Below are 72,089 nucleotides of genomic sequence, written 5' to 3'. Positions count from 1 at the left end.
GTCCCAACTGCTGCAGAAATTCTTGTAATACTTCAAAATCCCATAGATGTGACTTATTTTCTCTTTTTCTTTTTTTTTTATTTTTTTTCCTTCTGGCTTTCATTGCATAACATTCATAGCCGTGTATTCACTATTAAAATCTGTAAGACTGAACCAAAATTTCTCCCACATTTCTAGTGTGAGCTAGTTATTACATGCTTCCATTATAGCTGATGAAAGGAAATGAATATTTTGAGAACACCTAGACCTAGTTGATCTACTTTGGGTGAGTTACATTGCACGTAGGGATGTGCATCTCCTTCAGCAGAAGTGGTGTAGGATGATTTGCTCATACATCAATACTGGTATCAGCCTACATTTGATCAGATACTTAATTATAGTTTGATCATTGTTTTCATATTTCTAACAGTAAATTGCTTCAGAATGTCACTTTGAAAGATAGCAAATTTATCATAATTTTCTGAAAAATGCATTCATGCCCAATTGGGCTTTTGCAATGATATGATTTGGATTCCTTTTCATATTGATCATAACTCTTATATTTACTCTAACAAACCAGTTTAATAGCTTCTCCTGTGTTTTTGGCCATAATTAATTAGATTACATAAGGTCTTCCTTACAGACCAGTAAATTCTGTTCAGTAGCATCTAATATAGTGATGGAGCAAGAAAAGACCAAAACTAAAATTAATTTATGGACAGCATAAAAAAATAAATAAATATTCTTCTGCTTTTAACCATGGACCAGATATTAAAGATGAGAGAAAACACAATGTGGTTAGTGGGGAAGAACATAATTGAAACTTCAGAAAGAAAGCTTGATTAAAAAAATAATGATTAAAAAAAAAAGTGGGTGGTAAAAAAAACTATAAAATATCTCGGTCAAAGGAACTAGTATTCTCTATCATATGCTGGAATATGTCATATGTGAAATTGCCAACTCATCATAAGGAGCCAGTGAAGGTGTTAAAATATAAGAGATGAGAATATACAGTGTCTGCTTTTAAAAGGAAAGAAAATTGCAATCTAAATAAGTGTAAACTCAACATCATATGAATCAATGATATTGAAAGCTCTGGACAGACTTTCGAAGGAAAATATAATCAAACAAATGGAAGAACTTGGAAAATGGGATGAAATACAACACACATTTAACAAAGGTAGTTCATGCCTGATTAATCTGATATCTTTTTTGATAAGTGATTTTTTAGAGAAGGGAAATAAAGTACATCTAATCTATCTGGACTCAGGCTCTATGAATAATTGATTTTTCAGTTCAACTACAGATGTGAAAAAAAACCAAAAATTAAGACCTGGAAAAAAGATAATAACAATAATGATTAGAATCAATTGGTTAAAGGTTATGGAAAAGGCAGTAATTTTAATGTAGAAAGCTTCATAAAACTTATATGTGAAAAAACTCAACACATATTATCTATATATATCTGAAATGTGTTTATTACTAATAAGATGCCATAAAATGCAAATTAAACCATTTAAAATTGCTGCTTCAGGTATTTACTGAACAGAAACTGTCAAGTTTGACATCCTATATGAACCTTAGGTTGTGGTTTCTTCAAATTTAGTGTCTTCAGGGACTTCAATGGAAACTCATTCAGTTCACAAGTGAATTTTAAAGAGCAAAGATGCAAGGTTGCTTAAGCAATAAGACTGGAGAATTATGCAACAAATCTTACAGTGTCATGTACAGACATCCAAGATGAAATTTATTACAATATACTGTATACTGGTACCTCTTTTCATAGAGATAAACTAGAAGTTTATTAGAACAAGGAGAACACTAAACTGTTCTAAAGATGAGAAGGGAAGAACCAAGATAGAATGAACTTGAAGTAATAATATGTTCAACTGTAAATGTTCCAGAGGAATTAAATCTAATTAAAATTAGATTTAAAACTGCTGTCATCCCAATGAAATGCCATGATGACAAGAAATACAGACTGTCTGATACAATAAGAAGGGCAAATTTTATCACAAAGCTAAATTAAAATTATATTGCTGACAAAGAATTGTGTCCAAATCAAAACACTTACCTGGCTGCCATACTGAATATGGAGCAGTTATGAGACTTGAGCTGCAGAGTACTGGGCAGTTATTAGAGCTAAGATTAATGGAGGTAAGGAGGTGGCAAGTTTTAGTCATGTGTATATGGCAGAGAGGACTGCTGTCTGCCTGTAGGAATTTTACAGCAGTAGGCAGAAAGGGTGGGTAAAGTCTGTCCATGGTTCTGCTTTCAGCTCAATTCATTGCAATATACTTTCATTGGTGGACATGTCAGCTTCAGGGTGAAATACAGCTGGAATATGCTGAAAAACTGGTTGAGGAGACTGAGGTGCAGGCACAGAGTATTATCTGCCATCTGAGCATTTGAAACAGTAATGTCATGAGTGGCAAGTACAGCAGCCAATGGTAGAAGTGTTTTTGGTAACCCAGTAGTGATTCTATCAGGAAGATCATCATCTCCCAAAGAATTAATGCTCCACATAAGAGCTTGCCTGAGAAGGTGCAGGCTTTTTCTGTGCAAAGCTGTATTCTGATGCTTTCCTTCAGCACTGTGTTGAGCTGTGCACATCCCTTGGCTGCAGGGTACACGTAGCTGGCACTGGTAATGAAGGAGCCTGTAGGCAGCTGCCATTAGCATCAGCAATAACACCACCTGTGTGTGCTTGTATTTATTTCAGAGTGAAGCAGCCTGTTCTCATGTGAACATCCTTTTGTTTGACACTAGAAATGATTAATAGGATTGTTCTTTTCTAAGAATATCCTATAAGAGCTCTAAAGACCAAAATGCCATCAAACAGATGGGATCTGCATTATGTGCTGTTCCCTGACTAGAGGTCTTCCTAATGATATACAACTGTTTCCTACATCTGAAGGCATGTAAGATTATCTATATAATTCTCTTTTTTTCCCTACAGTGTTAGCTCCAATGAATGGTTATTTTAAGCAGCATCTTACTAAACCTGAGTGATCTTTTCACTGGGATCATAAAGAACACCAGCCAGCCTCAGTGCCTTGCAGCAATGCACTGCAAATCCCAAGGCAGACAAATCAGACATTTAAGCTATCTGAGAGTGTTTGTTCCCCTGCAATACAAGTTTGGGAATATGAAGGGTGTTTCTTCAGTAACTGATGGCAGCACATAGCACTACATTCAATTTTGCTTTGGGGTAGCATCTTCCAGGAAAGAAGGCATCAGTCCCTATTTCAGCTGTTTCAATTCAGAGCATCTACAGTGCAAACACCCTTTCCATCCTATGCTGCCTGTACTATGGAAGTGATAATTCTCCATCAGTGGAATCTGATACAGATATCTGGGAACAATTCTATCAAAGCTTCTTATCAGGATGAGTTCTTGCCTGTGCAAGTGACACAAGTTGTCACTTGTAAAAATCTGATGTTGACTACAGGAAAAATAATTTGACAAAATATAGATCTATTTCAAGATGGCAAAGCTTAGGTTACTAAATATCTATATTTCTTCATTATGAACAATGGATAAGTTTTCACAGAATGCTCTCTCTACTGTAGAGTTTCTTGAGGCAAAATGGCTGTGACTATTTGACTTGATTTAAGCTACAACTGCTTTTACATCATCAAGCAATGTAATGGAGTAAGATAGAATAACTGAAATTTAGGAAATAAGCATTGCTGTGTTAATAATGATTTTTTTCAATACCACTATTTCTTCAACATTTATTTTGGTCAAGTAATTTCTAAGAGCAGAGGCACAAGTTACTGATTTCTCCGTTGTTGCTATTCTAGAGTAGAAGAGTCCTGCAAACAGCAATTAGCAGAATGCTGTAAGAAACTTAGAGGGAGAGGAATGAATAGCTGTTTTTTCTTGGGAATCAAAACACTTAGCAAGCCTGAGGAAGAAGATTTTGTATAGCAACTATTGCCTTTGCATGTGAAAACAAAGCAAATTGATTGAATTATCTTATTTGCACAGTTACTAACCTTATTGATCATTGTGTCTGAGGTATGGATACAAAGGAATGCATGAACTTGCTAGCTGAATGGGTGCTGTGGGAAATAGAAAAGGCAGAAAACTCTCAGAAAACTATGTGAAAGCAAATCTCAGGATGGAGAAATGCAGGAATGCTGAAGCTGCAAGGACAAGAAGCAATAAGGCTATGAGCTGTGGAGAGACAGGCCTCAGGAAAATGTTAAGGAAGATAGTAGAAATATGTAAGCTTGTTTAAGCTATTACAAGCAAACATTGTTCAAAGCAAGATGTACGTGCAGCTTTATTAATTAGCCTAAGCAAATGCTTGTCAGCTTTTAATATTGTCCTATTGGCTAGAAAGTTATTAAAAGACTGTGATAAAGAGGACTTCATCTGCTGTTGTTAGCAATTGAAGCTGTTTCCATCTCCTGTGCTTGGCCTTGTAAAATAAGACTGATAATTATGATGGAATAAAAACAGAGACAGCTGCTCCAGCATTCATGTCCCATTGTTTCTGTATATATGCATGTATATAGAAGAAGAAAAAAATCACAGGTATTCCAACAGGTGCAAAAGCTGTGCAAGATGGAACCAGTGAGGAGCAGAAAATAGATAATTTACCGAGTTTCTGGAATGAAATAATTGTATGTATCACTATATTCCATGACAAATACCAGGATAATTTTACATGTAATTTACACTCCTGTGTGACTGTCACCTAAACTAGAAGACTGTTTCAGCTCCTGGGCTAGATAATTAATGCATTGACAAGAAAGAAGTTAATATTACAATCAAAGCCTCAAGAAAAAGCCTTATGCTTTATGTAAGTTCTTATTGATGATAACACTTAAATAAGATTTAAATCATTCTGGCTTTCTAAACTTCATCTGACTGAATACAAAGATACATGTAAAAATGACAAAGGAAATGTCTGTTCAGGGGTCTAGCAGAAGACAGGACCTCAGAGGAAATGAGAAGGAAAGTGAAGAGATAAACCTTTCATGCTCTCCCTGCTAAGAGAGATAGGCAAAATTATCTGGCACATTTCAAGAAAATCAGGCTTTTCCCTCAGGATTATATCTATTAGTCAGTGAATTATTAAATTTTCACTTTGCTCATATTGGCATTTCTGTATGAAGCCACCGAAGTAATTAATTCTTCATGTGAAGATACATTTATTTTCACTGCCCCTCAGTAATAGTAACTTACTGATAGGGAATGATTCTCTGAACACATTTATTAGGTATCTGACCATTTTTAAAAGATCATGGACAATTATTTGCAATCTTGTTTTGATGTATAACAACAGAAATATTAGTCCTTTCCATAAACAGTAAATAGAAGTGCTATTTCTTCTTTCTGCTTAAATGACACATTAACCTTTTTGATTAATCTAGTGCTAAAAGTCACATGGCATTCTTTTATTAAACAGCATTTAATGTCCGTCTAAATAGCTCCAATCAAACATCACTTACTGTTTGCCCTTGGAGTGTTCATTTCTTGTGCTATTTGCATAAACAAATCATGTAATACACCTCTCTGATGCAAATCCCATTGATTAATATCACATATTTATCTTGCAACAAAGGACTTCATAGGTTAAAGATTCACTGACTTGAAGAGGAGCAAGAGCAGAAATGGGAATACACAGTCTTCAGTCATGTGAAGTTCCCTGTGGTGACGATCAGAGCAATTCCACTGAAAGCAATTGAGCTAAAATGACTTTAATCTACATCTTAATTCCATCAGTTTGCCTGGAAAATGAATAGCAGGCATTTCACTGGTAACAGCTGGGTCTGTAGGTTCCTACATTCTGTATGACCTTGTCAAATTTCCTCAATTTTTATTTGAACTCCTTTGTCCTCAAGCTAAAACTATCCCTTGAAATCATAAACTGAACCTAGACAATATTTTTTTACAATTCTTATTCAAGACTCTGATTTCATTATGCAACAATGTGTCATATTTATTTTCCTGTTAATTTATTGATTGTCCCCTTTTTGCTAAATATGAGCTTCTAATAGCTACATCAAGAAGAAGGTGGCAAAATGAAGGCCTTGAGAAAAGGTAAAAAGTTTGCAAACACAAAAAAAAAAAAGTTAAAATAAAGAGGTTTAATCTTTCTCTACTCTGAAAACACAATTTAAATAGGTCTGTGATAGAACCCCTGTAAAATAGAGACACTACATCCCATTTTCTGAGTCCAAAAATCAATTCCGTTTTTAATTTTCTACTCTTCTTTCAGAAATAAAATAAGGATTTATTCTGATCTAAAAAGAACCCCCAATGCTTGTAAGGAATTTCCCAACAAAGTATTGGATGCACATGTGACTAGTAAGCAACTATCTTGGACTATGCCATTTCCATCAAGAAGCCATCACCAACTTATAACCTAGCACTGCAAAAGCTTAAGAAATATTGCTGCCTACACCATTTGGAGTTTGGATTAGAAGCTAGATTCACCATCTTATTCCTCATACAGAGAAGCTTGAGTTCAGCAAAAAGTAATAAAAAACCCCATACTACAGAATATTTTTCATCTGAAATAATCTTTAAGAAACTGGAGACTTGTAAGTCCAAGACTAAGGCTGGGTAAAGACTTGGGACCTGAATATTGTATGCCATAAAGGTACAAGAATATCTTCAATTTTCTTATAGAGTCTTTTGTATGTGAAGTCCCTCAATAGCAGTATTTCACAATTAACAGTCCAAGTTGTCAGAAGGAACTATTTTGAAGTACAGAATGCAGTTAAACAACCAGACTTAAAAACATAATTGCTAAAAAATTTTCTCTTTCTTTAGCAACTGTTAGAAAAACTGAAACTGGTATTTGATTCTAGCCACTTACACTTTCTGCCTCACAAACAAAAAGATCACACAGGTTAATCCTGGATTCTGCAGGTCTTAGTCAATGATTTGTCTTCAAAAAGGATTTAAGTTCTGATGTCCTGCTGAACAGGACTTTTGACCCTAGGCAATAAGGTCATATTATTATGCCTTAGTTCCTTTGCTGTAAAATAGATATTTCCAAGAAACGTTGAGATCTACTGATAAAAAGCAATAGATAAACTGCAGCTTGTTCCCAAAAAAAGTATTTTTCAAAAAAATCTTACTTAAGCCATTCCCTGTTTTCTGTCTTGTTGGTTTGGGGGATTTTTTTGGTTCTTTTTTGGGGGTGTAAGGGGAGGCATGGTGGCAGAGGAATTGTGACTATTTGCTTTAAAATATCACAAAATATTATAATGCTTAGCTTTTCAGCAGATGTCATATGGTTTGGTTTTTTTTGTTTTTTTTTTTTTCCTCATGTATCAGCTTCTGGGTCCGTTGCATAAAAAGTTTCACTTAAAAGAAATAAACAAATGAGTATAATTTTATGAAGGTTAATTTAATAGAAAAAAACACCCAAGCCAGAAATAATTAATTTCAGCTTATCACTTGAAGGATGTGCCATAGATATCTTCAAGGCTCCAATGGTCTCTGGGCTTTTTGGCAGAAATTTAAATAAATTTTAAAAAACAGGACATTCTTATGGGCTTCTGCAGAGAGAAAGGAAGAGATGCAGCAGAAGAGGAAGCAAATGTTACAAAACACACTTTGCAGTAACTCGAAGTGTGTCTGATGTTTTTCCCCTTACAATGAATTACAGCCCTTATTTTCCCATCGAGGCAGCTGGAGCTCCATATGAAAAGGCATGAACAGCAGTGTGAAAACTGCAGACATATTGCTACTTTCTCTAGTCAAATAAGCTCAGTTCCATAGTCAACTTGGTATTTTGCCAAAGCTTGAGTAATAGAAAACACATGAGTATTTTACAATCTTTAATTGTAAGAAAAATACTTATCTATAACAGCACTTTGAAAATCCATCCAAGGCAGTGAAATTTTGTATCAAGAATACCATATTAAACTTCTTTTGAAATAGCCTGAAAAATAAATCAAGCATTTAATATTATTAGCATAAATAATAATTTCTTTTTCTTTATCAATAGTTTGCAAAACAATTTATTTTAAGGAATTTATTTTAATTAATTTAATATTCTGTAAGTGTTGCCTGCTTTTTTTCTCTTACAGGGCTAATTTCATGCATCACCTGCTGCACCCTCCTTTGTTTAGTCATATAGCTTTCAACTACTCTATAGTTTAGAATTTACTTACAGAGAGACAGGGGAAACACTTTGTGATATATAACCTCTTCTTAAACAGTTTCAGTCATAAGTGATAGGAGAGAGAGACTGCAGTATGCCAAAGCAGTCAGAGATTTCAACCAGAAGCAGGGCTGTGTAATAAGGGAAATTATTTATGTATTTTGTGAAGCAATTTACTCATTGTATGAACAGGAGTAGAAACATGAAAGATTTTTAGAGAAATGAATTTTTTTTTTTTTTTTGAAAAGTCATTATTTTCCTTTATCAGTCTGAAATTTTTCTGTCCTTCTGGCCTTCACTGGCTTATTGTAAAAAATAGTCTTTTTATTTCCCTACCTCCCAAGATTTCATTACTCTTCTCAATTGTTTTTACTTAAAAGTACAGACTATTATTTTCACCCTATCAGAGGTCCTGTTAGAGATTTGTGATTAGCTTTTTGAAAAAAGATTCACAAATTGCATAATCTCTATAAAGAAATCATAAATTGTGATAAAGCTGAGAAAGATATTTTTTATTCACACAGTATAAAACTGTTGAATAATACTTAATAAAACTAAAATCCAAGACAGAATTATCACAAAAAATATTATCATACTTTTAGATTATAATTAATATTTTGCTATTAAATTTTAAATAATATTAAATTGACTTATACATGGTCATGCTTTAGGATTGCCATTCCCCAATTTAGTGTTCCCACTGAAAAACTCCAAACCATGTGCAGCTTGCTCACTTCTTCTCCCCCTGCCCTTCCCTCTCCCTGTGGCAGGCTGGAGACAAGAATTGGGGGCAAAGAAAATAAAGGTTGCAGGCTGAGATAAGAAGAAGTTACTGAAAATAGCAATGAGATAAGAAAAGGACCAGTAACAGCCACAATACTCATGGCAGAGGGTACAAGAAACAAATGATTTGTGAGTTCACATCCCCAGCATTATCTAACCTCTGCTGAGGCCACTGGCAGTGTTTAGTTAGGCATAAATCATATACCTTGAAGAAGATGTTAGACAAACAGGTTTTCCCCTTTGTTTATGTTTCCCCATATTTTCAATATTTTTAATGTTTTAAGCTTATTCCCACAAATTTGAGAACATTCCCACATTTTGAAAAATTCAGCAGGAAATTGCTTAGTGTATTAGCAGTAACAACGTTCTGGCCTTAAAGAAATTAAGTTTCAGATATTTTTGTTATGAGGAAAAAATTTTTTATGTCCATGCCTATGCAAAGTGATTTCCATCAAGGGCAGCTGGGGTAAAAATAGGTATGAATCTGACTCTAGAAAGTGAAAACTATATATAAATACTAGGTCCAGACACTCATAAATGGGAAGTATTTCATCATTAATTCTTACATGGGAGCCAAACAAGTGCTCTCATAATTCTTCCTCAAGCATGGTTACAAATGCAAACCATCTGGAACATGTTTTGCCTAGAAGTAAATTACTTTCTCACATAGTGAACTGTCAAAAAGATAGACTGATTTGTGGAGTATTTTAAATATTAGCTCAGGAGTTGAGGCGTTGGGTCAAATCCTTTCTCTGACATGGATTGCCTTTGTGATCTTTGGCATTTGACATAAATGGAGGTATCAGGAAAAGACTTAAAATGCCTAAGTTGTGATCTAAAGGCCACTTCATTCTGGAAGGACTTGTACTCTGCAGATGTCATTATTTTCGCTTTTAGGGTTCCTAGAAATGACATAAATGCATATTGGCAGAGGTGAATGCACTCTGCCTATCTCAGCTTATGGCTTAGGCTTAATATTCATGGCTACAAGTTGTCCTATAGAGTCTGGCAAGGATTCAAAGGCTAGAAGTCTGTCTGCCTAAGCCCTCTGTCTGGCCAACATACTCTAGAGCATTCCTAACACCTTCTACAGGACCAGCAATCTTCATATAAAATAATGTGATTCATCAGTTTCTTTAAAAATGTAGGAAATAAGACAATTGTGGAATATTCCCATGCTCCTTATCTTCACTTTAAGTGTGCTGGTGCTCAGTCTTCTTATCTAGTTGTGTTGGTGCACTGGGAGTCATCTACAAGAAGCTGGATCACCTCTGGGGGATGTCCTGCTCTTTCCTTTGACTGGAGCCTCCAGTGACTAGTGGAAATGTACCAAACCATTACAAGTTGCATAAACCTCGATATGAAGCATTCAACCATACTGATTCCCCTAGCAGAATACCAGCATTTCAAATTTCACCCTGCAGCTCTTGGCTTCTCCAGGTGTGGCTCAGCATCTCCATTCGTTCCAGCTGCAAGGCCCATCACTGGCAGCCCCCTGGAAATCTGCTCTGGAAATCTGCTTGACACCAAAGCCTCTGGGTGTGCAAGTTTGGCACAGGATCTGTCACGTGTCCTAAGTACAGGATCACAGAGGAGAAGAGATGAAAAGCAGGTATCCCTGTCTGTAACCTTACTTACACATAAATCATCCTTGCTGTTGCTGTGATTAGCTTAATTTGACAGGAGTGCATCACAATTTTTAGGAACTTATTGTGATTGCTTTCATACATATTTTATTTGATTCATGTTTTTGATTTGTTTAACAAATAAGCTGTTCAGGCAAATTAAAGAAATACCAGGGGGAGTTTTGTTGTTTTTTTTTTTTTTTAACCCAAGGGCAAGTCTCAATTGTCAAAGTAGGTAACACTCTTTTTTCCTTAAAACATCCAAATATGCTTATTCAGACTTTTAAAAATTGCTTTAATAACACACCTTTCTTTAATTTTTCATGCTATTTTATTTTATCCTAAGTTTTGGCAGTCACACATCATAGTTATGGAGATTTTTGCTTTGTATAAAATATTTAATAGAATTCTTTAGTTACACACTTTAAATATTCTGCAAGTGGCAGATGGTAAAATGAGAAAACATTTGTTTAAAAGTCAAAATAGTCAACAAAAGAACAGATCACCTTTCTCCTTTGGAAGACAGTAATTTGGCACACCTATCTGCTTTACATCAAGAAGAAACAGAAAGCAGCACTGTAAAACAGCTTTGTAAGCAAACAAACACCCTACCAAAACAAAGACTGATGTTAAGGATCAAAGAAATGCAGAAAAGTGTCATCAGCATCATAAGATGCTATAAATCAGACCATTTCTGTCTCCTCCTTTTCATAAAGTATCTGCCTTAAACTGTATGAGAAACTGCAAACTCTTTTAATTTTCTTATTGAACCAATAGCTTGCTGCAGGCATCCTTAAGCCTTCAGATTGTAATAAGTGCACAGGCAACAGGAAAATGCTGGTTGCTGGTCTCTAACTTCAGTTTCTGCTTAAGGATGTAAACTATTTCATAGGACACCATGGGTAGTTTCTGTGGTTTTTAACACTTAGACCTGCAACACTGTGCAGAATCCTTCATTTCATATTTTTTAAGAGATGAAAGAAACGTTCAAACAGTAGGATCATTTTATATTGATTCTAGGTCTGCAAATAAAAATCCTATTTTTAAAATTTTAATGCAAGGATTGTAAGATCCTTTTTAGAAGTGAGACTGTTGTAATACACTTGTTCAGAAATGTTAAATTAATGTTACTAACTTGGAAGTTGCATTGCTAATATTCCCTAGACATCTTTGCTCCTCAATGTAGCACACTAACCTTTCAGTGCTGATGATACAGGTGGGATTTTCTGGTCAACCTTCTCTAGAAGTTCACTTCTTTCATTGATTGAAGCAATGAATTCCCTGGAATCCCTCTTTCCTTGCAAAAAAGACTGTCAGGAGAACAAAATTAAATTAAATTATTTTTCTCCTGTTTTTGTGACAGAAAATGGTGATTAAATATTTTGCTTTTTATCTCAATTTTTTGGTTTAAAGTTTTTCAGTGGCAGAAATTGCATGTTATAAGGAATAAATGCCATAACAGAAGTTTAAACTACTGAATTTTGAAATGTTCTTAAGCAGAGCAAAAGGTGTAAATGCAGCCTTATATTATGTCATTTAAGGTTAATGACAATATAAATTGTGTCCCTATTTTTTGGAGAAAGCTTTTGTGAAGAGATGAATTGCCACAAGTTTGAAATCCATGCTCTGTGACAGCTGCTGACTGGTAATGAGTTCTAATGAGCTGTCTCTTTTCTAGGAAAAAAACCCAACATTTAAGACAACAACCTCTTTGCAAATTGCAAGAGCATGGGAGCAGAGGCAACTTCTCTATCCTGAGCTGATAAGCACATGCTGACATCAATAGCATTTCAATTCAAAAGCAAACCTACACTTCTCAATTCAAATGTGAAAACAGAATATGAGATTAGTGTTTGCATAGACAATCAAGATTTGCATTTATTTTCTTGTGGGTTTTGTGACACAGTAATGCTTTTGTTATTTCAAAACTATTAATACCTAAGCAAATGACACGTCCTAGAAAAAGCAGACTAGATGTTGTTAATCTAATATAAATCTATAGATTTAAATCTATAGATTTAAATATATTGTAAATATTTCTATATTCTGAAAGAGGTTAGATATATGTATTGATGTCAGAAAGTATTTCATATGCAGAGACAAATGTGGCTACTCAGAGCTAGCTCTGAGGCTGTGTATCAGTTCCAATGTTATTTCAGAAGACAGCACTGTCAGAAGATAAGGCCAGAGGGCCAGAGTAATCTTACTGACTTCAGTGTTAATGAAGTGTTACCCCATACTGAATCAGAGGCTTAAAGTGACCCTCCAAAAATGACCCAATGATTTCAAAACCAGAGTTTAACTTTTTGCTTTTCCAGCCTATTTTCTTTACTAAATTATATGTTTCTTTTTATGGTGTTTTTCCAAATTTTAATTGAAAGTGAACAGATTTTCTGATATTTAACCCCTCATTCAACAAAATGTATTGCATCTACAGAGATATATATGTTGCATATTTTCTTTTAAATTCTGTGTTGTCACAGTTGATGATGTACATGTCTTATGCTAGAGCTACAAGGGCTTGGTAAATTATTCCACTGCCATAAATAACTTAATTTTCAAAACATGCTCTACATTGTTTACCTACATTTCATTCTCTCTGATGACTGAGTAAATATGTAACCTGGAAAAAAAAAAGTATACTATGCAAAGTAGCTAGTACACAGGAGAAGTTCTAAATTAAATATTTCAATTTATTTATATTTTAAAATATCTCTGTATATATGTATACACATGTATATATAAAATAAATTTCTAGCAATTAGGTAGGAATACAGCAATTGTAATTGATATTTATTCACATAATAAGTATGGATACTGTCAACTCTGTTAGTTATCTTGAGAGAAATCTACATTAGAAGGTCTAAAGGTGTGAATCCTCATATTTGCCTTACTACTTTCAATTACTGGTAAAATATGCTGACATGGTAGGTATAAGAAATTTAATGGATACAGGATTTTATTAACTGATCCTTTGAACATACAGTGGCAAAGAACATTTCCCACTAAGTTATACAGTCTTTGACTAATATCCTGAAGAAACTTTTGGCTATAAATGAACTAGGAAGAGAAATCCATCTGTGAGACAGAAATATACAGAGAAGTATGAGGAGACTACTCAAACTTTTTGTACAAAGGAAACAGAATGCAAAGTGGATTTTCCAGTAAACACAAAAGAAAAACAATAATTGAAACCAAACACAATGCTCTGTGCTTCCACAGAAAAACCTGGAGGCACTCTGACACAGACTGACCTTTAATCTCTATTGCGTCCTTCATGTATAGTCAGCTTCACTAATTCAAACTAGCTAAGAAAAGCTTCAGTTTTCATTTTTAGGGATTTTCATATATTCCCACTTTTCACATAAATGAGTTACTATAAAAAAATAACACATGAGGGAATCATCCATGCCTACTTAAGTGCAAGGAGGACACAATTTTTACTAAACACCAATCCCGTCTCTCACTTCTAGAAGACATAATTATAAAACACTGTCATTTGTGGATGCTCCCAAAGAACAGCTCTAGGTCTAAAACCAATCTTTTCCAATTTTTACATAGAATGGTTTGGGTAGGAAGGGGTTTTAAGCACTGTCTAGTTCTAACCCCTCTGCTATGGGCAGGAGCTCCTTTCACCAGACCAGGCTGCTCAGAGCTCCATCCCAGCTGCACCTAAGGACTGTTTCCTCCCATATTCACCATTCCCTTTACCTGTGCACAGATAGATGAGTGAAAGCAATGCTTTGGGTCTTTTGCTAGCTATTCCAAGGGAAGGTCCAAGTTAACTGGCTGAACAGCTGTCTGTTCTTTTCGACCGAGCCAATAAAATAAGCAAATGCTATCAAAAACTGAAAGACTCCTCCAAATGCTTTCATTAATTTTGTTTTTTTAATCAAACATCAAGTAAAAATTAAAGTGTTTTTTACCCACACACAGCTGAACTTGGCCATCCTGTCTGAAGAAGGAAATTTTACAAGCAAAATTATTTTTTTTTTCTTTCTTCATAGTACCAGTCATTGTATTTGGCTACTTTCTGACCTGATTGAAGGACTGTAAGCCTGCACCTTTGCACTAGAGGATCCAGGCACTGGAATATTATTTAAATCTGATATCTATTTAAATATAGATAGATGTAGATGATATAGGTACATATATAGATGATATAGATATTTCCTTAAATGTTGATACCAGCTCTTCTGACAATTTTTTTAAACTTATATGTCATCTTTTGATGTCAGAGCCAGTGATCATTTTTTTATTAAAGCAAACATTGTGGGATTTGGTTTTTTGCACATGAAAAATGAATTTACAAGCTTTGATTGCTTCTGTGCAGAGCAGAAATATTACAGACACCTTCAAGACTTTAGTGCAAGGTTCCATTATACATCTAGCTGCCATACATAGGCATAACCTAAATGAAATAATTCAGTAAACATCTTTAAAGCATAGCAAGTTGATCATATCAACTGTATTAGGAACCAACTCTTAGCAGATTTAAATTTTTACTTCAATGACTTCAGTGTACAATGTGGACCTGTAATGTGACTGAAGAAAAGTAATAGCAGCAGGAGCTTGATGAGTATAGGGCACACTGAAGATGCCAAAAGGTCCATCTGTAGAGCAGAGTGTACTCTGTAGAGCTGATGAGGACTGGCAACTTAAAAAATACAAGATTTTATAAAGCAAATAAATACTAAAAATACTCTTATTTTAAAATAGTGACTAATTTCCTCTTTGCAACTCTCTTTCCCTGTGTCATTTCTGAATGATCCTCTTCCCTGCCTCAATGAAGATAGATTCCTATTATTTAGCATGGGATATAGTCTGCTATGGAGTCATGTAAAATATATCTTTGTTAGTACCTGCTGTCTGAAGGGTTTCAACATATATGTTGCCTAATTGTTTGTGTCATTTTCTCCTGTGGTTAAGTGGACAAATGCCCTGTATACTGATCAGAGAGCAATTGGGAAACCTATTGCCTGTGTGCCTTCTTAGCACACAAACTCCATGGGTCAGGAGTTAATTACCTGTTACAAAATATTAAGGTATTTTTTTTCCAAATCTTTATTTATGGGCTATATATTTAATCCACAAAACACTTTCCATCCCTGCTCTTCTGCATGCAACTTTTTCATCAGGAAATCATGACTGCTTATATTCATTGAGGACAGAAAATACAATTGCCTGGACCTTTTATAAGCATTTTGTATTCTGCAACACTAATCTGAACATTTTACAGAAACACCAGGGAAAAAGGGAAAGAAAGATAGGCCTCTTATATAGAAAGAAACTGAAAGTGCTGACTTCCTAAGCAACTTATCCCTATTCTAACAGACATAAAAATGTTCCTACTCCCTGTTAAATTGAAACAGAGACTTTCAATTCTAATACAGAGCAGGGGAAAAAAGAATAATTTGATTGACAGAGAACATCAATGGGAATGGGGAACCTAGCAGATGAGGACAGAAGAAATGAGGACACTCTGCTATGACAAGAGAGATTAAAAAAAAAAAAAAAAAAGGGAAAAGGTCCGTATTTAGCTACATACTTTTCCAATAAATTTTCACACATTATATTGGACTAACATGGAAAGGAAAAATTCCCGGAAATGGCATAAAGAACTTCATCACAATGGGAAAAGTGAAACATGAACAACCCCAAAAATCTATTTTAATTCCAAAAATATATATTAAAAGAAACGGAGATCTAACACATTTTAAAAGAAATGCAAATCTTTTTGTGTTTTATATCAGTGTGTTAATTTTCTAATAGCATGGTGAGGCCAGGTTTTTAATAGCATGCAGGAGTGAACTAAATTTAAAACACAAATGAAGGAATATGGAGTTAAACAGAAAATGTAATGCAGTTTCACATGATACTATTAAAGGTAATTTGTAGCAAAATAGATTAAACCTTTTCTGAAAAGTAGTTTTTTTTTTAGTCAAGGAAAGCGCTAGTCTAATATACAAGTACTGCAATTAAAAGAGAAAATAAAAGAAAGTTGTGGCACCATCTGGAAACTTCTAGTTTAGCTGCACAAAATTGACATGATTTTCAGAATTTTAAAGGGTAAGGAACTAAAGAAAGGACAGCATATGATGAAAGTCAGACTAGGAATCTGAAAGGAGGCTGCTCTTGAAGAGTCTCAAGTATTGGTCTTAACAAACCTGTAATTTAATTTTTGAAATAATAGCTTTGCTACAGTAAAGATGGTGATAATAATGGCTAGTGATGCACAGAGTTGGAGACCACCTCAGGAAAATTAGGACATCATGGCACACATTCAGAAATAAGATGAACAAGTCTAATATAAATATCTGCAAGAAGATGGGAATTTATAGTGCCTGAATGCACTCCTGTGTTCATGAAGTGTCTATAAGCTCAAAGCAATAGGACTATAGGAGACATAAAAGAGAAATGGAAACACTGCAAGACTTCACCTCAAAGAATGTGTGCAATGCTTAGCCAAAAAAATGAAAGATGAGAGATTGAAATGGAGGGTACAAACAAGCTCTTTGAAAGTATGTTTGTGACCTAAATGAAGGCAAAATTATGTTTCAGCTGTTAGATGATGTGACAGAGAAATAAATGAGAAAAACGTTTTCTTAATATATTAAGAATAGTCATAATTTCCTGTTTTTACTTTTGTTCTGCTTATCTGAGTACCCTAAAAAATGAAATGAAGAATACTGCCCTCTTACACTTAAATAGAATTAGTACAATTATTTAAATAACATGTGACTTATTGCTTAAGAATCTATGAAAAAAAAAAACCATCTTCTCATGGTCAAGCAATCTGCCTAAACCTTAAAAGTGAGCTTAAACCTTAAACTCAAGCCCTGTGTTTGTCTGTACTATGATCATAGGTGTCCCAAATTTTAGGTGATACCTATTTTGGAGCTTGTCAACTTGCTGCACTTCATTCAAGATAAAAAACGGAACTAAGAGACCTTTCATAGGTCAGAACTGTCTGTGCCCCTCAAAAAAAGATTATTTTCAATGAGACAAGAGTTTTAGACCAAAGTCATCAAAGTTTCAGTCTTTAAAAGAGCATTTAAAATGCATTTGACAGAGTGGACCAAGGGCTTTCAACAGGAATACAAAGGGATGTGGTGGTAGAGTATTTCATTACTTGGGAAGGACTGGCTTTGGAAGGCAACCAATTTCTCTGAACATGTGGGCTGTGAAAAGCTGCAGAACTGAGGAATGACAGTTTTTATCTTGTATTTTTGTTGCCTATATCAGCCCAAGGTTGTTGTTATAGGATGCTGTTCTACAAATGATTAATAAATAAATATGTCAGCAGTGTAATCTTTGATGTGATCCTGAATTTAGCAGAAAAATGAGATTGTGCACTTTTTTCTAAAGAATCACTGCATTTTGTTTATGAGCTGTGAGATAATCACCATGATATTCATGATAATAAGTGTAAGATCTACCTTTGGCTTGGTATCAGTAATGGTTTGGAAATGGAGCAATTACTGCAATACAGCACACAGCACAAAAGCAGTGGCAGAGACAAAGCTGCAATCTGCACCTTAGTGATGAGGTCAGGCTAGCATCTCCTCTGGAGCACACAACAAAATTAAAATCCTTGTCTGTCAGTCATATTTTTTTTTCCCTGTGCTAGGTCACCTGGCTTTCTGTGTGTGCCCTCTCCCCACCCACAGATGCCTTTAACACAAGGGATGCTTAGACAGAATTCAAGGAAGAGCCCCAGGTAAAATAGCTTAGACCAGCCATCTAAATTTTTAATCCATTAAAATCAAGTAATTTTTTTATTCTCCTCAATGTTTTTGAAATTCAAGAAGTAATGAAGTCCCATTCCTAGATAAAACTGCTAAGTACTCCTAGAATTTAAATAGTGATAGTAGGAAAAATGCATGATAAAAATAACAGGAGCCTTTTTTTCCTTCTCCAAGATTATTACATTAGTATTTATTGCAATTTCTATTTTTCATCATAAACAGAAAATTATTAACCATTATTAAAGGATTTAATTATAAATACCTTAATTTATATGTATATCCCTTCTTACTTTGCAAGACTCAAATAATAAATCTATTAAATTTTATCATTTTAGAAAGTCTATTTTTGTAGTTGTCAAATGAACTTAATATTTTTAATTTCTATTCAACATTGGAAGTTTCAATCTACTAGGTGGTAGAAGCACAGACCCAGGTGTATTGTGAGCTTGGGCTATATAGGAATTATCTTCTATGCCTAAAACAACTCATGAGATTTTGGGAAACATCATAACACTGAAATCAAAATTTTATTAATGTGCTTAATTTTCAGGAACTTGAAATCAAAACCAAGAAACGTGAATAACATGTCCACTATCTGAAGATAATTTAAAGTAAGAACCTCTGGACTCTTCTGTTTTATCTTGATGTTGAATAATTTTTTTTACTACCCAAATTTCTATCAGTTATAGAAATGTGTCAACCAGCAATATAAATATTCAAATTTATGTTGAGTAGGAACTGATTGCCTGTAGGATATCAATAGTAAAAAAAAAAAAAAATCCCCTTAAACACTGAGTTAGGTAGAGTCAGTTTAAAGTAATACATCATGTTTTAGCTTAAGTTTTTTTTTTTGTTCTTTTTTTTTTTTCCTAAAATAAAAGATAAACTTTCTAAATTCAAAGTATGCTGGAAAGTTATTATTATTAGCAGCCATGGTTAAAATAAGAATAACATAAAAAGATAGCTTATAAAATGTGTTTTCCATAATCCCATGTTGATTGGCATTAAAAAAGAATTAAAGAGGGCTAACACAGTCATTCAAGTCGTAGATTATCACTTTCATATTTTTGTGTAATATATATATTTCAAGGCTAAAATACATGGTCATTCTCTTTTAAAATATTGATAAAACACTAGCATTCTTCCAGTTTTCTGGAACTTCTCTCACATCCAGGACTTATTGAAAATCAACATTATTGGTGCATAAAAGCACTTGCTCAGCTCTTTTAATAGCTTTAGATTAAAGTTATTAATCCTACTTCTTTGAAACATCTCACTTTATAAGATTCTATTAAATATTTTCCTGAGTTACTGTTGAAATTTAAAATACTTTGTGTTATTACACTGCAAGACTGAAAAGAAATACTTATTAAATATTTTTGCATTATTGCTGAAAAAACCTTGACATTTTCACTTCAAAAGATATATTATAGGACCTCTTCCCCCTAGTATATTGATATTTAAATTTCTTCTAATTCAGTGTTTCCCAGTTTCTGCCTTTTTTTTCTTTGGTGCTTCTCAACAGTTTCCTACAAGTTTTAGTGGTTTCATTATTTATAACTTTGCCTTCTGTCTGAATTTGCTTCTGAATTAGAATGCCCTTTATATATATATTTTAGCTGATTTCACTGTTGTAGTTGTACTGATTTCAAGGATTTTCTCCTGCTAAACTTTTAAATTTTGTTCTTCTCACTTTCTTGCTTTCTATTTTCACTTTCCATTGATCCTGCAAGCAAACATTTTCTCTCTTCCTAATTCTAGTAAATTGCAGTGAAAAAACCAGCAGCTTCAAGGCAATAAAAAGCAAACACCTATTCCTTACCAAAGGATAATTTGGTGTTAGCAACAGTGAAAAATTCCAGAGAGTAAGACTTGTCTGGAGCACTTAAAGAACTCAGCTTCTTTCAGGAGGGTGCCTTAGGCATATTTACAGTAATTGACTCCCTCTGCCACAACAGTTAACTAAAAATTAATAAATTTTACTTCAATGGAATATCTTCTGAGAGCCAAAAGAGATAAGTAAAAATAATTATCTAAGCCTGTGTTCTACAGAAAGCTGTTTCCCCTTATTTCCTTTTTCTTTGCTTTGGAGCTGATGATGTTCCTATCATTCATGGCAGTGAGAATTTACAGGCTGGAGTTTCCTGGGAGCCCTCAGTGCTGCTGTTCATCTCTTGCTGGTGATGTGCACAGTTCTTGCCTTTGCAACTACTCTATCACATTCTTACCTGATGAGCTACACTGCACCTGTAAAACAGAGCAGGGCACTTGTCACACTCCAGCCTAGGCAGGAGGGTTCTGGAGATGTCCTTCCCCTGAAGGAACGAGTGCCTGGGCAGAAAAATGAAAAATTGGAGTTCACTGCCTACGAATTCTGGGGCTGAAAACAAAAAAACCTGTGCAATCTCTAAAGAAGAGACATAGAACAAAGGATTTATGTAGATAAATGTCATCTCCTTATCCTTCAGCCAGATTTCTTTTTACTTACTGGTAATCTAAAAGAATTTTAAATAAGTGTTTCTGGCTATGTCACAAGGTCCAAATTTCCAAATTGTAAAAGCTGTAATTATTAAGCAGCATTATTGTACCCATTTTAATTTAACTTTTATTGATGTGTGTTTATTAAGGATCCCACCCACTATATAATCAAATGCAAAACATTATAGAACATAGATATGAGAGGCAAATAAACCAAAAAGAATTTTTTTCCTCTGTATCTTTTTCTTTACAGCTGAAAAAGCCTAACTCTGTGCTTAGAATAAATGTCATTAATCCAGATTACTGTGAAGAAAAATAAAAGCCTAGTAGCCCATATATCTCTTTGCTTTCTTTCCTTGTGCATTCCATAATGATAGAAATATTTTTGTCCAAAATCCTGCCAGCTGTGGAGGAGATATTGCTGCAAAAAGTCAACATACCTCCACTGCTGGCTCTTCTGTGGTTTGTAACCACTCACTGACAACATTAGGATAGATCTGTAAAAAGATCAAGAAAAGCAGAAATATAGTTGCCAGTGGTGGGTCTCAATGAACCATTTTCTTCCTTTCAATGTCTTTAAAAAAAATTCTATGATGGATCAACATGAGTCCATAGTCCTCTTGAATACATGACTTCTAACTTCCCAGAAGGATCTCAGCATTTCTCAATATTCTGTTTGGTTTTGTTTTTTATTTATTTTCCTGCTAAGGATCATAAGCAACACAGAAATTAAGATGTCTGAAGGGAAACTTAATCTGAAATGGGTGACTGATCCCTGGTTTTGCTTCTGTCAAACAGGAACCTACTACTGCCACTTTTATTCTTGTCAGTGGCGTCAGTGGTACCACTTATAGAACAAGGTCATATTTAATGCATGTCAGGCAGAGACACTCAAACCTTTTCAAAATCTAGACTTCTTATGTGGAAAGTATTTTTAAATGCTCTTCATTACAGTATACATGTAACTTATTTAATGTAGGATGAAATGAATCTCAATGTATAGAATCTGTTTAATTTCCCTTAGAGTCTTTTTTGACCCCTGTTTCTTAATAAAAGTCAGATTTTGCCCGTCATAATCTTTCAAAACACTTACTTGTGCATTGCCACACTTACCACAGCTGTCCCTTGTGTGTATCAAATGCAATGTGCTGCTGCCTGCATTGTCTGTATCTCAGATGAAATGTCATGCTGCTGCTGCTGTGCAGCCTGTCACCTGTGCTTAAGTACTTCCCTTTCATGGAGCTCACCTCTGACTGCATCTTGGCAGCTGCCAAATCAGTCTTACAGGAACTGTGACAAGAACTGTAGTATGGAGCAAAATTTGTAAGACATACCAAGGACAGAAACAAAAAAAAAAAAGGTGTGTATGAATCCACTGCTAACATAGCACCAAAAAATTGACTTTAAGTAAGCTGTAGTTGAATGACCATATCAAATAAAAGAGGTACTGAAGTAATACTGAATGTTAATTTATGAGCACAGCTCCAAAATTTTCACCCTTGCTTAAGTCCTACATTGCCTTTAGCCTAGATCCTTCAAACTTTGCCTTTATCAGGTCAGGCCTGACTTGTGATGTGACAGAAGCAAGACATGAATTAGTAGCCTAGTGGTTAGGAATACTGTTCCTGGAAAAAAGCCTGTAGTTTTTTTGCCTGTAACATGCCAATGTTTTGTTTTGCTCTGATCTTATCTTCATTGATATTAATTAATGAATCCTCTAAACACTAGAAGAAAGAAAAGTTACAAACTTCCAAAAAAACTCAAACTTTTCCCCTTGAAAATTCTGGATTGGAGTTTTCTGGCTTAAGATCTTGCTGCTCTAAAAGTAATGCAAACGTGTTTGGATTAAATACATGCTGATCTTACTGGTCCTTCAATTTCATTAAGGAAATATTGAAAAAGATGTGCTTTACCTTCTAGATCATCAGTTCTCATGTTACATTATATATATATACATATATTATACATATTGAAAGGCATGTAACTCTAATTTTTTGTATAGCAGCATCTAGTTCTCTTGTATCACACATCTAACTATTGAATCTAAGGTGAGACTCATCAGATTAAATGATGCCTACAGTGTTTATATCTGAGTTTTTCACCCTGGATTGCCTTTATCAGTGGAGAGATATTGGCCATTTCAATCTGTAATTTGTTTGGCCTGCTTTAGATAGCTGCCTTAAGATTCTATAAATTGTTTCCATTTCCCTGCAACTGCTCTCATGTGAGAAGATGCAGAGTCTTGATGGTGACATGCCCTAGGTGACTATCCTCCTCTCTTCCTTCAATTTCAGCTGAGAGTTAGACCTGCAAAAAGAAGATTAAGCAACTTAATTGGGCAGAAGAAGTGATCTCTCTTTTGAGGCTCTCAAAGGGTCTGACTTTATTCCATATAACCAATGTCCCCACTTAATTCAGGAACAGGAATTACAAAGTTTAGGTGCAAGGAAGATGTCATGGATAAATAAACAGAAGAATTTTACTTCTGGTTCCTCTCTGAATACAGACTGCTCAAAAAAGCAACAGCTGACTGAAATATGATCCCACAGGGCTTGCCAATGTGCCTTTGTCCCCACCCAACCAGTCCTGTGACACTCGATTGTCACAATACACCTACAAAAGGAGCACACAAAACCTGCTTCAGATGGATTTGTACAGTGATAGGTTTTATGAAGATAAGGTCACCTCCACACACTTGGAGAAGCCCAGAGGCACAAAAGCAAGCAGGGGGATGAGTTCCTCCAGGCTGGCCTCTCACAAGGCACCTCAGGAGGGTGTCAGCCCCTTAGGCTGTGACTGAGATCCATCAGTCAACAGGAAATGTCTCCAGGTCTCCTTACAGACTGGCAGTGGATACTGCCCACAGAGCTGGGGGATTCAGTGCAGGGTGAAGGGGGGAGCATTTGGATTGACCAAGACTGTTATGAGATAATTAGAGGACAAACCAAAGGAAAGGAAAGGGAGAGTTCTGGGTAGCTTGTGAAGTAACAAGAATAGGAAAACAGAGAGATAAAGAGTTTAAAAGGACCTTTGTTGGCCATACTCTATGTCTGATCACCTTCATCTGTCCTGTACTCACATTAAGTTCTGGTTTTTACTATTTTTCTTAGTAAGGCTCTTTATCTTCAACATGCATACACACATGAAGACCTGAATGTCATCAGACAGAACTGGAGAGTGCAGGTGAGAGGTACCAAGTGTCTACTGTGCCAGCAAGTCAAGGGGCTGGAGTGGTGCCTGTTGGAATGTGTTCACTAGCTAACATCCACCTGGACCAGCTGAGTGCAACAGAGGCTTGGGGCAGATGCAGAGAACTGAGTGGTCTAAGAGGATACAGGTGCCTAAGCCAGCACCTGGGGAGACTGCAAAATTTGGGGGTCAGACTTGTCAGCATCTTGTGTTTATGTGTACCAAGAAACTGGAAACCAGGGAATCCAGGGCACCATGGCACTGTGGCAGCCTCATCTCTGCCAGACTATGGGATTCAGCTACTTTCAGTGAATTTTATTTGCATTTGGCTTTATGTGTTACTTAAATGGAATGTTATAAACAGTTATGAACTTACAGAGAAATGAGAGGAACAATTTCAATCCTTTGGTTCAGATGAGAATTTCTCTTATAGGAGAGACAATTTCCTCAAATATCAAAACTCAAGGGGTTCCTTCTGTGTTTTATAATACTTCTGTTCAAAAGCTGCAATCTCTGAAAGACCTAGTTTTGAAGTGTGGGAATGAATTTTGTACTCTATTTTCAGTGAAATAACTTTTGGTATTGGATAAAGTGGACAGCCACTTCTTCAGTCTTTGCTATGCTGGTCATAAGTGTGGAATATTTGTGTAAACATTAAATGAGCCATAGAAATTTGGGGTTTGAAATCAAAGGAGGAAAACTATCTTGAGGAAAGAAAAATTGCTCAGAGAGAGGATTTTTAGTATAACATTAAAAAAACCCTAAATCTATTTGCCATTTGAAATTGCAGCAAGTTATATACTGAGGACTTTCTAAAATGAGAAATCTATTTCTGTGTCTATGTATTTTAGGTTTTATACCACACCCATGATAATTACAATTTGACATAATATGTCAGTGAAGTTGGCTGTTACAGTTATTTCTAAAAAAGAGTACACAATCAGAACAATCATTTCCATATCTTCTTTCAGAATAATAAAGGAAGCATTCTACAATAATTACACTTTTTTATGGGAGATTTTGTCCATTTCTTGCACTATGTGTTATATGATGAGACTGATATGACCACAAGGTTTTCACAGTTTCTTTGAAAGATATACCAATAGGAAGCAGCAAGCTACAGCCACCTTGTTTGTGTGAAAACAGAAACAAGTCTGAGAAAAACACTGACTTAATTAATATATTCTTAATCTGATTCTTTTCTCACTGCTATTCAAAAATATAGGTAGTTAATTATTTTGGCATGATGGGAAGTCATTCAGTACTTAAAATCATCAAAATGGTCAAATTAGGCTGAATCCACATGCATCTACCAATTTCCTGACAATGTCTAGCAGAGGAAGAATAAATGTATGTAATAATTCTTAGTATGCAAGTCCGGGCTGTAGCAGAATGCAGGGAATTCTGAACTCAGGGGCTAATCATTCTCCTTGATAGCTCCTGATGCATTTGTCTTCTGTGAATGTATTTCATTGTTCTCTGAATCCATGCAAATATTTGGCATCCACAAAATCTCTTGCCAATGACTTCCATGGTTTCCATTTTATATCAAGATTAGAGAGGCCACAGTAACTTTGAGGAGAGAAGTTCACTACATAAAATTAAAGTAACTCGAGAACTAAAAGGTAGACATCAATAAAGTAATTTACAAGTAATCTAGTAAGCATGGGCTTTGCACCTTGCCTCTGTAACCACACTGAAGTTTGCCTTCAAAAAAATATGGTTTAAGTTTGACTGGCCTGAGCTACATGATGCACATCACTATTAGATAAGTGCACATCTTCCCTTAGAAATGCTTCCCTATGATCTGACTAAAATACACAGACCCTCTGCAGACAAATCAGGAACAGAACTCAGCCTTCCTTAAGCTCCATCTCTGTTTGTGTGGTAAAACCCCCAGTCCCTTTGTTCAGTGTCTGTCACAGTTAATTTACTTTTGCCACATCTTACTCTCTAGGGTTTGTATCAGATTTAGCTGTAAGCAAGCAGAGCATTTATTACTCCAAATATTATATGAGGTATTGCTAGGCAAAGAAGTCCTTGAATGCAAGGACCGACCATACAGTTCAAGTAAATTTGTATTCATTTTTTTAAGGAGAAAATGGCCTTCATTTCTGGTTGATAGAATTTATCTGAGATGTGAAAATCACAAACATATTCATCACAATCCTTCCTTTTCTGGTCCTGTTAATGGATATGCATTCTCATGGTGATTGCATCCCTTTTCTATCAATTTATATAGAGAAATGATATGTTCTTTTCTATTAAATATTCTGGAAAAAAAAAACATATTTTCAAACTCAAAATCCTTCTAGTGCTATAATGAACCTATTTTATTATCATTGAAAGCATACAACAATATGTCCATTTCTATTACATTAAAATTCTGTGCAAAATACTTTTTTATTAAAATATAGGATCTGCTACTAAAGCAATATTCACTCTTAAAGGGAAAACAAAGAACCACGCACCTGTGACATTGATTTAATATTTGGAGTGACAAAGAATTTCCTTAAAAGGAGAGAGTAAATTGTTAAGGACTAAAAAAGAAATAAGGGAAAAGACCATCACTCTGCCCACTTTTCCATTTACAACAATAATTTGTATCTTTTAAATAGTGGTACTTCACTGCATTTCAACATACATTTATGTTCAACATACATACGTTCTTTTCCTCTGCATCAAAAGCGCTTCTTATTTTAGTTCAGAATCATAGTCACATATGCCACAGAAATCTGCAGGAGTGGGAGGAAGTTATATGCAATTATTTCTCTCACCTCCACCTCTTTGGACATGTCCATGACCATCCATTGGCAGTGCTACCCTTCAGAACCAGGTGAAAAGCTGTTTGTTTTCTGATCCAGTCCTGTGCCACTAGACTGCTGCCAGTCACTAGCTCCAGTGATGTACAGTAAAACCTAAGTTATAAAATGCTGTGATAGTTATGTGATTTTTTTTTGTGGGATTATATTATTTTCCAGATAGAGGAAAGGAATTTCTGCGGAAACAGTTTATTGGAGGTTAACACATTAAAAAAAAAAAAAAAAAAAAAAGGAAAACTCAATCTTGCTCTCTCTGATGGGTGTCAGAGGGCTTAAGCAGTGTCCAGCTCTTTTAGTGTGATGCAGAATCACATTTCCTTCAAGCTGAACCAGCAGTGTGATGGTGCCATAGGGACTACCATGTTTTGAGCCATATTTTATTAGTATGTGTAACAGGAAGATCAGATAGCTGAGGACTGATAAATATTAGTAATGGATTCATCCTCTGGAATCTAGGAAGGGCTACAGCTGCCTGGCAAGCAAGGGTACTGAGGTTGCAGTATTTCCTTCCACAGCACCAGTCAGAAGGAGTAAAAGGCAAACTTGACTGTGTAAACTGACAGCTGCTGACTCCAGGCTTTTAGTAGCCTAGCAGGTGCTGTGCTGAGCAGCACACAGTGGCAGTGGAAGAGTACAAACAAATGGAATGAACCAGAGAGTAAAAATTGCATGCAGTCTGAGAAAGGCCACTGATCCAAATTATTCCAGTGAAATGAATGTTAAGTGCTGCAGTAGTACAAAGCAATCCTATTTTGCCTTACCAGCAGATATCACACAAGAATACAGATCCCTCACTGGCCTTCAGAGCCCAGAAATGGTACTCACAGTCAGAGTGTAAGGACATATAAACAACAAGATGGAGAGAAGCCAAATAGATTTTTATCTGACAAAAAATTCTTGAGATTATGACTAGCCATATTTTCCCAGTGATCCTGGAGGATTAATTTTTCTTTCTCTTTTCCCATCCCTGAGTCAGAGCTTTGGCATGCCATACAAGACTGGAGGTATGGCATAGTGCAAGCAGAAAAAGTAAAAAGACTCTAACTGTAAGCAAATATTGTGGGACTGTGGTTGATTGATCCTGGCTAGTATCTAAACACCAGCACAGCTACTTGCTGAGTCCATCTCCCTTTCCCCAGAGAGATAGGGAGAAAATAAGAGCAAAAGACAGAAAACTTGTAGAGTTGTGAGAAATTTTAATAAATTAAGGAAAGAGGGAAAAAACCCCATGCAAGAGATTCAGAGGCAATCATTCAGCACCTCCATAAGCAGACCAATGTTCAGACAAATCTGCAAGCACTGTTTTATTGATGAGCATGGCACTAGGTGGTATAAATTACCACTTTGGCCAGCCAAGGTCAGCTGTAACAGCTGTGTTTCCTCCCAGATTCTTGCCCAGACCCAGCCTATCCTCTGCAGAGGCCAGAATGAATTTAAGAGAAAGATTTGGTGCTGCACATATACTGCTCAGCAGCAGCCAAAACACTGATGTATTCTCACCACTGTGTTAGTTACAAACCTAAAACACAGCACCATACAGGATACTGTGATAAAAGCTCCATTCCAGCCAGACCCAGTGCAGAATCATCCAGGTTGTTGCAGGATGCAGATGCTGCTCTTCAGACTCTAGCTAACCTTTCCCACACCTGACTTGGTTTCAGGTCTGTTTCTAATTTAAGCAAGATAGAAATTTAAATATCAGGAAAAATGGTTGAATTTGTCAGTCTGTTTTTTTTTTGGGGAGGAGGCTTCTTTGGAGCCACATGTGGCCTTTGGATGTCTTTGAAGAAGCTGACTGGATAGTAGTATCAAAAATAACCTGGCAGTGTGTCAATTTGAAAATATGTTTTTTCACCCTGAATCCTTATTTCCTCACACAGTTCAAGGCAATATAACTTTAGGTACCATATTTCTCACAGACATCCTTGCCAGAACTGTGCTATTAACAAGGTCATTTGTTATTAGTCATATGGTCATCTGTTCACTTCTTTCTGTGGGAATATCTGAAAAACTGCCCATGATCCAGGCTCCTCAGAGTAGTCCAAGCTTTCCTGGGGAAGGGAAACTCTGCAGGCATCCCTGAATATACACACACAGGCTTCATCCACCAGAGAGAGCGCTGACCAGGTTTGGAGGGGAGGTGAGAGAATCATCTCACACAGTAAGTTCACACTGCAGATCTCTGCCTACCAGCTGCTTGCATGGAGGAAAGGCCCAGAGATACTCAAGATTTGCACATCACCACATCCACCCACCTTGGGAATTAAAAGACAGAAAAGGTTCAATGGGTTTCTATCATCTTTGCAGTCAGGCAATCCATTATAACTCTCCCTTTTCCCACACTACTCCATGCTCTCTCCTCTGCCCTTCTGCCCTTCTTAAAGAAGCAGACAAGGTAGCTCACAGAGCTGCTCTTAGGGAGTGTGCCCTGTCTCAAGGCTATTGATTTCCCCCTGTCTTCTGCAGACTGGGGTGCCAGGAAAGGGAAGGAACAGGGAGCTGTTGACTTAAGTGAAAGTCTACATGGTTGACAACACTTTTCTCCTTCCACCATATATGTCTCAAACTCATGACTCTCTAAGATGTCTGTTTACATGGTATTTCTATAAGTTAAGAAATCTTTATCTTAAATGCCTTATAAAATGTATTCTCACGGATTTTTGTTCCTTAGCACCTAACCATTAAGTCCTGTTCTTCATGGTGTCTGTGTAGATATGGGAGGGGAAGCTGTTTTACCTAAGACTTTTACCGTCTTCTCTACTAATAAAGGTAGAAAATGTTCTTGATGGCACATGTCAGGTCTCTTGTCTTTTCTAAGGATCTAAACTTTCACCTCCTATCTATCAACACTAAAGACATGCTCTAACTTGAGAACTGTTTCTCAAGAGCTAAGAAATCTGAAGCAACCAAGGCAAGTCCTGTGTCAGAAAAGAGCACAAGCAGTGAGTACCAACTGGATTTAAGCCTTATTCCTATAAATACTTCTGCAAACGTTTTAATTCTGCTCATCCACTTAAAATTATTCACACATGTAAGATCAGGACCTTACAATATAAACACTCAGAGAAAATAAACAGACACTGGGATTTTTTGTTTTATAATTACAGACCAAAGATTCTGGGTTAAAGAAATGATAGAATAAATAATAGTAATAATAATAATAATAGTAACAACAACAACAACAATAATAATACTTTCTTTATTAAATGAAATAATTTGAACATCAGGAAATTAACAGTGAACCAAAGGAGTTATCAATTTCCACATAATCTCCCATTATTCACTCAACTCAAGGCACTCATTAATTCTCAATTTTGACTCCTAAAATTTGTGAAAAATGTCTCAGATACTACTTTGCATAACAGCATTTTCCATTTCTCTGAGAAAAATATGTTTTCCAATTCACTGGAACACAAACATGCACTGAAATGCCATTCCTTAGAAGGCAAACCAAGTAACAAGACAGAGTGCTAGTAGCTGTCTTTTATAGACAATAGAGATTGCACATTGAAGCTTTAAAAGAAATGTATAGCCCTGCATCACTGCCACACTGATTAAAAAATGGTTGTCTTTCTATAACTCCTGTTAAGCTTCCTTAACTTAAAACACCTTACAAGCCAGTGACAAGAACATATTGCTAAATTGAAGCTTCTATATTCAGTATATTAGGTAACATTAAATATGTAGTAATTTCAATTTTAATAATATTTAAAACTATGAGAAAACTTCTAACACTCTGACCTTATATTTCTTGTGATTATATCTCTAAAAATCTTTAGCACACTTTTAATAGACATTATAGAAAGTCAATGCTATGGTTCCCTCAGCATATTTTCATTTTAGAGTAAGTAATGACATAAAGGGGTTTCTGTGGACACCAGACTGGGAGATTTACAGTGATTACAAGTGGAGTAAGTCTGTATTGTATCTTCTAACAGTTTATTTTCCTTATTAAGGGACATAGCTAATGCTTTTCTTCAGAGATTGCAAAGTGTGGGTTAGGAGAAGCAGGCATCATGTTCCCCTCCATGCGGATGGGAAAACTGTAGAAGAAAGAGGTAAAAGCTACACCTAAACAGACAATCTAAATAGGGCTCCAACATAATACTAAAACTCAGTCTTCTATGACAAAGGACAGGGTGCTTTCAAACCTCACTCACAGTTCAGGAGTCAGCACAAGCTTTGATCCATTAGTCAGGAGGTCTTGCATGTTTTGACAGTTATAAGAATTAAATAGCAAAGATATGGTTTATTCTAGTTGGCTTCCTTGGCAGAAAATTGTCTTGGGCAGTTTTAATGTACTACTGAGCAGATAGCCCAAAGTAACATTCCCAAAATCATCACTAGACAGCCAAGGAAAGGTAGAACAGCAAAACAGAGATCTTCAGAATATTAGATATTAGGTGAAAAACACTACCACAGATTTTTAAACTATTTTTAATCTAATTATTTAATGTAAGTTTGTTGTTTTTTTGTTTTTTTTTTTTGTTTTTTTTTTTTTTTTTTGTTTTTGTTTTTTTTTTTTTTTTTTTTGTTTTTGTTTTTTTCTTTGTGGTATTTAAAAGAAACTATCTTCATCTATGGAAAAGGACTTTTAGATTTTACTGAAAGGTTCACATTACCCAGAATAAGCAAAGAAAACTCCAAAGAAAATGAACTGAGTCCAAATAGGTTAAAAACAGAATGTTTATGAGAATGATTTGGTCAAAATTCATCAAAGGGATTTGGATCAATTAAACTTTGGCAGAATTTTGTGTAATTTTTATATTTATCACAAATGGGATATATAGTTCCATATTTGTGTCTAGAGATTGGACTGGTTTAAATAAGAAGTGAGGACAGAATAGAGACTATTTATTTTTTATTTTTAATTTGTGTAGATATATTCAAGTACACCGAGGCAATCACAGCAGCTAAAGAATTATTGCTTTCTTTAGAGTAACAAATTGTACCGTGGAAATTTCTCTGTATTAACATATTTCAGTAATTTTCCTGATAAATAAATAATATTTACAGTACCATTTGAACTGAGGCATGCTTGTTAATTTTGTTATTCATAAATAAAACGTCTATTAAAAAAGAGACTTGGGGCATTTTCTCCTTTTGATTCTTAATTGCAAGTGCTTATGAAATATAATATTCTTATGGTGCTGCTGTTACTCTTCCAGAGCTCAAGATACTATAATTTTCTTTAGTAGTGAGGGTTACAATATTTATTGTTTGTATTCATAGAGTTAACAGCATCTGACTCTGTCGTATATATTTTTCTAAGCTTCTCAGGTCTTGAGTCATCAAAATCACCCAGGGAGAGATTTACAGTAAATCAGAGCAGACATTTTCTGTTCTTGCTCTTCCCTTCTAACTGTCTTCTGTAAGTCTGATTTAAATGTGTTTCTGGAGGTAATTTTTGTGGGGGTATATTTAGTTCCCTTTATATTTTCAGCAATCTTGATAAAATAAAAGATCCCTCTTGCACAATAAACTTGTATTTTCTGTACTCAGAAGCAAAGCGTAGCACTTAGACCTGGACCAATTGCATTGGTTTGGAGCATATTATATGTTACTTATTTATTTAAGCCCAAAGAGAACCTGAGCCAATATACTAAGGCCATAAATTAGAAATGCTCTTGGCCAAATAAATCAGGAATTACACCTTTATCTTCAGTGAAATTACTCCAGTTTCACAATAAAGAGAAAATGGCTAGATTTTGGCTGCCTAAGTCAATGTTGTTTCTTACCTGAGTATATCAGTGCTCTAGTTACAGCTTTAAGGATTTTTAGGAGACATAAATGTGAGGCAGGAAATTTCAAGATCAATTTACAGCAGTGACATGTTTTCTTAGCCTATGTTTCTCTGAGCAGATGGAAAGAGCTTGGGGAGGGCATGAAGTTCAGTCATGTCTGGATAAAAGCATTAACTGCAAAATTGTTACAGATCCTCAGCATCTTTTGTAGGTGGTCTTTTTCTTTCACATGTGATTTTTAAATGAAAGAATATAATCCTGAGAATGTGGGCCTAATTTTTATTTGTATATGTAAGGAGAGACAAAATAATGCACCTTTGGGAAAAAAACCCAATACTTTTGGGTTATTTTCTTCCTACATTTGTGAATGAATTAACAACTTCAGAAGTGGCTGTAGTTCCTTAGTGACCTGGTTCTGGCCAGGACAAAATTAATTTTATGCAGTGGGCAGGATGGGGCATGTCTAGGACACAGAGGTTACTCTATATCACCTCACATCTATGCCAGGGAGGGGTAAAAGGACCTCTCTTCTACTTGAGTAAACATGGTGGAGGGAACTGCTGGTACTGTCTGCTACTGGAGTTTTTTTGGTGTGAATAATTTATTTTCTTGTACCATCTATCATTTGTATCGTTATTGTTTGTTTTCTAATTTCTTTGATATTTGCAGTAAATTGTTCTTATCTCAACCCTTGATCTTTGCCCTCCAATTCCCTCCTCCATTGCACCACAGCAGTGAGGGGTAGAGGAAAGTGGGGAAGCAAGAGAGAGTGATGTGTGATTTGGAGAGTCTTAGTAGGGACACTGAATTGAGGAGTACAGTTCCTAAACCACATCATTCAGGTGAGGGTTGGGTGGAATTTGAGTACTTTACATCAGCTGTACCATCCTTGAAATCTCAATTCAGGGATTGTCCTCAAGTCTCCCTGTGAATTTTTTGCCAGACACTCCAGGAAGGACCATTATTCAATGGATGTAGTGCACAACATATTTTTCACATCTTATCCCGTCTTTACTAGCCCAAGAGCTACTTAATGACCAATCTCCTGTTGTTTTTTTTTTTCAAAAACTTGTTCAGAATCCCACTCGAAATCATTCTATTTTCATGCTATTTGATAGAGACGATTTACAATCTGACTATAATCTAGAATATGCATCCCCAAAACCCACAGTACCTAAAAAAGGCCTGATTTTTCTTCTTGCTGGGTGGTGGGGACATAGCTGCTATTTTATTGACAATGTCCATTGGAATCTGATGGTGTCCATGTTGCTATTTTGTTCCTAAAAACTGAATTTTCTGGGCAGGTCACTTGACCTTACTTTGTTTTTTCTAAAAACTTTCTAAAAAACTTCCTCTGCTGAGTAGCCCCACATAATGACATCATGAATATATTGCAAGTGTTATGGAGCCTCTCCATTTTGCAGTGCAATCTGGATCAGTCTCTGGCAAATGCTGGGGCTGTAATTCTACCCCTGGGGCAGTTGGTTCCAGGTGAACTGGATGGCCCTCTAAGCGAACACAGACTGGATTCTGATGCTAAAGGAATGGAGAAAAATGCATTAACAATAACATCTGGCTGCCTTAAGTTCCAGCATGCCTGGCACAGCAGCCCTCAGTGGTGGTGTGACTGTTCAGCCCAGCTAGTTCACAGTCAGTCTCCATTCTCCACTGGACTTATGCACAGGACACGTAGGACTATTGAAGGGCACCAGCTGCTACCTTCCTTGGAGCAAGCATGGCAGAGAGAGCAGTGGGGTGGTTTCAGATCTGGGATGGAGGGAGGGTTTGGGTAATGCTGTCTTCAAACAGAGTGGTCGGGTGTCGTGGCTGTGGTCAGGCTGGGCTCTGTGGTGAATCACTCTCTCTCTTTTGGAAACTTTTGTTATTGATATTGCAGCAGTGATAGCTGGCAAAAGACCCCACAATTTTTAAGATAAATTCACAGATAACATCTGCCTAATAGCAGTGTTCAAGTATGACAACTGATTTCCTCGCATGCTGTTCTGTTGGGCTGAAACACTATCTTTCACCGCTGGACTTAAAACCACTTTACAAATGCCTCTGTATTCATTAAGTTAAGGTTCACAATATGTGATGCATGTTTGTTTGAGGGAAGAGAACAAAGGAATCTGTTGCATGAGGCTAAAGGAGTCATGAAGGCAAAGATGTTTGGAAAATGAGAGGGGTTGATAGATATGGAGGTGTTTGAATGTCTAGTCAAAGGGAACTATTCCTTTTCTGAACTCTTTTTCCTCTTCAATAGCACTTTACCTTTGGGATGAAAAAGAAAGATGAGCTAGAGAAAAAAAAATACTGGTTAATATTACACACATCAGATAATAGTTTAAAAAGAATATCCTCTCAAATTTACTGGGTGAGTAAGAGTATTAAATTATTAGGACTCATAGCCTTTCTATTCCATCATTATATGCTTGGAAGCAAAAACACCAAGCCAAAAACTGGTGAATGCTCAAGATGAAGAATATAGAAGAGAGGGAAGAGAGGAACGATGCACAGATGGGGAAGGGGCATGCAGCTGCCTGGCCCAGCAGTAGGGGAAAGCAGAAGATAACACTGTAAAAAGCCTGACACAAATTTGTTTTGTCAGTTGTGCCTCTGTAGCAGGAATCAAAGGAATTCAAGTGCTTCATCTTTCTTTTTCTTGATGCACTAAGCCTCTCTCCCTTCTTGCCCACTATTTTCTAGGGGTACCCCAAAGGTGAGCCCTTTGTTTCAGTGGAGCTCCACAGACCCAGGATCCTACTGCTCATAAGCTACTTTATTAATCCAGCACACACTGCTAGCTTGCATATACATTAGTCTTGCTAAAAACCTTTATTTTAAAAAAAGAAAAAAGATAAAGAGCAACAAATTAATCAAATCTCAGTGATTATATTCCAGCTGCTGAGCTCCTAGTAAAATTCCCAGCACATGTGTTCACATTTTCTTATTTGTTTCAGGATTTACAGTGAAGAGGGGACATAACCTGAGTGATGAAACTCCATTTTTTCTAATGAGTTACATATGTTTTGCATGAAATGCATGATGTGATTATGTTGATGGGAAGTATATAGGTATATAGAGATACATTTTACTAGTAGCAAGATTTCTCTTTTCACAGTACTGTTTAATACTGTGAAATATTAAAAGGAAGAGAAATACAAAGCACATGTCTGACCTGTACCCAGTTCTGCTCTTTATTAGTAATCAGATCATTGACTTAGATTTCTTTGAGGCTCTTCACGTTAATGACAGAAGCAATACAGATGCACACTGACATGAATTGTTCCCGAGGTGTTTCCTGATCTTAGTGAACTTGTCCAAAGGAGGAGCAGCAGAAGGTATTCAACCTGTATTCCTGGCTCATCTGTTTTCAGCTGATGTCTGAGACACTTGGGAAGATTTTCCTCGGTTCTGTCTCTGAGGACAAGGAATAAAGAGAATATAAAAGAATCTTTTAGGCAGCGTTTAGCAGCAGTTCCTAGAGTAGCAAGCGGTAAGATATATTCTCCTTTGAACAGATTTCCAATAAATCTGGAAAGGCACAGGGGGTAGAAGAGATCAATGAACCATGCTGAGTTACAGAATGACCTTACAGCCCACAGGAAGAAGATCTCATTGGTGTTTATTTTTAGATGACAACTGTGTTGGACTGACTTTTCTTTCTTGGCAAATGCACTATGAACAGAAGTGGTATAAATAACACCTATGGTGATTTTGAATATAGCAGAAAGGAATCCAATGAGGCCTCCAGCCTCCTGTTAATGTATACATCGAACCCCAGCTAACATCACTGCAAATTTTTACCGTGTGCAGCAGTTAAAGAATCAATCTTGTGCCCACTAAAAGGCACCACTGGCTAATTTGCATTTGGTTAGCAGCAAAAGCTTGCCTCATGAACAAGCTCATGTCTCAAGGTTTTTGGAAAAAGCCACAAAAATAAAACATCAGGTACAGCAGCAGTTGGCAGTGACACAGGTTTTCACTGATCCTTCAGAAAGACAATGGAAAGGGGGCTAGTTTCAGAATAAATGTTATATAAGTAGAAAAGAATAAAAGAAGAGATACAGAGTAAATTCCACAACCACATTTTAACAGTGATTGTTTCCCTATTTATTTGGACAATTTTTTTTTGACAAAATATTAAGAATGACAATATTTACTCTCTTGGAGCACAGACTGCATTTTGTTTGTGTGAGTACTGTGAAAAGTCCACCTTAATTTTCACTAAACAAGGAGCAACATCTTGACAGTATACTTTCTATGATGTCTGTTTTTATTAATTTCTTTTTTTTTGAACCCTCAACTCTTGGAGTTTCTTTTTTGTTGGTTTTATTACTTGGAATCTTAGTTTTCATTAAGTAGTAATGAAGTACTAAGTGCTTATGCTTGCAGATTTTATGCTGAAAATGTGTCCTGATCTTACCTTTTCATTTTAGATAAAAAAAGGTGATGAAAAATTTTATCTTACACTTTTATTTATTCTTCATTATTATTGTTTAGAATTTAGCTACAGCTATAATATTTTCACTGATGTTAAATAGATCATGATGTATGCCTATTTCTCTGGTAGGAATTCTGAATGTTTTCAGTAGCAGTACCGTGTTTTTCCCTGTTTAGCATATCCTGTTTTAACTGGCACCATAAAATCAGAGTGTCTTGGCTGTACATTGAGTGTTGTTGTGATGGAGACAATGAGAGGAGGGATAGCTGCCTGGGTGAATACAGATATCTGAGCACTGGCTGAGCATGGACATGAGCACTGCCTTCCTTAAGGAGAGGGAGGAGGGCTCAGGCACGGCAGGAGCAGCTGTCACCATGGCTGCTGACCTGGAACACTGCTTCTTGAGAGGGGAAATGCTGCAGCTCTCTGTATCTTCACTATGACATATTTGCATTTAGGCATGGATTTCCAAAGACTAAAATATTTGACCTCCCCCAATGCATTTCCAAACCTTCATTGGTTGAAGTGAGCACCCACGAAAGCCCTGGGGCATTACCTTGCAGAATCTTTTTGTGTTTCCTGTTTCAGTGACACATCCCACAAGGCAACAATTAAGTTTGATAAGAGATAAGGGGAACTTCCTCCCCTCATTTTGGAAATTAGTCCAAGAAACAGAAGAAGAGAGGAATAGACCTTAAAGTGCTAAATATTCTTTAAGTCTTTGAGAAAAGGATATAGAAAGTGAGAGAGGAAAATCATGTATTTTTCTCTCTATATATATATTTCTTGTTAAAATGCTAGTAACATATGAGAGTCATTCTGTGAAGACATAAAATTATGATCCAATTAAAACCAGATGACAGGAAAAAAAAGTGTCATTTTGAGTCTAGACTTAAGCTTAATGACTCAAATTCATATAAACTCAAAATCAAATATGCTGACATAGGGCATTTTTCAACTAATTCAAGAGTAAACAATCTGTTGTGCTTGAAATGAGAGTTGAATGTGTTACATGCATTTTGCATATTTTTCTGCTTTTTATTAAAATACAGAATGAGAAATAAAGGAAAAAATGTCCTAAAGAAAAAGAGTGTGAAAAAAATTGAAGATATGTTCTCTGTAAAAGACAACATAAAATTTCATTTAAAATTGTTATACAATTTAATTATAAAGCAAAAAACCAAAAATATTCTCTTGGTGTATTATGAATGGCATTTAAAATTCATTTATTTTATAAGATCATCCATACTCTTGTAAGGAGCTATTATGCTCTGTTAAGTTTTGTAGTCTTTTAACAAATATTTGTACATAAATTCAAATGCTATAAGCACTGCCTTGCTCAATGGAACTTTTCAGATAATTTCATTTTGCAAACCTGTTCAGATAAAAAAGAGGAAGTCGCACTATAAGCTATAGAACTCCATTCAAAAATCTCATGGACATGAGCAGGAAGGACACATCAGGCTGTGAGTATGTGTTGTATAGGATGAAATGTCTTTTGTGCTTCATTCCCAAAACCAACAGATAGAGTGCAGTTTGTGTCCATACAAACAAACTCCCTTCCAGCCAAGGCATGTTGGTGACATCCAACTGGCTGACTTGGAACAGCTTCCAACACTTTACACTTTAAAGCATTCCCAGACATGGTAGCTATCACAGTAATTTAGTAGTTTTACTAGTTCTCCTGAACTAAATGTATAAGAAACCAGGTTAATAGGTTAGCAATATAAACGATTACATATCTCCATCCTAATTTTTTTTTTTTTTTTTTTATTTTCTGGAGATGTAACTGTAAATATTAGAAAACTAATACATATTATTTAGTTGGTTGAAGTGCAGCCATAGGGATCCACAATATTCAGAAGGTGATTATTTCAATACCTTACTAACTGGTAGTTTATAAAAATTTCACTTAGTGAAAACACAGCAAATATAACTTCAAGTCAGCAATACAGAAATCAAAACCAGACAATGAGTACAGGCAATTATAGCAACAGAATGATGAGAGATAACCATAAGTTTTATGGCAGTGGATGGATGGATGGATGGATGGATGGATGGATGGATGGATAGATAGATAGACAGATAGATAGATAGATAGATACATAGATAGATAGATAGATAGATAGATAGATAGATAGATAGATAGATAGATCTATCATCTATCTATCTGTCTGTCTGTCTGTCTGTCTGTCTATCTTTACATCCATCCCAAAAGATAAGTAATGAAATTATATACAAAGCAGTGAATATTTATGACTAGTAAACAGTCATTAGCAGCACAACATTCTGGTCATGAGGCACTCTTCTGCCCAGATTTCTAATTCTTGTCTTTTACAAAGGTCTGCAAGATGCCTGTTGTTGGCACTTAGGAGTCACAAGCATATCCTGGCCAGTATTTCAAGCTAATTTGGGGAAAACACTCACCTTTCTCAGCTCGTGGCATCTGCAATGCTGATTCGCTTCTGCTAAACCCACATTGATGAATTTCTGAGTTTCTTTTATCTCCTTATAATCCTGTGACCCATGGGCCATACACATCCTCAGCTGTCCAGACTATCCTTCTGCTGTTTTGCTGAATCCATTCTAGTCCAAATACAAGAGACTGGGGAGCCAGTTCTTTGAAATGGGCTGATAGTCAGCTTCTCTTTTCTTTCATTTACAGCTGTCTTAACCACAAAGTTATTGCATTATTTTTGCTATGTTCTATTCATTATGCTGGCTCAGCAGCTTGTTAGTTCAGCAATTCTGTTGTAGTGTACAGATATTTTAAGGCCTACCAGTTAATGCTTACTCAGCGACTGTGTTAGCCTCTGTCCTATCTCAAGCAATGTCAGATGCAGTTTTGCAGGGTTTAGCAAGAATTGTACCATTCAGTGCTTCAACCCCATGCACACAGAGAGATAAGTGATATATTGTGTCCCATCTTTGCTCAGCAGTTGCCTCCCCAGCAAAAAACAAAATCTGTTAAAGTTTACTGGCATGTATTATTGTAGTGGTTGCAGATTCCTTTCTCTGTCAGAAAAATCATGAACCCCTTTGGCATTTTGCATTTCCTTTTGCCAGCCTTACCATTTTGGTTTCAGGTCTATTCTCATATGTAGCCAAGAAAACAATTCTTAATCAACGTCTTTCTGGGCCACCAGAACTCCTTGTCAGCAAGCAAATTTTGGGTGGGACTGTGGGAATGCCAGTATGGCTTTTTCCTTGTCCTTGCAGGAGGTTAGGCTTTGCTCCTCTGAGGCACATGATATCCACTGGATAGCCTTATTTCAAAGCCATGCACAAGTACCTTTGCACTTCTGAGGCAGATGAGAAGGATTGATTTCTCCATTGAGAAATCTCCATACTCCAAGTGAAAGTAATGGCAAGGAATGTACTTGCCATGATCACAGTGCTCCCCAGGGCTCCATGCAATGACCAAATACGCTGCCGTATGGCCAGCACCCAGGAAATCCTTCCCTATCCTGAAGGATTTATTTACTGGTTGATCAAAGGCCGGAGTAGGGCAAAGAGCAGATGGTGGCTGCAGAGAAACAGCACCAGGATTAGCCCCAGTGAGAACCAGCAGAGTGACAAGCCAAGAGAAGGAGGATTTGATTGAAAAAAGCATTTCCACAGGTGACCTGCTGTAAAAATAGCATATGGTTCAGGAGATTGCAGGCTGCTGTATGGATTTAACATGGTCTGTGCTCCTTGGCACTGAACGTAGAACAAAAGAATTATCGAAAAAAAATGCACTGAGAAAAAGAACATTCTGTGTGGGTTTCCAAAGGAACCAAAAAATAAAATACAAATAAGAAATGAAAATAGCTGAAGAGATATCTTAACCCTTGGAAGCTGTGATTTACTCATAGGATTTAAACTCTATACAAGTGCCTGAGAAACTTCAAATATTGAAAATGTTTTCAAATATTAATAAATAACGTATCATATTTGTTCTGTGCTAGAGGAATAGTGTGACACCTGATATGGTTAAAATGTCCCCCCACACCTATATTTGAATACCAGATGTAAATTTTTTGTGTACCTTAAGCCGCTTCTCAGGTCTGCATGTGCAGATGGAAGTCATAATTTTGTGTTTTAATTAAATATAGAATGTTCACCCACTCTTTGCACATTAAATGTTAATGACAGGAGCGTGACATAAGTGTATATTTATTTTTTTAATAAATGCGGTTCGTGGATTTGAAGGCTGTGTTGACATCATAGACTGTTTTCCTCCCAAGGTTTATTACTGTTTTTCCAGCCTGTTTTATATTGCTCTAAAAGAAGGCTCTGCCACTCCCAAGCTCACTTTCTGCTGATGGTTGCAATCAAGTGTAGAGCTGAGAGAAGACTGAAGCAGGCAAAGAGGAGAATATTTTTCCTGCAAAACTTAATTGTTGCTGAAGTCGATTAAATTAAAACGAAAGTCCTACAAATCCTTTTGCTGTACAGAAGTTTCTACTGAGATGGGTTTGCTTTTGGTCTGGTTTCTTTCTTACATACCAACTCCATTATGCACAGTCTTCTTCACACATTTAAATCAGTTGGTTGCTTAATGTCACTGAGCTAGATTATAACCAGAATTATGAAGCTTTTATAATGGTGTTTAGAGCTTAAGTATTCCTCTAATTTATCTGTTTCCCATCAATAAAAGATTTTTCAGGTAGAGAAGTAATTAAAGCTCAATATCTTTTAAAACATTTTATTTAAATGTAAGAACATTTAAAAAGTTTTTTTTTTCCCCTGGGAAAAGAGTGAATTGAGCAGTATTCAAATGTTGAATGAATTTCTCATAGTGCCCTACAGTTGGGTTAAAAAAAAAAAAAAATTAAAAACCCAAGCATTGTACTTTTTTGAATAAGCTGTATTATTTGAAAAAACCCAAAAAGAATTCTGGAGTTTTGAAGAGGGAAGCAATCAGAAAATAGAACAAAAGCAAGGCAAATCTGTGGTTGTCTGGTGAGTTTATTTGTCCTTATGAGAGCAGAGGCTTGAAGCATATCTCTAGTTTCAAGAGGAAAGCATCAGTGGAAAGTACAACATCAGGGTGAAGAATGTTTGAGGAGAGAAAAAAGCAACAGTAGAGGAAGATGGGGGTCTGTGCAGGAGAGGGATGTAGATGAGGGATCAGAAGTATGAGCACAAATTTTCTGAGCAACAGAGCCAAATGCAGGCTGCAGACTGAACTGCAGAAAAGTGGAAAAACATAAGCAGAGTCAATATTAGTATTAACAGGAGCCACAGACCACAGTTCCACTGGAAACCATTACTATTACTGAGAAAACAGACAAATATTCTATTCCCCTCTATCTTCTCAGAAGGATGCCATTTGGTCCAAGAAAAAGCTTTCCTCTGTGGATATATACGTACACTTTGGGAGTTTTAAGTGTCTAAATCAGTTGAGTAGAGTTGTGAGCTAATCTGTAGTTGTTAACAACAGTTAGGACAAAATTTTTCTGTGGGCTGATTTCATTGTCTTTCCAATCATAGTGCCAGAGCTAATACTTGCTCCCTGATACACAATGACCGAGATAAAATTTGAAAAGACAGCCTTGAAATGAAGGGTTCTATCGTTTTTTGTTGGTTTGTTTTTTTTTCTTGCAGTGAATTGTCACGCCTGTTTTATAATATTGTTTTTAATTTAAATGCATTAAGTATTCAATCTAAACTTTTTCACCTCTGTTCTTTGTCCCATTCTGCTCCTTTCCTTTCTCAATAAGCATTTCCTGCTGTTTTCAAGTGCTTTCAAAAGCAAAAGACAAGCAAGAAAATTAATGCAATCCTACTCTCTTCTATTAATCCTTATCCTGTAACTCTTGTCCCAGAATACCTACAGGTGAAGAGTTTTATGAAACAGCACATTGTTCTGATTACAGCCTAATTAATTACTAACACATACAAATAAAATGCATTAAGGCTGCCAAAAATGACAACCTTTATCAAGGCATTAAGAAAATGTGGGTTATCTTACTGGATTTATAAATTTTAAAAATTCAACCACAGATGTTCAATATTCTGCTGAAAATTTTAGCATTCTCAAAGAAAATAGTTGGTGCTACTACTTCCATTCTTAAAAAAAAATAATCCTCATTAGAAGAAAATTCATATTTTTCTAATAAATTTCCTTAGTTGTAATGAAGCTGAAGACATTTCTCCCCTACGTTCTGCTTGTACAGCTGAAGCAAAGACTTTAAAGTGGCTTTCTCTGACAATGTGATGGTGTCATGTAATATTCTTCCTGAGACGCCAAGCAAAGTACTGCAGCAGATGTCTCTCCCAGGCATGCACAGTCACTTCCAAAGCTGCCATAGAGCCAAGAGGAAGATAAGAGAACTGCTGAAATATAAAATGATTAAAATTTGAAGTTTGCTTCAGGTGTTGACTCTGTTGATGTCTTAGTATCCTAAAGTCCAAACCCAAAGAATATATGGTATGGATCAGTGTGACAAGCTGCAACACGCTGGAAAACAGGTCCTTATTTTTAGCTTAATTTAGTGTTTTGTATCTTCCTGAGGAAAACTTGTCGTATTGTAAAGAGAGAGATCATATTAAAAAAAAAAAAAATTAAACTATATCAGATCACATAAGCTTTTGCACAGCAAAGAACACTTTGTGCTGTGGTTTTGTGACCAGGCTGGATTTGCAACCACTGAATTTGTAGTACTTCTTATCAGCACTACTTCACACTATACTTTCTAAGGAATATGCAGAGCCCATTGTATCTATTGAGGCTTTTCAAAATTTTTCTACTAATCTTTAATTGAAATCTTTTTTTATTATCAGTATTCATTATAAAGTCGCTTCAGGAAAGATTTCTCCCCCCTTCCCCAATAAATACCTATTAATAGAGTAGTTAGTGTACTTGTAGATGATAAAACAAAATGAAACATAGATTTATTGCAGGGAATTCTGCAAGGAGAGCATTATTGCATGAATGTGAATGAATAGGAAATAAGATCTTAATTTCCAAAGAGCAGGAATAATTTCCAGATTTTTCTTAGCAAAGTAATGTCATAATCTTAAAAATACAAAGGTGAAAAATAATTTTAAAAACTCATAATCCTTCATAAAAAAAACATTGCCTTTTGGAATTTGTAAAACTGGATGCACCTTCTCAAAAAAATCAGCAGTCTTTCATATATAAATCCTATAGGATTTAACCTGTTAAAAAAAAATCAAAATCAGGCTGCCAAATCAGTCAGGAAAGTGAGAATAGGGCACAAATTGCTCACATTGCCACTGAACATTAAATGTAGCCAGACTTGGACTTAACTGGGAAAAAACATATTGGGGGGGTGGGGAGGGAGGGTGAGAGAGAGGTAATATCTGTGTGTGTGAACAAAATATTTGATATATTCTGTTTGGCAGGATAAGATATAAGAAGGAAGAGCATCCCTTCTTTATTCCAAGGGCTATTGTTTTTAAATGCATATTAGACAACTAAGTAGAGGTTAGAGAGCTTTTCAAAGTGCAAGTTTCAAGTGAAACTTATCACCTAAAACTCATTTAGGTAAAATATTTTCTTTTCACTGAGAAAATGTATTTTGCAGGTTTCCAAATACAGACTAATAGGATTCTGCAGTATGCCACAGACAGGACAAGAGGAGTATACCAGGTCAATAAATTATATTGATCATTACTTGGAATGGAGCAATTGGAATTTTAGCTGTGTCTCCTGAACAAGAAAGTATTCAAATCTAGTCAGCTCAGCCTGCATCTCCTATGATTAATACAAATAAATGAGAATAAGAAGAATGATTTTCAGAACTGAGCACTGTTAGTTAAAGTATTTTAAATCAATTGGAAAAAAAACATAAATATTCATGTATCTTTATATCCCAACTTTTGCTATGTCTGTCCATCAACTTTTTCTTTCTTCTTGTTTTTACTTTGTGTGTCTGTTGATAGCATCATTATGTTTTTCTTTTCCTTAAAATATCTTTTTGCAATCTTCAAAGGCTTGAGGTAGAATAGAATAGTTCAAAGGTCTCTAAATATTTTCAACCAGACTTAAATAACTGCATGTACTGAAAGAGGGAAATAGCCTGAATGCTACTTTAAAGATCCACTTTGGCTTTAAAAAAGCTATGAAATTTTGATCTGTTAGGTGTTTAATTTGTGTTTCTCTAATGTGTGAATAATGCTAACCCCAAATCTTCCATCTCCTTCTTTGCTGCTTTGATTTCCAAAAAAACCAGCTTTTCTATCTTTTGTAAGAACCAAAATGTCCTGATTTATTCTCTTTTTCATTTGAATACATGGTATTCTGTTAGAAAAAGCCTTGTTATTTTATTGGACCATCCTTTGAAAATTCACTAGACTGAGATTTTTTTTTTCATTTATTCTGACTGCCTAATTAGATATGAAGAATTGTAAGGACTGAAGATCTTCACACAAAATACATAACAACCCTGTCTAGAGGTCTTCTGTTGATAAAACAGATTCTAGTAGTTCTAATGTGGAGATGTGCAGATGAGTGACAAGATCAGTCACTTTTATTTATAAAGTCATAATACTCATAATAGCATGCAACCTTGATTATATAAATAAGAAAAACACTTTACAAAGGTCTGAGAGAGAGAGCAGCAGAGAGAAGAAGTGACTTGTTTAAACACATTCAATAATGTCACGTGTGGAGAAGCAACTCAAGAACTTCAGTTTGGTGTCTAACCTCAGGTGACTCTCCTGGACTTACTGTTATATACTCAAATGTATATTCACAGTTATCTCCCATTTTAGATACAGTTCTTGATTTGTGCACATAACCCCTTTTCTCTTTTTCCAAAGAGCAGTGAACATTGAACAATCTTGCTGACTGGAGTGGCTGCCAAAGCAGCAGATTTTGCAGTAACTGCAACAGATTGAAAGTGGTAATGGTGGAAACTAGAAACTGTAAAGTAAAAGAGGGAATAATTCATATGGGGGATAGATGAATGTCACATGCTTTTCACAGCCTATCAAACAGCTGCTATTCAAAATTGCACATATTGATTATTTGAAGCAGTATCCATACCAGCTCATTATCTGCTTTTGGACTTGAGTATACTTAGCATTTTTTCAACATTTTCAACCAATGAACAAATTTGTTAAAATGGCAATGTTTGTACGTGATTTACAAACAATGAAAGAAATGAAAATAGTGAGAAACCATTCACAGTAATAGAACTTCCTCTTGCTACAAAACCCTTTGAAAAATTGAATTGTCTTTTTCCCCATTTTGCCTTTCTGCCCCCCACCTTCAGAGCAATTGAAAATACATAAGTCATAGAATACATATGGATGCCTGAGATTTGAGCACATAAAAGGCACAATGGGCAGAAATGAACAACTTGTGTTTGTAATGATGCTGAGCACATGGAACCATGTTTATTAGTCTTTCTATGAAGGATGTTTATTCATAAAGTGGTAAACATTTGGTTTCTATGATAGTTTATCTATTTATGCAGAATAGTAAATAATTTTGGGAGTTAAATTTATGTCCCTTGGTACCATGTATTAAAGGTTTCCTAAAGTCTAATACTAAAAGGATTGTGCAAAAGCACATCAGGAAACAGGGAAAACCTCAAGTGATAGGAGTTTTCCAGAAATGCCATATTTTACAGATCTGTAGGCAGCAAAATATGGCAATCAGGTTTTTAAAGTGCTACCAGATAATCAAAAGTTATCCACTGACTACCTATATGTCCTTGTCCAAAAAAAGTTATTGTTGGACATAAACTTTTATATGCCTTTATATTGAGAAAATATTGTTTTTCAAGAACATGTAAAGAAACATACATTAAAATACTCTGGACATTATCTGATCCTACCCAAATCAGAATAAAATTCAATTACATAATTCCTGGAAGCTGTTTACTTACATCTTCTTAACAACTTTCATTAATGGAAAGATAGACAAATCATGCATCATTTTCCTCCTTGACATTGAACCTGTATTTTCCATGTTCCAACTCAAAAGAAAAATTTCTTCACAGGAAGGGTGGTCAGGCATTGGAACAGGCTGCCCAGGGAAATGGATGAGTCAGCATCCCTTGGAAGTATTTAAGACTGTAGATGTGGCACCTAGGGACATGATTTAGTGGTGGACTTGGCAACTTCACAGTGGGACTCAATGAACTTAAAGGTCTTTTCCAAATTAAATGACCTTATGATTCAAACCCTTTCCTCAGCTTATTCACATTAGACATGGTGAGCAGTGTAATTTTTTTCTACTGCTTTTCTGCGTCTTCCTTGGAGGTATTTGAAAACTATTACGAAAGTTTCTCAACCTTCTCTTTTGCTAAGCTGCTCCATGTCTTGTATTTTTTTTTTTTTTTGTTTGTTTGTTTATTGTCCTCTTTGGCCAAATTTTCTGCCCTACCTATTAGCCATAAGTAGCTGTACATTTTGTTTCCTGGTGTGACTTCCTGTTATTAAGTAAAAAAATGAAGTTTTTACATGCTCTTTCGAGATATAACTGTTATATCTCCACCAAGATGGAAGGTCAGGGTTTATTTTCTTTTTTATTCTTTCTTTTTTCCTATTTTTTTTTTTTTAGTGGCTTGAATGCAGTTGACTCACACTTGGTTGTAATCTCTAGCTGACATCTTTTATTCCATTTTTTCCCAAATTGCTAAGCAGATAAATCAAAGTTGGGCAAGTTTCCTGAGTTTTGATGTTAGGGCAGGAGCTATGGCTTTCTATCTGTACCAGAAAACTCTTAGAACATTTTTATCTGTATTTTCCAGTGCTTAAGAGGATGTTAAAAACATGCCAAATGTCATAAGGCAGTTGAAATTCATTCTAAATGTCTGAATGTCTTCCAATACACAACACAATACTTCAGTTTTACTGTTTAGTGCTCCGTTTGTTGTACATTTATGTTGTCATTTTTTGCACTGTGCCCTGTAGAACAAGATTCTGTTTATTACATCTGAATGGGCTCAGTATATTGTCCAATACAGAAAGATACAATAACTTAGAGGGCAGGTGGGTGGTGTAAGTATTATCAAAATAGAGGTTAACAGAAACAGATTAATATATTTGAACTACTTATCTACTTAAAGAGAAAAGGATTACCTTTATGGAACTATTTTTAAATTGATAAAATTTATACCACTGGATTAAATAGAGAATAGTACATGAATTAATGAAGAATATAAAATTATTTCCAAAATTGGTTAAAAAATATCATTGTTACATTAAAAAACCTCTGAGCTAAGGACATATACTTTCTTTCAAATAGTCTTTAGTATTGCTTTTGCCATTTCAAAGCTAACTCTGCAACTTTAGCCTTTCCTAATGCTCTGCTACCTTTCCACCAGCTCAAAGGGGATGCAACCTTATCTGGTAGCCAATTACCAGTAGCATCCTAAGTGAGACAGATGTCCTGGGTCCTAAATCCTAAGATCATCTTTGAAATCAGGTCTTCAATGACTTCAGGTATTTGGCACTGCTGCTTTCTTCCCAGCTGAAATAAAATTCCAATTTACTTTCCTCTTTAGATCTGCACAGGAAATGGCTCTACATCAAATTGTTATGATCAGGGAAGATATTGCTTGCAGCAGTCTCTTACAGGTTTCAAAATGACTCAGAGGGATTGAACAGCTGTATGTATGTCACCAGTGAAGGAAAAGGGGAGAAACAAAACAGAAGAATAAATGAACAATTTGTAACTTTTGATGGAAGCAAATTTGCAAATAATGACAGAAGACAAATGGAAGATAAACAGAGTGCTTATTTCTGAGGTGGAGACAAAAGACATTTGAAATGTTACTGCAGATCATAGAACTGCATCTTTATAAATAACTCTGTTCAAAGTTATATCCCTCCTTTCAGGCTAACTCATTTGGCATTTCTTTTTAATAAAGACATGAAAATGTTACTGAGAGTTTTAATGGAGCTAATAGTACCCTAATTTTAATGAATTTCAACACTTTTCATACCAGTCTTCAGGAACTCAACTGTAGAACAGAGCAATTGCTTAAGAATTTTGAAATGAAACTCCCTCTTCACCAAAAAAAAGGCAATTCAGAAATATGAACGGTAGAAAATTTAGTAAGATGCTTACATTTAACATGAAACTTTATATAAACTTTACATAAAGATCTGCTTCCTCAAATGATGCATACACCCCATTTCAACATTATTTTTAAACTTGAAAATTTTAATTAATCTTTTCTTATTTTGATACTGTACATATTTTGTGTCAGAGTTTATACTCTTAAGAATCTTTGATTCTTTATTGGAGATGTGTCAGAATCCTTCTTACTACCTTTTCCAGAGGAAGTTCACTGTCAATACTACAAGTGATTGTTACTTCAGGAATGGGAAAGTTTTCAGTTTATTAATAACTATAATGTTCTTGTGAATTAATTCCACTTACACAAAAATAATATTAAAAGGCCTTATGGAGTTTTTTTTCAATGGCACATGGCATGTGTGGCACTGCACTGTACTGTACAGATCCTCTACTAAAACTCTGCTGGTAAAGCTCCTTGTTTACTAATTCACCCTGTTTTCCTGCATGGCTGCATTATTTGAGCTTAAAATCTTATTGTGCTGTGATAAACCAGCACTCAGTCTCCATACAGTCAGGGCTCCCTTACATGATACTCCCACACAAGAAAAGACAACATATCTCCTTTGCAAGAAATTATTCACAGCTGGTCTGTGGTGCAAAAGAAGCCATCTGCTCCTAAGGCACCCAGGAGTCACTATTGCAGCCTGTGAGGAGGGGCTGGTGCTCACAGTGCAGTACAATGATCCTTGGGAAAACACCTTTCTATTTACCATCTGAAATACTCTGTGTGATTGATAAAGCTGATCTGATCTGTCATAGGAAATCAGGAGAGGCTTCAAGCCTTGCCCAGCACCATGCTATTCTCCCTGCAGGTGCTGCAGTGACTGATGCTAGTCAGTCAGGGCTTCTAAGACTGTGGCTAAAAGTATGACAGTGTTTCACCCAAGAGCAGCTACAGCTCCTGAGTGCCCTAGGTCCCCTAACTTTTTGAACCAGAGCTGTTCCAAAAGAAGGTCTGTGCACATCATTTTACCTAGACTTACTCACTGCTTCCAGGGATAGCTCAGGAATCACAGACCCGCCTTGAGTAAAGGATTAAAGGACGGAAACAGTTATGAAAAATTAAACATAATCATAATAATAGATTATATCCAGCTTCAAGTTCTTTCACAGAAGCTTCAGAGTCCCTGCTGAAAATCACTGTTTTTATTTCCCATGCCTGCAAGCTAACTTCCTCAGCACAGAAAGAAGCTGTTAGCAGTGCTGGTGACCACGTTGTGCTCACAGGGCTATCCCAGTCTGGGACAGCTCTAAGCCCAGTTTTTTCTTTGGTATAATCTCTGAGCTGTGTGCACCAGCTTAGATATGACACACCCGAGAATTTGTGCCAGAGGCACTTTCTCAGTTCTAGGGGGCAAATTCATCTCCCTCTTCCTCTCTCTTTCTGTTTCTCATTATACAAAGTTATGCCTCTAGTGTTTCTCCATTTGTATGCATTGAACCTCTTCTATTAATTCACTACCTTAATATTTTATACTTCTGCCACAATCTTACTTTCCTTCTGAAGCAATTGTTTTTAAAATGCTTCCATTCCTTTTCCAGTGCTACCCTCACTACTGAGGCACTCAGAGTGCTTGGAAGTGCTGAACAACTTTTTGGTTTCTGGTGGATGCTACAAAAGATACCTGGGGGCAGAGCATATCACTATGGGCTGCCTAAAGCTTTGCTGCATCTCCTTCCCACTGCTTCTACCTCTTGTTTAAGGCTTTGATTATCATAACATGGTACCACTTGCCTCACTTAAAATGCCATTCATTGCTGCAGGGCTGTGCTAGAACTACATGCTCCACCTTTTTAAAAGACATACAGGAAATGCTGCTGACCTTGTTTCCACTAGTGCCCCAAGAAGATCCTGTGTCTTGCTCCTCTGGCTTGGAGTAATATGACCAGGGCTGCTGGCATATCAGCTGCCATTACTTGAGTGCACCACTGACAGAGAGAGCCATAGTATTAAATATATTGTATAAAAAAACCCTTAATATTAAGGTACAGGAGTAAACTGAAGGTAATATATTACAATTTATGAGAGTGACTTTCATAAAATTAGTTTCCTTTTACATTTTTGGTGCATAGATCATCTCACTGAATGATTTCTCTTTGCATTTAATCTTTACTTTCTTTTTTCCCCCTGTATTTTGTCCTAAAATTAGAATTGATTATGAACAATTCATCAGTGCACTAGGAGTTTTTCTGATATCATTCCCATTCTTTCATTTCTATGGACAAGTGTCTTTTTTGCAAATCTTTTCATAGAGGCTTTCTCATTCTGATTTTTCCTCTTAGGGTATTAAGAAGTAAGTAATTATTCTTTGAAAGTATACAGGCAGGCCAGCATTCAAGGACTGAAGTGCAGCATACTAAACAGGCAGTGTCTTTATGTATTTCAACCATACATAAAATACAATATGTCAGGCTCCATATTGATTTCTTCTATTACAAATTCTGAACAATAAATATTATTTTCCATGGGATATCTCAACACTGTAAATACTGTCTTATTGGTTTATGAGCTCTTTATTGTTTACTTATGTATATTAACCTTTTTAGTCTTTACAATTAAAAGATAATATTAAAATCACATGCAAATTTCCTTCTCAGAACACTAAAATAGATGTATGAAAACTAAGAACTATAAATAATTAACCTGATACTTTTACATAATTACTAACAATATAAGGTGTAGCATTTGGATTTCCTACTTTTAAAATAAACACAAAAATTTTAATTCAAGTATCCAGAAATTACAATAGATTAGAAAAAGATATTTTAGTTTTCAAGACCATTTCATATCCAAAATATGATATCTGACTAGATAAAGTAGTTACTACTTCTATTAGGAAAGCAAACAATTACTTTAAAAAAAAAACAAACAAACAAAAAAAAAAAACAGATAAAAATTATAAAGTTTTTGTGAAGAAAAAACTTAATTTACTTAATACACACTGTACCAGAAATTACCAAGAAATTCACATATTTAGTGTGTCTATTTATATTCTTAGCTTGGCTAATATCAGAAATATATTATATTACTGTCAGTTTTATTATATATTTTGTTTACTTTTACTGATAAGGTAATCCTAAGTAAAATATAATAAAGAATATGAGATTTTGTAAAATAATACATGTATGAAGAAATTCAAACTGTTAGAATACATATTATTTTGTATTTTATTGATCCACTTGTTTACCCAGTTTGAAAAAGAAAAATGGAAACTATCATAATAATATATGAGAAAAATTACAAGTGTTTGGCTTTTATGCTCAACCTAAGATATGAATCTGATATAAATTCTACATTTTTTATGAAATGTATTAAATGTAATTCAGCAACTTAAATTCATCTAAGCAGTATTTTAATCCTATTACCAAATCTAATACCACATTGATTTAAAAATGCTGGATTTTTTTATCATAACATGCTAAATCATTTACACCAGATAATTTTAAATATATTTCAGTTTTTCAAAGGAGAAAAATAAAGACTATATTTGTGCCTAACATGTTTATACAAGTTTTCCTTTTCAGCACACATTATTGTAAAGGAAATGATTATCCTTTTCATATAATTTCTACATAGTGACATATTTCTTGTTGAAAGTAAAAGCATAAAATTAATTTTCTACAATGTGCTAGCTTAGCTATAGGCCTAAAGGACTTTTCCTTGTCATTGCAAGTTTTTTGTATATAAAGTACCCCATTTTCCTTGGAAGTGTTCTAAGATCTTCACGTTACTACTACAATTATTTACAGATTCATGGATTTTAAAGTCAGAGGGGACCATTAAGCATCTGGATTGACATCCTGTGTGTAAAAAAAAAAAAAAGTCAGATGTACTCAGATGTCTCTGATATGGAATAACTAAGACCTGTTCAAAGGCCTTCCAGCCTGGAAAGAACAAGTACAAACATTTGATCCCATATTTACAGTATTAAATATATGGATGAATATGAAAAGGGAAGAAGGAAGGAGAGCAGAGAAGAAAGGGAAATTTAGGAGGTTAAACAAGATCATTTCCAGATTTCTCTTTATGATGTCTATGGACCCTCAGTAATCCAGATGACCCTGGCTGGGTCTCTTAAATGTGGAACAATGCAGAAAAAAGCAGGTCCTGCCCCAGAAACCTCCAGAATTTCAGATTCCTGAAATTGGTAGATCATGCAATTTCCTTTTATGTCAATCTGAATGTGGAGACTGTACACAAGTGAGATGATCCTGCCTTTCCAAAGCCAATGGAAAAGGGATGCTATGCCAAAGAATGGTGCTACCACTTGTGCCATTCCTTCCTTGTCTCATCAGTGCTCTAGTTTGATTTTAAATAGTCTAAACTAATTTCTGCTTTGTTTATGTTATTTTTTTATTATTTTGGTTGACAATTTCTCACTTTTGCAACTATCAAAGGTTTTTTTAGCTTGCAGTGAACTGATTACTAGATTACTGCAAGATAAAAAAATTTTTACTGGAAGTAAACCCTAGGAAAATGCAGTGTTGCATCTACCAAACAAGAAACAGAGAATTCATTGATAAATATGTAGAAAAACAGCAGCACATAGCATGTCAACCTTTCAAATTCCACTTGGTCTGATGATATAATGTAAGTCACTTAATTTTTACATAGCATGATTAAGTTAAGACAAAGCAAAAGGACAATATTGCAAGAGCAATATTACAAGAAATGTAGAACTTCCTTATATCAATTATTTAATTTCACATTTATTTCGTTGTCACATGAAAAAAACAGCTTAATGAATTGCAGAATATTTTTCTGGTTCTTCAGTTCATCTAAGATTATTAATTTCTAGTTCATATATATTATTCATCAAAGTGCTCTGTTATTTAAAGCTGTATTTGAGGGAACCTGCTAAAGTCAATAATAAATTCTTCAAAGTGAATGTTTGGACCTGTTTTGCAAATAGCTATTTATAGAAGTTGTTTCATTTCTAACCATTAGTTCATTCAGAAATTCAATTTCCAAGTTACTTATGCATTTTTCAATTAATTATGGCAATCTTTCCCACTTAATCTGGTTTCATCCTCAAATCTAAATATTAGCTATATTTTCACCAATTATTTCTTCTAAAATGTATAATTTTCTATAGTTCACACATGGAAAAAATTTGAAGTAGGAAGTAGATTTTATAGTCACCTAGAAGAGATGGATTCACAGCATTTATTGTTATATACCATTATTTGAAATAATAAAAATAACTTCAATTGTAATTAAAATCTTTCTCTGAAGATTTTTACAGGAGGTATTTGAGTCTCCTATGAACCAACTCCCAGTGTATCTGGACTCATACAATTTTTGCAAATGAAAAGTGAGGAAGGTATTTCATGATTTCTGCAAGATTAATGATCATCTAAGTGCAGACCAAATAATGTCCTTATTTTAATCATAGAATTAGGCAGCTGAGATTCAGTGGCCATATGATCCCTCAACATACTGACTGCACGTGGGATGAAAGAAAAGTTTGATTCCCTCAAGTTCACAACAACAGTTCTGTTTATAAACATTGCAAGTGGTGGAGATCAGCTCCCTAAGAACAAAAATGACAGAATCAGCACCTGCCTTGCAGATATGGAAAAACATCAAGCTTATATCCAAAGCTACAATACAAACAGTTATTCACCTGCCTGGTTTTACACAGGTCATGCTGCAGCACCCAGCTCCTCATCACTTTGGCCAGGAACTCATTCTACTGCTGCCCTAAGGACTATTTACTGCAGTGAGTGTCCTCTGGCCATGACAACTTTCTTGCTTTATAGCATCAAATTGTTTCTTATTGGTATTTAGGAAGCGACTTTCCTTCTCCATGCTAATCTTTAGAAAACAAAATCCCCCTTTCGGTGTGGGTTCCTGAGATTTGACAGGGTGTAGCAGATGCTGAGGACATTGCGTGCTACTCACTGCCAGAGATTTATTCCTATGAATGCCTAGAAAGCATGGCTGTTCAATCTAACACAGTCTCTTAGGACTAGCAAAGTGTAACTCCACCTTGCAACTTATTTTCCAGTCTCTGATTCACTAGGCTAATCTTGCGAAATCATCAGTGATTTGCTGAAAAGCACTAAAAAATACTATACGGTTCTTTTGATTTTTATTTTTTTTTTTTTTTTTTTTTTTTTTTCCATTTCAAATGTAACAAGTACCTTGCAAAAAGGACCTTGACCCTCTACATTCCATTTTGGGATACAAAGCCATTACCAGACCAAAGTAAATAGAAGCACCTGAAATAATTTCTTTGTGTTTCTGGCTCCTGTGCACAAAGCCTTTAACACGGGAGCAGCGTGTGTCACTTCAGCCAGTGGCGGGTTTTGCTCCGATTAAGCTGTAAACCCTTGAAAGCAAGGATTTGTCATGGAAATGCTGACACAGCCTGAACTGAAGCAGGGCGAATGGCATGCCATGGTTCTCTGTACCAAAACAGCACAGCCTCAATTAGCACCGATCTCTGTACACACACTGCCCCGACAAAAGGGGAGCCAGGAGCCTGAATATTCGCCCAAAGCACTTAAAAGGCCAGCGTGAACCATGAGGGTCTTGCATGTTTTTTGTTTGTGTGCAGCTAGCAGTGTGGTGTGCTATTCATTCCAGGTTAAGCTTTCAGTGCTGTCTAATAAGTGGCCCTTGTACAAAAACGTGATCTGTGCTTTTCCAGATATTTGTATGTCAGGCAGCTACACAGCAGCAACTTCTGTAATCGCTTCTCCTGCAGTTAAAGCTACTAGAAAGGCTTAATAATATCCCAGAGGCAAAGATGAAACGGTATCTCCACAGCTACTGTTTGCTGTAGAGAGCTTTTGAAGTCGAGCTTAAGATGTCTTTATTTCCCTACCAGAAAGAAATTTTTTTGCCCTTCTTTTTGCAGTGTTGTCATGATGATGTCTTTTTGCTTGAAAAATATTCCAAGAGGCTGTAGAGCTCCCATAAAGCATTAGGGAATGAGAACAGCTTTTCATCAGGGGCTCCTAGAATCTGTAAGTACAGTTTGTCACTACAGAAACCCACAGCCACCCAACCAGCAATCTCAATTTAAAACTCCACACTTTCTTCTTTATCAAGTTTATAGCAACCTCAGCCTTCACTGGCAGCTTACTCCTGCTTGGCTCCTGGCTTTTAACTTCAATTTCTAATTAAATATAAACTGAGTTCATCATACATCTCCCATTTATAGTTCATTTTACTTTGGTGTAAGAAAGTGAAATATGAGAAAACTGTCAAATCCCTATAAATTCTCATCAAATGCTGGTACAGCTTGATTTAAAAAAAAAAAAAAAAACAGGATACCATAATATTCTTGCAAACACTTACTAATTCTAATTATCAGAATTATATTTAATTCTATAAATTATATAAATATATTCTATTTAATTTATTATGTTTAGCAATTAGGAACTCTAATGATTTCCCATGCCCTCTTGTGAAAGGTACTAAACCAGAAAAAAATCCCAAAATAACAAGTTGTTATTATTTAACCATAAGACAAAAAAGAGCAGATTAAAAAAGAGTTGAATTACAATAAAAAAAAAGAGACAACACTTGTCACCACAGTTCTTGGCAGTAGCTCACTACTGCTAAGTCTATTGTTGGTATCTAATCAAGCAAAAATTCTTAGCAGGACAAAAAAAGGTAGTGATGTAGTTTAGCAGAAATTTAGTGACTATCCCTCCTCTGATGGGACTGAAAACCAGGAAGCAAGTGTCATTGTGTTTGCTTTGGATATGAAACAGCTGAGGCTGGGCACAGCATTGTGGATTCAAGGCAAATTTCAGTTTCTCAGTTTCAAATAAATGAAAGGTAGAGGCAGGACATTCTTAAAAACAAAGCTAACAAGGTTTTTACAGAGTATGATAAAAAAAAAAAAAAAAAAGGAGGATTGTAAAGAATATTAATAAGAGGGAGTGGGAAAATAGATTTGTAGCATTATTTTGAAAACATGTGAATGAGGAAATTGAATTGCTAGGGATAAAGAGGGTATAAAAGTTATTCAATATGAAATCAGTTAGCTTTAGCAATATTACTTAATTGGAAAAGTATAGAAGTATAGTTACAAAAATATGTAGAAAATAATCCTAATATGATGGTGTGAGCATAAGGATACCCATGTTGAATCTGCCTTTAAGATTCCAAGTAAAATTATTATATTGTTCATAGTAACACAGGAAGGAAGATTTGGACAAGTTCTGTTTTAATGCGGCTGAAATATGTTACTGAGAGCAACAATTATAAACAAGCAAAAACTAATTCTCAGCATTCATTTTACTTCACATCAGGCTATGTAATTGGTAGTTTTATGGAAGGATGAGATTCAGTCACAAAAAAAAGGTTTAAATATCTCAGAATACACAGACAGTGATATTTGCAGCAATTTTTCTGGATCCTTTAGAATTACTTATGCTTTACTTGCAAGTACAAAAATGTGGGAAAGTATGCCAAGATAACTTTAAGTTTGCCAGATGCAAGAGTTTACTAACTCAAGTCTAATGAAAAGATCCAACTTAAAAGTCCCTATCAGCAATATTCATATATAGTTATAACAGTCCTCAATCATTATTGAGAGCAAATGAAAAAGCAAGCAGTAAAGTGAATGCTTCTCTGAATACATATGGACTTTTCTTCATTTATTTCAGAGCTGACCTGTTGATATATGAACTGAATCATGACTGAAAGCCAGTCCATATGCCCCATGAAAAAAAATCAGTATAAATGTTATTGTTATTGGCTTGATACAATCTACCATGTAAAGAACTGTTCTGGTTGATTTGGATAAGACTAGATAGATAGATAGATGGATAGATAGATAGATAGATAGATAGATAGATAGATAGATAGATAGATAGATAAATAAATAAAACGTCTGATTTATACCAGTTGTGTTTTGATTTGATATGTGCACTGAAGTGAGTGCTTTGCCTTAGAATTTAAACAGGATCACTGTCTACAAGATGGGAGGTCCTGTTTTTCTCATGTTCCCACTTTCTGCCACAAAGCACAAGATGAGACTTTATCATAAGAGGTCTTTTCTTCCAGTTATTATCTCAGTTTCCAGATAAAGATAATAAGGACCAAACAGGAAGGGAGAAGGATTATCCTGCAAACTCCAGCTTCACTCCAACAGAGGTTAGATTCTTTTTGAGGTAGTAGTGCAGACCTGCCTGGCCCTCAAATGTGAAAACCCAGTGGAAGGTTAGCCAAAGTGCAGAGAACTGGAAATTTCCTGTACCTTAAGTCATCAAGGAGAATTAAACTTGGAGTGTTAGAGAGTCCACACCAAAACATGGTCATTGGATTTTGAGGCAATTTGTTGTGAATTCTCATCACACCCCAGATCTCTAGTAATACATGCTGGATTTCAAGTGTATCTGTGAGAAACTAGTACAAAAAGAATTTGTACAGCACTCACTACTACATGCTTGTAGCTTTCTGTTTACAGTATATCTAAAAAAACTTAAATGATCTTGATGACTCCAAGATTTGTCTTGAATGGAAACGAGATACCAGAGGCAGTGGAAGATAGATATCTGGGCTTTTCTCCTTACCCACTAGAGACACAGTGCTCTCAGTCCCGTGAGCCAGGAATAAAATAGAGTAGGGGCTATATTCTAGACTGACATCCAAACAAAACTTTAAAGCATTTAGTTTCATATGGTCTTTTTCACGGACAACAAGAAGGGAAAAAGCACAAAGGTAGGTATAAGTTGACTGTGGATTTTCATTTCACCTTCCTGCTGTCTAAATTCTGCTCATAGCTGCTAATCCTTTCTCTGCAGGGCTTCTAATCTACCCCAACTGGATTCTAACAACCTTGCCAACTCGGTATAGTATCCTGATGGCTTGTCCTGCTGCTGTGATCTGCAGCAGCATGTGTCCACCTGCCAGCCTTGCCACAGGGCTTCAGGCTTTCATGATCCCATTCTGAAAGCAGCCCTTCATTGTTCCAATCTCTTTGATGCTCTTTTCCTAGGCTTTGCTTCAATAACACTTTGCTTGTCTTTCTTTTTCTCATTCACAGTGGCAGCTTAGCAATGTGCATAGTTTGAATGTCCCTTTCATAAATAGTGTGCCAGTTGGCCCACCCCATGCCTTCAAATTGGAATGCTCTCAGCATTTTGGCTGCTTGTCTGCCAGCAGTTTTTACACAGAGTAAGACACCACCCCACTGTTCTATCAGTACATAAACACAGTACAGCAAGATTCAGCTTAGGTGTCACATCTTTATCATGGTACATGGCCACACATTTTTGGAGTTGTACAATAAGGTGAAACAGATATTTAGTTTAAAAAATATTCCTGGTTAAAAATAGCGGATACTACTACTTTAGATATTCAAATTCCTTCCTTCCTTCCTTCCTTCCTTCCTTCCTTCCTTCCTTCCTTCCTTCCTTCCTTCCTTCCTTCCTTCCTTCCTTCCTTCCTTCCTTCCTTCCTTCCTTCCTTCCTTCCTTCCTTCCCTTTCCAGAATTGTCTAGTCCTTATAGCACTCACAGAATGTTGTTAGGGACTAAGGGAAATTCCCTAAAAAAGGAATTGCAGAGTGAATGAGTTGGTAGATGCAGTGATTACAGTAACAGATGATACCAAACACTGTAAGTGTGATAGTATTTGCATCTGTGTAAATGTGTCTTTCACTTAAACTTCAGGAAACCCAAAGGCCTCTATCATTTTGGTTTCATTCTCTGTTATCCCACTTAAAAATTCCCACTGATTGAATTATTACACAAATTTTTTATTGATGTTAACCTAATTATTTCCTGTCAGTGGAGGATTTAAATGTGCCTTTGTAGCTGGCATTATTTAATAAATGAGAAATTATCTGTAGATCAGGCTGTACACTTAGCTCGAAGTCACCTTCTAATTTTTTACAAAGTTGTCCAAAACTTCCTCTCTTTTCTACTGTAGACTTTAAAATCATGTGTTTCTTACCTAAAAGTTACTCTGAGATAAAGTAGGGATCAAAATAAAGTACACAAACTTTGCAATTAATACTATGCTTCACTAATGAATGTTTGGCTTGTCAACACCTGTCAGGCTTGCAGTATTTTCTTCTCAAGAACGGAAGGTACTATAGAAATGTCAGGACCTCACAGGAATTCAGTACAAAATGCCTGGGAATAAATAAAATCTTTATCTGATGTTTTGAGGCACCATGAAAACATCATGATCAAATACAGATAAAATACTTTCCTCTTTAAAAAAAAAAAATTGCCACAATTAAATGTGTTTTTTTACAAATCTTGCCTCTTGTTTTGCAGCAACCTAATTTACTGATATGTGAAGAAATATATACCTTCTTTGTGTTCAGGGTAAGGACTTTACATGTTGTAGGTGTTTCAGATTTGCTGCTGAGTGACCTTCCTGCAGGTGGGGCTCCCCAAATGGCCACAGAGTGCAGTGTGCTATTACTCCCTGCAGACATGGCACTATCTACAGCATCAATAAACTCTTGAGCAGATGTTCAATACCTAAACATAATTACCACTGGGGAGCCATGATAACTGCCTACAAATACATAAAGGAATGTTATAAGAGGATGGGGACCAATTATTCTCATTAGCCAACAAGGGCAGAATAAGAAGGAATGAGCATTCTCTTTAAGAAGAAAATTTTTATTTAACAAAATTTTTAGCTGATAAGATTAAGAAATTATGAAGCAAAACTGCCAAAAGAATTTGTAAGATTGTCATTATTTAAGATATATTATGTCTGCCATTGCTATTTCAGACAAGCAAATGCAGGGCACAATATATTTATTTACATTTATATGTGTCTGAGAGGAATTGTGTGTCTTATTAATGAAATGAAGCTTGAGAGTGATCTTATTGTGGTTGACCAGAATATCTATTTGTTTCCATTCCCAAAGACTAAATATTAACCAGGAAAATTCATTTGTATGGCAATTGAAACAAAAAATTTAAAATCTTATCAAGGCATCCTTTTGTATATGTATGGATATTTGCAGCACTCTGTTGTGAGTCTTTTAACTTAATATTGAATGTCAAAATTTTCCAAAGCTTTTTCAAACTAGTCTTAGGACCAGATGAATAATTTTAGAGCATGAGTGTGCAATCTTATAGAAAGTTTATGGTATCTATTATAGATATATTTTACTTCAAAACATTATTTTAGGCATGACATTTCCAAAACTGCAATAGCTTCCTTTCAGTCCCTATTCACTCTCAGAAGACTTCCCATCAAAAGTGATGGATATCTACAATGTTTTGAGTTTGAAAAACATCACAATTTGTGTAACTGCAGGAACTGACTGCGGGAATATCCTGAAAGAGAGAAAGCAATATCCTTCTTTTCTTCAGATAGGAAATGTTTATTCTTTAGTCAGAAATAGCTTTGAATAGTTATAAAAAATTGTATTAGCTTTCTAGTCAATAGTGATAAAACCTATGTAAGATCACTTTTATGAGTTGAACACGACCGAAGAAATGGTGACTTTTATCTACTGATAATACTTTCAGCAGGCCTGAATATAGCTACACCTTGAAATCTTGTATTATATACTAGTTTTATTGCACTATTTATGAGTTGAATATGCAGATTTCATGTTGCAATAAGGTCTATTCTTGTATCAAGATATGCCTCTATGCTCTGTTCTTGGGTAGATTAATTTGAAATAGTACCTGAACTTCTGCCATTTTGTAGCTGTCATTACACATGGATATCAGACACTTTTGTATGTGATCTATTGAATAATTCCCTCCAAGAAAATTGATCAGAAACTCAGCTAAGTAGCATTCAACTAAGAAGGCTCCAAAGCACATGGATCCAGTAGAATTTGAAGTGCATTTGCCAAATTATAATCCTCTAAACTTTGATATTGTGTTGAGGCTACTAGGTTAACCCTACAGGGCAACTGAAAACAAATGTAATGATTTTCAGGGAAATTTCCCAAAAGATCTTAAAGATTGCAAAGAATAAAATTATTTCTATAGTTTTTTCAAAAGTTCATTTTGTGGTAATTTTAATGTCAGTAAATCAAGATTCACAAGTGTTATATGTTTCATTTTTCACCATGTGGTAGACATCCAAGATTTCCAAAGTAATAAAACCTTCTCTGACCAAACATCAACATTCTTCTGTATCATGCTCAAGAAAAAAAATCTTATTTAATTTATATTAACTTGACTCGTTTAATAAATATGAAATCTTCTTAAAAAAACTTCCCAAAATATCTCAAATATTCCTCCTGCTTCAGAAAGAATTCTTTATAATTATGGGTATAAACCACAGAATCATTGAACCATTGAATCATTAAATTTGGAAAAGACCTCTTAGGTGACAAAGTCCAAGTATAAGCTCCACCACAATTACCACTTCACATGAGTACCTCTACAGTCACCATTAAACCATTAAGCCAAGAGCCACATTCACACCTCTTGAACCAGTTCCAGGGATGGCAATTTCTCCACTGCCATAGGAAGCCTATTACAATGCCTGACCACTCTTTCAGTGATGTCATTTTCCCTAGTATTTAATCTATACTTCCCCTGATGCAACTTGAGGACATTTCCTCTAGTCCTGTCTCTAGGGAGAGGAGGTTGACTGCCACCAGGACACAACCTTCTTTTAGACAGTCATGGACAGTGATAATGTTCTCCCTGAGCCTCATTTTCTCCAGGATAAACAGTCTCAGCTCCCTCAGCTAATCCTCATAAGATTTCTGCTCCAGACTATCCATCAGCTTCACACCCATGTGATTCCAACAACTTTTTAATTTTTTTTTTTTTTTTGGTCTGGATTCTGTAACTGCAGTACCTATGTCTGTTCATAACCTTATGGTTTGAAAGCAATTATATATTTCTTTAAAGAAGGAAAGCATTGAAAATTTAGGTTATTTCTGTAGGAGAAAGTTAAACCTGTCCATGGATATATTGGGGCACTGAAGTTACTGGTACTGAAAAATGTGGGCATGGTAATATAATTTCTCTGCCTCCAAAATAAGTTTTCTAAATGCAAATTGCCCACTGGTAATGATTCCTGGAAGGTTCTTACCCTGAAGCTGGAGAAGTCCTAGCCAACATGTGCCAAAATCATATTCCAGGGTGTTCTAAGATTTACCAGTGCAGAAGATCCCATTAAAATGCTTTAGAACCTTGCATAGCACTATATATTTTTAAGAGAACCCTATATAATGCCTATGTACCTAAAATTACTTGTTCTGGTCATTTCAGTGCCTGGTAAAATCATGGAAAAGATTATTCCAGGAGGTGTTGAAGAACACCTGGAGGACAGTGCAGTAGTCACAGCCAGCATGGCCTTATGGGGGAAGAGTGCTGCATATTGAACCTGATTTCCTCCTATGATAATGGAGTCCCACAGGTTACTCTAGGAAAGCCAGTAGATCTTTTTGGACTTCAGCAAAGCTCTTGATTCTGTCTCTCACAGGATCCTTCTGGACAGAATGTCCAGCACACAGCTGGAGAATCAAGTTACATGGTGGGGAGCAGCAGGCTCACAGGTCAGGCACAGGGGATTATGGAGTGGGCTGACATCAGACTGACATCAGACACTAGTGGAGCTCTGCAGGGCTCCATCCTTGGCCCAGCTCTCTTCTACATCCTCATTAGCAACTTGGACACAGGACTTGAAGAAACATTAAGTAAATTTGCAGATGACATGAATTTGGGAGAAGCTGTTGATGGCAGAGTTTGACAAAGGTAAGTTACAGATCCTGCACCTGGAATGGGGTGATATCTTGTTGTTGTATTGACCAGGGAACTGGGAACTGAAGAACAGCACTGTGGAAAGGGGTCTGGGCATCCTGGTCAGCAGCAAGGTGAATATGAGCTGAATATGAGCAGTGCCCTGGCAGCCAGGAGGGCCAGCCCTGTCCTGGGGGCATCAGGCACAGCATCACAGCTGGGCAAGGGAGGGATTGTCCTGCTCTGAGCTGGGGCAGCCTCACCTCCAGTGCTGGGGGCTGTTCTGGGTGACACAGTATAAAAAAGATTTTAAGTTATTAAACAGTGTCCAAATGAGGGCAACAAAAATGATGAAGGGTCTGGAGAGGAAGGCATTAGAAATGCAGCTGAGGTTTCCTGATTTGTTTAGCCTGGAGGAGGCTGAGGGGACAGCTCATGTCAAAAGAAAAAGGAGGGGCAGACACTAATTTCTTCATTCATGTGACCAGAGACAGGACTTGAGGAAATGGCACAAAGCTGATGGCTCCCCAGGGAAGTGGACAGAGCACCAAGCCTGTCTGCTTTCAAGAAGTATTTGGACAATGCTCTCAGAGCACAGTGGGACTCTAGGGGTGTCCTGCATAGGGCCAGGAATTATACTTGATGATTGTGTTGCATGATGATTCTTCTCATCAAATTCTATGATTCTATAAATTATAATGAGAATTCTAGACAGAGAACACATATGCTATCAAAAAGATTTGCAGTCCAACTAATCCAGTAGATTTTATCCCACTAGACAACTTCAGTCATTTCTTCAGGGGACAACATTGTCTGCTGAATTTCTACAGAGGAATGTCAGGTAGACATTTCTATTTGTTGTACATTAGGGAGAGTTTTGATTGAAGGAAATTTGTGCAGCAGTAGCTTGTAAACATGTATTCAGGTATTGCTTATGACATATTTATTTTTCATAGGGGCATAGGAATAAAAATCAGTTTATGTTTTTCTTGGTATTTCCCAGGGAAGCTAAATATAATTTTTAAAAAATGTACATAGGTTTTCAGATAATATATTCACTGTTATTTCTGTAGTTTCTGTCTATGGAGCAGGGATGATTGAACCACTACACTTAGCACAAAGACCAAGAAACAGATCTTGGTATCCTTATGGAGATTCAATATGCAAAAAATAAAAAGTGATTTGAACATCTGCTACTTGAATTCCTCACTAATCTGCCAAAGAGAATGCTTGGGATTGTTTTTAGCAATAAGAAAAATACACAGTGAGTTGGAAGACATTGATAACACTTGAGCAGAACAGCTCTCCAGCCCTCTGATGAGTTACTGTACAGATGGCTTCCATCATGCAAGTCTTTTCTGTTTATAGGGCTGCAGGTGGTAGAGTGGGAAACAGGGTAAGTGGAGGAAAGGTTAAGACTCCAAATCAATTGTAGCAGTTCACCAAGTAAAATCTTTCCCTGCTGAATGTACTAGTTGTTTATCAGCACTGCCATCTAGAGCTGTGTGAAAAAAATTCACTGCAGACAGCAGAAATGGTGAAATTAGATCTTTCATTGTTGAAGAGCATTGTACATAGAGGGAAACATATGCATGTGACACTTTATGGTATTTAACTCAGTGCATCCAGCAACTGTGTTAAGGGAGCAAGATAAACTGAGATTAAAAAAAGAATGAAAATAATGTCTAAAATACTCTGAAAACTTTGGCTGATATTTATTCCTGGAAAAGAACTTGTAAGAATTTGTATGGTACATAGTTTAGCTTCCCTTTTGTAGCACAACTGAAATGTTTGTTTCTTGACTTGCCCTTGTGGGCAAGTTATTTTATCTGTTATGCATCCAGTTTAAAATACTTTGGAGTACACAGTAATCACACAATTCTTTCACTGCAGCTTTAACTCTCCTGGGGTGATTTTAATCATTCCATGTTGCTGAGGAAGGATCACAAGGGCTAATGACAGACAGAGATCCACTGAAATAATTTTATAATTGTCACACTTTAAGGGAGAGTAGGTAAAGAGCCAAGCTGAAGTACTGGGGAAGCTCAGAGCTTAGTTTAGCTCTCCAGATCTCTTTTCAAAAGGATGGGTATTTTGCTGTCTTTGCTACCATTGTAATTTTTGCACACAAATGCAAAATAGATGTGTTCTATGTATTGTTTTCCACACACGCTGGGGAAATTATGACCTTTTTTAGCTGCATTACTTTAAACCAGGATTGAGGCTGTGTTCTGTAAGAACAAACACAACCTATTTTTCATGCTAAGACAGACTTCTGAGACAAAGGAAGGCAGAAAAACAAGTTCTTTTCTACCTAATCCTTAAAATATTATTTAAAATAATTATTAGCTTTAAGACTCTTAAGTATATAATATGGTATAATATAGGCAGAATCCATGAAAACATTAAAGTGCTTAAAGTATTCTTGTTCTGAATGTGATGGAAACACTATGTATATAAATGTCACTAAAAATTGCTTTTTAGTCATAATTGCACTGCAATATAGAAACATTTGTAAGGATGTCTTAATGTATTTGGGCCTGAATTTTTATACTTGATTTTTCTCACACACAATGTCATATTCCTAGAGGTCTTTGCTCATGGGAACACCCAGCCCCTCTCAGCACAAACAGAGCAGCAGAATTGCTGGCATCAGGCTGACCCTGCTGGCTGTAGGGTGCTCATGTAGGGCTGGGAGCTTTGCTGAGCCAGTGTAAGTTCTCTGCAATGGCTGGAGACACACTGACAGTCTGGCCCTCAGACATCAGCCTCCCTCTGCTTCTGGGTGCAGTCTGCACATGCTGGCAGGAGTGAAGCCCTTCAGGTATGGCACAAGCAGCAGGTTAGCCAGATTTCCTCCAGGCAAGAGCATGCTCATCTTCTCCATGATGAGCTGACCAAAGCAGGGCATGAGAGCATATCACATCCAAATATCTAATCCCTGTGCAGGATTGTAAGACTCATGGAAGAGTCAGTCCATGTAAGACTCAGTCCATCATCTGCTACTTCTGTGTGGACACCCTCTGGGATAACCTCATGTCTTTGGGAACATCTTCCCTTTTCCTCCTGCTTTCCTCCTCCTCCTCCTATTGCAATCCTTTACAAGACATTATATCCTCCAATTAGAATAGCATGCAGTACAATAGCCCTTGGCAAAATTCATTCTTGTCCAGTTGCTCCAGAAGAAGGCAAGGATATGCTAAAACCATGACATTTTAACATATTAAAGTAAGGCTGACACTTTCTTTCCTGCATGGTGGCAGAAGTCCTGGAGCACAAGAACTGACAGCTGCTGGTGACAGTGCAACTGGTGACCTGAGGAATGTGGGTGCATTCAAAACATGCTGACACCCGTGGAAAATTCATTTTAGTCCTCAACTGCTGCCAGATCATCTTTAAATAAGCCTTAGGTGAAGTAAGGTGGACTGACTGTTCAGGAGGAGATCTGAAAGCTCAGCCATCAATATTATCACCTAGTCTCTTTAGACCTTAGAATATACTACAGCCTCCTTTCATCTCTGAGCTAATTAACAAATTTATTAGAGCAAGGACAGACAGAAACCAAATCTTCAGTTGCTGGCTCTAGATCCTTGACTGATATCTGGTGAGATTGCCTTGGACACTGTAGATTAGAGACACTTGTAGATTAGAGGCAGTGACTCCATCTAGGGTAGAGGGCTTTAGTGGGGTAGAAGGAAATCCTCCCCCTATTGAAAAATCTCTGCCATGAGGGACCCACAGCTCCTATCTGACATTGAATTATTGCATTAGATAAAATTCCTCCCTTCTATTTTCCCTCCTCCTTTTAGTGACATTCCTGGTGCCAGAGGCATGGCTGGTCTCTGATCTGGTGGTAATCTTATCAACTTTCCAGATGGTAAGGTCATAAAAAAAGCGAGGTCATAGTCATAATTTAAAAATAATGCAAAAGAGAATAAATATTATAGGAGTAAAGTAAGGAATGGCAAGTGTACATTTGTAAAGCAAATCAAAAGACAAGGATATGAATAATTTTTAAATGCATTTCCCCTGAGGATATACAGATTAAGACATATCACACCTTATCATACCTTATCACACCTTAGGCAGGTGCTTTAACTGAGTTCATGTTGATCTTAGCCCATTGCTAACAAGAAATAAAACATGTAATTTAAAAGTAACACATTTTTTTAAAAACCCAATATTTGAGGGTTTGTGGGAAGTTTTACTTCACATTTGCCATGAGATGAGAGTACAAAATGGCTCTGGTGCACTGGTTTAGCTTATACACAGGACCTCAAGTCAAAGTAACTAAATGAAATATCTGGGGCTTTTCAGTGTTTCAGGGTTTCTTTCCCTTATAATCAAAGTGGCCTCTCACCAGTGAGAATCTTCCCACTGCACTTACTTACTTGTTCAACAGTGCTCAGTTGCAAGAGTAAAAACTAAATATACTTAGGTTTGCATAAAATGCCATGTCTTTCTTGTTTGCTTGTATATTTGTACTATTGAGATGATGTGAAGCATATGCTTTGGGAATATTTGGGAATACTAAGAGCTCTCCCATCAATATATTTGGTAGTTTTAAAGACAGTTTCCTGCATGAATTATTTTTACACATATATAATCAAATATTGTTTATGGCATTACACTGTATTCCAAGGCACAAGCTAAAAACAGTACAGCTTTTAACAAATTAAATTAAAATAATATTTTAAGTATGTTGTACATAGAGGTTTCACAGTTTTGAAAAGCTGAAATCTGAAATTGAGCCTATGAAATGATGTGCTTAAAAGCAAGGTTCAGTGTGTGGTTTTAGTCTAGTCAACCCAGTGGCTTAACATAACAATATTATTATCAGGGAGCCACATCTGAAGCTCAGATTTTTTCACACCTTTGGCTATTCTGATTCTTTTGTAGTTTGTTTAAGGCAGTTCTTGCTCTTTGACTAGTTGGTTATTTGTACTAAGTTGAAGGGGAAAAGATGAGAGCCAGCTTTTGATGTTTACAGTTGAAATAATAAAAAAGTCCTTTTCCCTTGTTGGACAATATTACTTGCAGAGAGATGGAGCATTCAAAGAGAAGCAAATGCACATACAGCAGTCTAAACTCCCTGTCACTGACAGGCTCTGAAAAGATTGTTCATTGTTGTATAGCTGAACCTGATAAAACATATGGTTCCCTACTGATATCTAGGAGGCCATTAAAATATCTCGAGCTGTTCCAAAAGGCATAGTCCCAATTAAAGAGAAGTCTCTGTGTACTTTCCAGGGGTGGACTGATAAGCCAACAGCAAGCCATTCTAGTAGTGGAGACAGAACAAGTGTGAGGATTAGCCCTTGAGGGAGCACAGATACACCAGAGCACCAAGGGGCAGCACTGGTGAGGAGCTGAACTTGCCAGAGCCTTTCTGGCACCAGGGCAGTACAAACTGCCCATAATTGCTAAACTTTTGTAAATTTCGTTATCATAATTTGGTGGTCTGTTAAATATTGCTACTTTATTCAGTGGTTGTTTGAATTTCTATACCATTAATACACTTTTTAGTGGGGAAAAAAAAAAAAAAACAACAAAAATCTCTCTTCCAGAGGCTCAATAATTGAGGCCAATAGACTCATTAAATTATTCTGCCATTTTTCAGTACATACTTACATAAAAAAAACAAAAAAACAAAAAACAAAAAACAAAAAACAAAAAACAAAAAACAAAAAGCACAATGCAGAGGAGACAAATACCATGGAGATGAGGGAAGTAATTTTTATTAAAATCTGAGGAATCCAAATTTTAATCACAGTAATTTTTCTTTCTTTTACTAGCATCAGCAAGCTGTGGCAAATTTCTGTGTAAAGAATTGCACTTTTAGGAGTCTTCTAGCCAGACTTCTAGTCATTCATGTGTCCTGTTCAATGATCCCTGTTTAACAGCCCCTCCTGGATATTTCCACCTAAGTTACCCAGGATGCATTGCCCTACTTTCTCCCTGATCCCAAAAGTCTTTATCTTCTCTGATTCAAATAGGACAGATGGCCCAGAAGAGATTAACAGACCTCCTGAGACATATTTCATAAAAACTGGGAGGTCTGTTATAGTTCACTAGTTATGTGATCTTTGTTCTAAAAATGATATAATAGCTATGATTCTAACAGCTTGGACATTTCAGATTTTATTACCAATTAACCTTCAAAATCATGTAATGATTACAGACATAATAACTGATTTTTTTTTCGACTAAGTATATAGTACAGTATAATTTTATGGTCTAATATTAAGAAATAAGTTTCAAAAAAATCCTTTAGATTTCTGATCAAACTCAAAAGCTGTCTGGTTACCTAGCAGGATTGCTAATTTAGTGATCTTACACAACCAGCTAGAATTGCACAGTCAGGATAACACTTAACTTCAAAATTACTTTAAAACCCTGTGTCCATGGCATATCAGAGGTGAAATAATGACAACCTGAGAAGAAATTGTTGTTTTAGATACTTGAGGGTTTTGGATAGGCTTTGTTTGGTTGTTGTTTGGTTGTCTGTTGTTTGTTGTTGTTGTTGTTACTATTATTATTATTATTATTATTATTATTATTATTATTACTATTATTATTATTTGGTGTCCAGATTAAGATGTGAAATGCTTTCATGTTATCTCTTTAAATTGTTATATGCATAAAAATAAAAGATAAGAGAATACAGAGATTTATATTTTCCATAAGAATGGCTAACATGCTAGTGGTACACTAGTTCCCTTTCTGGAAATATAGAGAGTATTAGAAAGCCAACAACTTCACTGTGAGAATATCTAAAAAATTATTATTTTCAAGTATGGTGTCAACCACTTCCTGAGCTAAATAAATAAGCAGTGATTCAGTGTGAGAGAAGTGGGAACTGTGCACTCACACTACATGAGAAATCTTTGAACTATCAAAACATCTCTGAAATTGGAAATAAAGCACATAGGTAAAGGAGAATACAATAGGAGACAATTCTTGTTACACCAGACCAGAGACTGCTCTGCTTCCTAAGAGTATAGGATGGTGAGATATCACTTATCTAAGTTTTGAAGAAAAAGAATTCCTCAGCTGCACTTAATGTTGTATAAATCAGCCTATGCAGGGTTCATGTAAAAACTGTTGGCATTTTTTAACACACTTGTATGTGTCTCATTTTAATAAAATGAGATTATATTAAAGAAAAGGACATTCAACTTTTTTTAGATTAATCACATTAGGTAAGGTGGTCCTTTTTTATATATGAATGAAACTAAGATAATGGAACACTTTGGTTCCTTGCAATCCATTCTCATTGCTTACAAAGAGCACAAACCAGATGAATTTAATGATTTTAGCTTACTAAATTGGGATAATTTTCTTCCTCTTTTCTATTATTTTCCTTTTTCTGTGATAACAAAATTCTGGTACTACTAAGAGATAAGTTATTACATTTATATAAAATAAATTTTACCTCCAGAAAATAAGACATTGCAACAACTGTTAAAAAACAATTATTGTTACATTTTAAAAAGAAGTTGGTTTTTCTAAAATTCTAGCCATGTCAAAAAACAGGATAATGTACTGTTAAAATCAAAGCAAGTTCACAGTTTTCACAGTCAAAAAAACCCCAAAACCAAAACATATTTTATTTTCCTCTCATTAAAAACATACAATATTATTGCAGCTTCATAGAAAAAATATTTTGTCAAAATAACTTTTACCTACCTGTTATGATTTAGGAATTGAGCTTTCCAGTTTAGTGTTCCCAAGAAACTGGACTCTCCAAATCACGTGCTTCATCCTCGCTTTCACTTCCTATCGCTTTGTCAGGATGGAGAGGAGGATTGGGGGGCAAAGAGGTAAAGATCACAAGTTGAAATAAGAACAATTTACTGGAAAGAGCACTGGGATAAGAAGAAAAAACAGAAAAAACTCCACCCTGACAGCTCCCTCCAGCTCAGGACCAGTGCCAGACCACTGTTTGCTCCCTCTTGTGACCAGCATTACCCCACTGCTCCATCCACCACACTTGCTTGACTGGAAGGAACCCCTTCTTCTCAGAATAAACTTCCTTCCCCACCACTGACAATGATATCAATTGTATAGAATAGAATTAATCTCTGGGTTCCAGCCATGCCTCCTCCTGTTTGCCACAAAATTTCTCTCTGTCCTGGCTGTACACAATCATAAACTTTTGACAGCTTTTGATTTTCTTTTTTTTTTTGCATCATACTATATAAGTATAAAACCCAGAAAAGGATACAATATATCTAGTGTACACTATTTTATCCTCTGCATATACTGTGGCATGATATAGGTACAGAAAATGAAGGACAAATAATAATAATGATACACACATTAAAAAAAAAAAAACAAAAAACAAGTGATACACAGTGCAATTTCTCACAACCCACCCATTGATGCCCAGGCAGTTCACAAGCAGCTTTCCCCCCAGTTTGTTAAATGAGCACGGTCAAC

Source organism: Oenanthe melanoleuca, chromosome 3 (assembly GCF_029582105.1).
Source record: "Oenanthe melanoleuca isolate GR-GAL-2019-014 chromosome 3, OMel1.0, whole genome shotgun sequence".
NCBI lineage: Eukaryota > Metazoa > Chordata > Aves > Passeriformes > Muscicapidae > Oenanthe > Oenanthe melanoleuca.
Note: the sequence above shows the minus strand (reverse complement) of the source record.